The 72,089-nt window shown below is 46.1% G+C and overlaps 2 non-coding genes and 1 pseudogene across 2 annotated transcripts; all 3 read left to right on the top strand.

Annotated features, from left to right (window-relative positions):
* Window positions 1–40,415: 40,415 nt before the first annotated feature.
* LOC144764323 (U2 spliceosomal RNA) lies at window positions 40,416–40,607 on the top strand. Its single transcript, XR_013596497.1, has one exon. It is a non-coding gene; the product is annotated as a U2 spliceosomal RNA (small nuclear RNA).
* A 14,607-nt stretch (window positions 40,608–55,214) lies between these two features.
* LOC144764444 (U2 spliceosomal RNA) lies at window positions 55,215–55,400 on the top strand. The gene has a single exon (XR_013596547.1). It is a non-coding gene; the product is annotated as a U2 spliceosomal RNA (small nuclear RNA).
* A 750-nt stretch (window positions 55,401–56,150) lies between these two features.
* On the top strand, window positions 56,151–56,329 carry LOC144764307 (U2 spliceosomal RNA; annotated as a pseudogene).
* The last annotated feature ends 15,760 nt before the right edge of the window (window positions 56,330–72,089 follow it).

Here is a 72,089-nt window from a genome sequence, read left to right as displayed (position 1 = left end):
TCGAAGATGTTCTAAAAAAAGAGTGTGGCATGACTGAACGCGCCATTGAATGTGTACAAGATTTCTCGACAAGGGGCTTATATGATGTGACCTTTGCCAGTTATTAAATATGTCAGGAAGTGTTGCGTATTGTAACAGACCGCCGAGACCAGCCTGTCCTCAGAGGTCTCCGCTTCACACCCATGGTTGCGCCGAGGGAAGTGGTACTTATTGTTCATATGTATAACCCATACACTGACCCAAGTCTGATTGAGATTTTCCTTTCTAGGTACTGTGAAACTTTTCAGGGGGGGCAAAAGATTAAAAACATGTGTGGCATTTGGAACGGAAAGCGGAAATACCAGGTCACTTTTAAGGAAGACCCGAGCGGAGTGGGGGGCTTTGCTCAACCCCCCCAGTCCTTCAACCTTGGGGCAAACAAGAGTTTCCTGCTCTATTCAGGCCAGCCCTCCTTTTGTAGAATGTGTCAGCAGTTCGGTCACGTTAAAGATCAATGCTCTGGACAGGCGTGCCGTAACTGTGGTAGCCTAGACCATAAAATGCCAGAGTGTAAGGTACCCAAGAAATGCAACCTTTGTGGTAGTGACCAGCACCTCTTCAGAACGTGCCCAAAGAAGAAATGTTCCTATGCCTCTGCAACAGGTGGAGCGCCCCCCGCCCCCCCTGCCTGTGGGTCAAGCTCCAGGGTCAAAAAACACAGTGGAGGTCTCAGATGTGTCTCAGCTTGGTACTGATCCCCTTGATCCTGAAGTTCTAGGAATCATAGATGGCATAGAAATACGGCGCTGCGGGGGACAGGCGGACCAGGGGGAGGAAGAGGAGGCACAGATCACAGATGACCCCCGCCCCCCCACCCTGACCTCGATGTAGACTTGACAGAGGAGGAGGTGCCGCTCCCCAGTGCGGAGGAACTGGCTGAACAGGCAGAAGCGGCGAGCCTTAGACAGAGCTTTTTAGAGCGTAGGGCTGCACACGCAGGGAAGACACAACCCCCGCCCCCCAGTACGGAGCCTGCATCTGTGGCAAGAGATTTCCCCCCCTACCCTGGTCGGTCCAATGTCCCTGTCCTGCCTGTGGTAACACCGAGTGTGGTGGCCGAAAGTGTGTCGGAGAGTGTGGTCAGCGGTGTGAGCCAGGTGGTGAGTGACCTCAGACGAGCAGCATCAAACACGTCCGTCGCTACTCCCCGTTTGGTCCCGGATGTAGAGAGTACTAGCATGGATCATAGTGGGTGGAAAACGCAAAACACCAACAAGCGCAAGAATAGAGAGGCAAAATTCATGGGGGACCAGCCCTCTTCCATCAAGCTGCGCAGGCGTGTGTCCTCCCTAGATAGGGGCTCCAGAGGGAACCGATATGCTCCTCTCTCCTCCCTCTCGGATTCCGAGGAGGGTTTATCAGATCGACCAATAGACACTGGGTTCACAGGTAGCCAAGCCACGGATCTGGACAACACACCAGACCTAGAGGCATTATTGATGCATGCCATGCACCCACTTTCAGATGATGAGTTAGTGATACCAGATAGTGGCTCAGAGGAGCAGGTTGCACAACACCCACGGAAATAAATATGGCTAATGTATTTTTTTACTGTCTACTGATGGCAGTCACTGTGGCATCTTGCAATGTGAGGGGTATGAACACCCCCCTCACACGAACCATGGTGCTGGACTACTGCAGAAATGTGTGTGCTGATATTATTTGTTTACAGGAGTGTCATCTGCCCTTCCGACCCCGTTATGCATCTCTGCAGGCACTCTGGCCGGACGGCCCATCAGTCTGGTCCGGTGGCCCGGAAAGAAATGACGGTCTGGTAATGCTTTTCCAGCGCAGGCATTGGCAAATCACTGAGGAGCGAGTACTGGACCCTGGACAGGCGGTCCTCCTTTCGCTCCTAATGGATGGCATCCCAATTAAAGTGTGTAATGTGTATGCTTCCCCCCATAAACAAGACCGGGCGGAGCTACTCACCCTCATCAAACCTTTTCTTACAGGTGCAACGCCTTTGTTTCTAGTAGGGGATTTTAATTGCATACTGCATGTAAAAGACCGCCAGGGGCAGGCGACTGGCTACTCACTTGATGCTACTTCTCATTCACTCACCAGGTTGTTAAATGATTTAGGCATGTATGACACTCATAGGCGCCACTCACCACCAGGCACTGGCTTCACCTGGGAAGCAGAGCACGGACAGGTGCGCTCTCGAATTGACTATATCTTTGCTTCCAAGTCCTTCACGTCCACATCTTGTACATTGGTGCCGGTGCCCTTCTCAGATCACCAACTGCTATGCGCCTCTTTTACCATCCCGCAGCGCCCGCAGAGGGGTCCGGTGTCCTGGAAGCTCGGTGGTCATCTGCTTCGTGACCCTGCTGTCACGGCCAAATACCGAAAACAATACGTTAAGTGGGCCGCCGTTAAAACAAAGTTCCCCTCCCAATATTTATGGTGGCAATGGGTAAAAATAAAAACACGCTCCTTTTTCCAGGCACAAGGAAAGCTGATCCAGCAAGCGGACTGGAAAGACTTCCGCGCCCTGCAAAACCACTTGGTGTTGGTAAGACAATTGGGGGCAGCAGGGAAACCTGTTCTAGAAGAAGTACGTGCCATAAAGGAGGACATGTCAGACTGGTTGGCAAGGAGAAACAAGGCCATTATGTTCCAATCCCGTGTCAAACAGTTTACTGAAGATGAAAAATGTACCTCTTTCTTTTTTAAAAAGGCTCAGGGATCCCACACACTACTTACCACTCTGAAGGATGCCAAGGGTGTCTGTAAACAAGGAGTTACTGAGTGCCAGGCTATTGCCCATGATTTCTATCGTGACTTGTATGCTGCTCCTACTAACCCCCCTTTGATTGCAGAGCTCGACTCATACTGCGAAGCAGCAGATGTGGGTCTGAACAGGGAACAGCAGACGTACCTTGCAAGCCCTTTTACCGGGGAGGAGTTCCTTGGGGCACTGGGCACAGCCCCCCCAGGCTCTATCCCAGGCCCTGATGGGCTGACCTGGGAGTTTTACAAAACTTTCTGGGAACTTATTTGCCAGGACTTCATGGACATGGTGGTGACCTTCTTCCAAAAAATGATTTCACTAACAATTTTTTCACAGGTATCATCATCCTGCTTTACAAAAAAGGAGAGGTGACCTCTCTGCAGAACTGGAGGCCCATCTCCTTGCTCAACACGGACTACAAATTGATTTCCAAAGTGTTGGCGCGCAGATCCTTGGGCGTCTTGAGCCTAGACTTCCAAAAGGCTTTCGATAGAGTGTCGCATGCTTTTCTTTTCACAGCGCTGCAACGCCTAGGGATCCCGACTACTGTGGTGAGCATGCTGCGGACCCTATATGCTAGTGCTAACAGTGTGGTGAGCATCAATGGCTATCATACCAAACCTTTCCCCATCCTGTCCGGGGTGCGTCAAGGTTGCCCACTGTCTCCTGCTCTCTTTGTGTGTGCACTGGAGCCCTTCTTATGTCACCTACGAAGGGATAAAATTATACGTGGGGTGTTTGTACCAGGGGGCAAGGGCACACAGGCTAAGCTTGTAGCCTACATGGATGATGTCACGATATTGTGTACGGACGCCCAGTCTGTCCGTAGAACGCTCACACAGGCATCTATTTTCCAGGAGGTGTCTGGCTTACGGCTCAATGTTGACAAATGCATATGTTTGAAAATGGGCCCATGGGACGCATTGACCACCCTACAGGTACTGGTGACCACAACGCCCATAAAACTGCTGGGGGTGCTCTTCGCGGAACAGGCAACAATAGCACAAAACTGGGACGAGGTGTATGGTAAGCTGTCCAAAAAAATCTCATTGTGGTCCACGCGCACTCTGACACTGGAGGGCAAAGTACTAATTGTCAAAGCTGTGCTCATGCCCTTGATGCTGTACCTCGCCATGGTCTTTCCTCCCCCCCGCCCGTTTTGGCAAAATGTACCAAGTTGTTGTTCACTTTCCTCTGGGGCTGTAGGATGGAAAAATTGAGTCGCTTGAAAGTTTGTAAACATTGGCGGAAGGGGGGTAAGGGGATGCCACATGTGTCCACTTTTCTAATGTCAAAAGTATTTTGTCTCACTGTTGCACGTCTTGATTCTGTCATACCCTCACACGCAGCTTCTTATGTTAAGTATTATATGGGGGCAGCTTTCCGGCAAAGAGGCCTCTTCAGTCCCTCTAACGTTGCGCCTTTGGCCCAGACTGTACCTGAGTATTACACTGCTTTGATTAAGTTTATGGACACTTTGGACATTGCAGCCATACCCCCTGCAGCCCGCTGTCAAGCCAAACAACTCAAAGACCATTTGTACTCGTTAGAACAAACAACCCTGCTTGGCCCGTTTTCAGAGGACAGATCCTCATCTGTTTGGGAGCTGATAGGACACCGTGGCTTGTCACACAGCCAAAGAGACCTCGCCTGGCTCAGCGCCCACGCCTGTCTACCGGTGAAGGCCTTCCAACATCGGCGGAGACTGGCACCCGTGGACCGATGCCCCAGAGACTCCTGCCTGCATGCAGAGACTGTGTACCACTTGTTCTGGACTTGCGCCCATGCCCAGGCCTTCTGGACTTTGCTACGGCCTTTTCTCAAGAACATTGCCCACATTCAGACATTGACTTTTGAGATGGTCTTGTATGGTTGGTCCCTGCCAGACCTGTACCTCCTAACGGCATGGCGCATTTTGAACTGCGGCAAAGAGACACTGTGGGAGGCCCGCAATGCCCTGCTTTTCCATCATAAGGTGCTCCACCCGGCGGCCTGCAGGAACATCTGCCTGGACAAGATGCACACGTACGTCCACATTGACGATGCTCGCTTTGGGGTTTCCCAGGCTAGAGCTCTGTGGCGTTTCTCGGACTGGAAAGGTTGGGTCACTTAAACGACCTCCTGCGCTGCCCTGCCACCGGGTACACAATAGGATTGGCACTGTATAGGCCCAATAAAGATTTAGTCCGCCTTTTGGAAAATTTATTTATAAAGCTTGCCCTATGCCACGATCTGTAACACGTGGTTTATAAACGCAATATGCTGGCTTTATTTAGATAATGTACTTACCGACCCTGCCCTATATCATGCTCTGTATCCTATGGCGCTGACAACACCGTACTGATATTACCCCTTCCTGGATGATGTATTTTGAAAACCTTACCTGATTCCACGCTCTGTAACCTGTGGTTATGAATACAATGTACCACGCTCTCTTGGATAACATGTAAATGTACTTGTGAAATTACCCTGTATTTGTGCCTTTAAAACTAAATAAAGGTTTTCAAAACAAACACTTGCCTCCCCTAGGGGAGGGCGGTCAGTTGGGATGTCTTCATTGAACTTCGTGGGTCAATGATATTACCAGCATGGTGAAACGAGATTCGGAATCGGAACGTACCGGAACGAAATATGACAGAAATGTCATAACGCATATGACAGCGATGTCGGGCTGATGACCTTGGATGGAACGACAGGGCCAAACGGATAAGCCATGCCTAGTACCCCCTGGGCTAGTAGGCCAGGCGAGACGGCTGGGTTGAAGGGCGAGGCCGGCAGACTGAGGGTGTGACGGGTAGGATCAAAAAAATCTGTTCTTATCGGATTCACAGCGCGGTTTCTGCGCAGTTGAAATTTGATTTTGGACTGTACTACGACTTTGACTTTTGGAGGCGAATAAATTTGCTTTATGCAAATGTATGCAAATGTTCGAGACGGCCCGACGCGCTTTTAATTAAGGCAGAGGAGGGACACCAGCGTGCTGGTGCCTGTTTGTTCACTAGGAACTCAAAGTAGAACCCCCAAGGGCCTGCGGCCAGCTCCTAGAGCACAGGTAACGTTGCGCGCTTTTACTCTCTCTCTCCTGGCGTTTGGGTGGACTAATGCTGGAGGCTTAAAACACCCCCTAACATCCTTCACAGGCCTGAACAGCACCCAGATCTCTGGTAAGGGGATTTATGCTTAGGTGGACACACCTATAACCCTGCCTTAGTTCTAGGGAGTGACTGGTCAGAGTTTCTTGCACTGCAGACCTCTAAAGTTTTCTGGGAGACACCCCAGGCACCCAGGCGGACGGTCCAAAGGTGAACCAGGTAATCCGGCGTTAACCCATAATTTACCAAGTGATCCCCCCAACCAACCAAATGGAAGACATGGACACTGAACCCTCAGTGGCCACCACAGAAGGCATCCCCCAGCTGGACGCCCAGAAACCAAACCCCCTACCCCCTGGGGACAGCGGCAAGGAGGCACCCGTTGAAGTGGGCACAAGCGCAGGGAAGGCTGGCCCCCCAAGCCCCCGGCACCCCAGGCCTCAGGGCCAAAGGCACCAGGAGGGCAGACAGGTGTCCCTGGAAACCCCAAGGCAGCCAAACCAGGGAGTGGAGGGAAGGGTGAGGCAGGGACCAGGCAGGGGACAGCCCCCGAACCCTTCAATGGGTATAGCATCACCCACTGGCACACCCAGCTCATGCGGTGGGAGGTAAAGGACAAAACTGGATGTCAGGTCCCTGCGGGTGGTGGAGAATTCTACACCAAGAGTTCGTTATAAGATCAAGACAGGTTCCAATCACACGCTTTCTGTCTGTTTTTGGAGGCAACGAGTAGCGCAATCTAGAGGCAAAGAGACATTTCCTGATTGTGCCACTGACTAGTTGCTTTAACGTTCTAGACTTTCTGGGGCGGCCATTTTGTGCGCTCGAGCCTTTTGCTCTGCGCACTTCAACGGTCAAATTCCTGAGGATAAGACGCTTCTGTGTTAGCGCGTCTTTTCGAGTAAATCCAGTCCGTTCAATTTTAAGTTGAGCAAGCCCTTGTCCCTGAGTATTACCTAGCGCTAACTTCAGTTATTCTGTTAGTGCTTTTCCGTTCCAGTTCCTGATTTTCGCTCTTCAGCGGCTGCTCAGTATTCTTGCCTCACTCTCTTGGTAGGACTCTTCTTCTTTGTGTGGGTGTCAAAGTCTACTAGAGTGAGGTAAGATTTTCAGCCCTACTCAGTTCCAGTTCTGAATCCAGTATTCTCCTGTGAAGCTTCATAGCGAGTGTTCTCCTAAACACTCAGTACCTGCATTTGAATTTGAATTTCGTCTGAGTAAGAAGAACTATAGCGTATGTGTATTCGCTATCAGCCTTGGGCAGACTATAAACAGCATTTGAGGAATACTATACTTTCGAGAGCTAGAGACTCAATTGTGGAGTATGATCAAGCAGCAATTGGTCTTCATCCTTCCTGAGCCTAGATGACTTCAAGTATAGTAGTGTATATTCTGATATGCATATTAATTATACAGTATTATACCAACTGTGAATTTAGCAGCAGACGTTCATACTACAAGAACTGTCAAAACTCAACTCTAAACTGGATTTAATGCTTCTATCTGGACTTCCACTTTCCAGATTCATTTATAGAGAGGGGCTAAAGTCCGCACACATTCAGGTACTTGAAAGTAGTGTATTAATAGTGAGTAGGAGATAGTGCCATAATATATTGGGGAACTGTAGTAATGTTTTGCTTACTTTTACAGGAGATGATCTTCCTGAACGAACAGTAAGAAGATTATATGTGTGGCAGTCTCTCTGTTTGTTATCCACTTCCCCTTTCCCTTTCATTCCTGGGCTCAGAGTTCTTTGGGTACAGGGGTGTAGGGGAGTTGGGAAATTCTCACCAAGCAAGAACCTTCTGGTCATCTGCTCCCACGGATTCAAAGGAATTCAGGTACGCTCTCTGACACTGGACCCCGAATGGAGCGAGCCTCATTCGTGAACAAAATCCTCAAACCAGCAGGGGTCCAAGGGGACAAGGTACTGAGTTGCCAGGCATCCGCATCGGGCATGATCTTCCTACTCAGCTTTTTCATTCAAGCACTCTTTAAGAAGTACTGGGACTTCTTTCAGGGGAAGAAGGAGGGGACACCCTACAGCAACTTCAGCGTAACGGCAGGAATGGAGCCAGCAACCACGGAGAAGAGGATAACGGTTGAGATGACCAACCCCCACATCCCAGACAAGGACATCGCGTCGCCCCTCCAAAGGTACGGCACCATCCGGACAGGACCCACCAAGGTCAGGGACGCCAACGGAATTTGGAACACGACCTGGCAGGCACAGATTGACCTCCACAAGGACCCATCAGGGAGAGATGGCATGAAACACCCACCGGCCAGCTTCTACCTAGGATCAGACATGGAGAGGCTCAAGTACCCAGGACAACCCTTCACCTGCAGGAAGTGCGAAGGCACGGGCCACGCCGGCAAGGATTGCCCTGTGAAATTCTGCTGGATCTGCAAGCAGTCTGGACACGACGCAAGCTCATGCAAAGGGACCAGGAAGTGCAACCTCTGTGGAGAGGTGGGCCACACGTACTACTGATGCCCCAAGTCAGACTTGCCGAAGACATACGCAGCGGCCGCTGCAGCGAGCCCAGCCTGGAGCCAACCATGGAGACAGACCAGGCCGAAGCTCTCAGCGACAGCCAACGCCAGCCTGAACACCCTCCTGAAAGACGCCTGAGACCAATCGGGAAAAACAACAGCGACACCCGGGAAGGTAGACCAGAAGGGCCAGGATCCAAAAACAGCAACCCCCACGGGACCAGGCCAGAGCAACAAAGAGGGCCCCAAAGCAGGACCGGACACAGGACCACCACCACCTAATGTGACGGCACCAGCCAAGGAACCCCAGACCCCCAAAGGAAACCCTGAGGACAGAGTATCAGTGAAGGCCCTGCCAAAGGAAACCCCGAGGGAATCCACACCGGCTGAGGAAACACTAGCCAAGGAACAACCGGAACCCCCCAATGACGGCGCACCGACAAAGGAGGCCACCGGAGAGAAGGCACCAATGCCAGACACAGAGACCAAGGAGGCGGAGAAGGAGAAAAAGGACTCTGCCAAGGCAAAGGTTGCCAAGAAAACAGACAAAAAGGGAAAAAAGAAAGGAGAAAGGACGGATGACGACAAGAATCATGGGGGCAAGTCCAATCGCTGCGCCAGAAAGCATTAAAACTCACGGAAGCCAAACGCTCCAGCGCAAGGATCCAGATGGCGACAGCACAAAAACCACCGCCAACGGAACCCAAGCCGGAAACACTGGAGGACGGGGAGACGACAGACGGAAACCCCCTACGGACAGGCCCCCAGAAAAGGAAGCTACAAGGGAAGGAGGACTTCCTGAAGAGCAAGAAGGTGAACAACGGGGGCACCGATGAAGAAACAGGGAACGGAACCCCCATCCTCATCGAGAGCGAAGAGGAGGATGAGATGGAGGAAGAAGGGGGAGACGAGCAGGAAAGGGAGAAATCAACCCTCCAGGACCTCCACCGCCAACTCAACAGCTTGGCGAACATACACGTACCAGAGCATTGGGACCTGGTAGTAGAAAATGAGGAGCTCATCGAACACACAGGGGACGCCTCAGTAGAGTGGGGGCCACCGGAAGAGCAGGATAACCTACAAGCACAGTAGGGACACCCACGGCCTTCAACCCCAGTAGGTACCGAAACCAGACACTGACCGATAGCACAGAGACAATGGCTATATCATTGCTCACCCTAAACGTCAGAAGCATGAAGGATCAGGTCAGGCGGGTCGGCACGTTGCGCTTCCTGGCCACCCAGAACCAAGATATCTGCTTTCTGCAGGAATGCGGGAATCCGTACAGCCAGCTTGAACAGCAGTGGACGCACGGGCCATCCTTTTGGTCTGGAGGGAACGATTGCAAATCATCTGGAGTGGCCATTCTGATCAGGGGAAGGCATTTCACCGTGGACAAAGTCACCGAGCAGGTCAACGGCAGAGTGCTGGTCGTGGACGGCTCGTGGGCCGGTGAGCCCGTTCCGCTCATCAACGTCTATGCCCCCCCGGAGAAGAAGGAGCGACTCGAGATGTTCAGGGTGCTCAGGATGCAACTCGTGACCTCCAGAACCATTCTGATGGGTGGTGATTTCAACTGCATAGTAGAGTTGGATGGACGCAGTGGGCCAGGCTCTGCAGGAATGGATGTGACGTCCAGGCTGTTGGTGGAGATGATAAAGGAGGCGTCCCTCCAGGATGTCATCGGGAGCATGGGGCCGAACGCCAGGAATTATTCCTGGAGCAAGCCGGACGGATCCGTGCGTTCACGGATCGACCTCCTACTCACCTCCCCAACAGTAAAGCCTGGGCGAAGCTCCATGGTCGCCGTCCACTTCTCTGACCACAGAGCAGTCAGTTTCGAGGGGGAACTTACAGGGAAGTACCGTGCTGGCCCAGGTTTGTGGAAGCTGAACTGCTCTTTGCTGGAAAACGAGGAGTTAGTGGCGAAACTCAGAGACGCGTACATAGAGTGGAAGGACATGAAGGGCCTCTTTCAATCCGCCAGCGAGTGGTGGGAATGGGTGAAAGCCAGGTTCCGGAGCTTCTTCCAGGATGCAAGCAGAGCTGCTGCACGGGAAAAGAAGAGGACGTTCAGGAGGCTGCAGAGAAAACTGCAGCAACTGTACGAACTCGAGCTCAGGGGATGGGACGTGGATGACGACCTGGATGACACCCGAAAAGGGCTCGCAGAGCACTTTAGGGAGGAATCCGAGAAAATCATCTTCAGAACCGAGAACCTAGAGAAAGGCGAGAAATGCAACTCGTTCTTCTTTAAGAAAATTCCCTCAGCCCACACATCGCTGATGAACCTTCGGGACTCGGAGGGCAACCTCCAAAGTGAGAAAGAGGACGTCATGAGAGTCGTCACGGACTTTTACGGCGAACTCTACTCACCGAAGGCGTCGGAGAGAGCCCAGGCGGACAGTTTCCTGGAGGGCATCTCAAAGACACTGGGTCCGGAAGAGAGAGAAGGCCTAGACGCGCCTTTCACCCTGGAAGAACTGCACTTGGCCGCCACAACCTCCAAGAGAGGCAAGACACCCGGGAATGACGGTCTCCCAGTGGAACTATATGTCAAACTGTGGGACCTGATCGGGCCGGACTTGCTGACCCTCTACGAGGAAATGGTGGGCAAGGGCAGTATGCCGCAATCCCTGCGAGAGGGCATGATAACACTCTTGTACAAGCAGAAGGGAGAGAGAGAAGACCTCAAGAACTGGAGGCCCAACTCTCTCCTCAATGTGGACTACAAGATTCTCGCGAAGGTAATGGCCAACCGCCTAAAGGAAGTGGTAGTAAAGATAGTCCACCCAGACCAGTCCTGCGGTATACCGGGATGGCAAATCGCGGACAGCCTGGCCCTGGTCCGGGACACGATCGAGTACGTCAAGGGTCGCAAGATCCCGACGGCCTTGGTCAGCCTGGACCAGGAGAAGGCGTTCGACCGCGTTTCCCATGAGTTCATGGACCGGGCACTCAGAGCACTGGGCCCGGGGGACTTCTTCTGCGACGTGGTGAAAACAATGTATAGAGACATCTCCAGCACGGCAACAGTGAATGGCTGGAGTACCGATCCTTTCACGGTCCTGTCAGGGATGAGGTAGGGATACCCCCCTCCTGTTCATCTGCGTAATAGAACTCCTCGCGGAACGCATCCGGCAGAACAGTAACATCAGAGGAGTAAAGGCACCGGGAAGTGGAGGAAAAGGAGAAGTGAAGTGCTCTCTGTACATGGACGACGTCTCAGTATTCTGCGCAGACGGACCGTCCATAAGAGAACTGGAAAGGACTTGTATCGAGTTTGGGAAGGTATCAGGAGCGAAGATCAACAGCGCCAAGTCAGAAACCCTGCTCTTCGGACACTGGACCCCCCCCGAGACCCACTACCATTCCCCATCAAGAGGGACTTCCTGAAGATCCTGGGAGTCTGGTTCGGCAGAGAAGGTGTAGCAGAGAAGACCTGGGAGGAAAGACTGGCGAAGACGAATGCAGAAGCTGGGACTCTGGAGCCTCCGGAAGCTGACAATCGAAGGGAAGTATTTGGTCCTACGGAACGAGACCCTGCCAGTACTCCAGTACGTCGCTCATGTATGGCCAGTGCAGACCACAACGGCCAAGGCCATCACGAGAATGATCTTCTACTTCATCTGGAGCTCGAAGATGGACAGAGTGAAGAGGACGGTGATGTTCAAGACCCACGACAAGGGAGGCAAAGGAGTACCGGCCATCTCCACCATCCTGAGAGGGATCTTCGTGTGCCACTGCGTGAGGAACACCCTGAGGACCGAAGATGAGAGCCACGTCGGCTTTCTGATGGCACGCTTCTTCCTGCTGCCAACGTGGAGACGCCTCGGATGGGCAGAGTGGGTGAGCGCCGTCCCGTACAACTGGGAGACCCCGTGGTTCTACAAAGAAGTGGAGAAGTTTGTGAAGGAATTTGGCCTGGAGGCAGCTAGCCCCGCCACATGGACCTCCAAGCTTGTCCAGCGACAGATACGTGCAAGGGACGTCAGCGAGCCAATCGGCGCCCTCCCCTCAGCCACAGCAGACCACGTGTGGGGAAACGTCGCATCCAAGCACCTGACGAACCAGCACAAAGACACCGCCTGGATGGCCATCCAAGGAGGACTTCCCGTGAGAGCCTTCATGCACGCAAGAGGACTCAACCGATACAAGTCCTGCCCAAGAGGATGCACCAAGGACGAGACAACACACCATCTCTTCTGGGAGTGCACGTACGCACAGGACCTGCTGAAGGCCCTGGGCACGGAGCTTAGGGCCTGGATCCCTACAACCTGCATCACTGCTGACTCTGTGATGTATGGACTGTTCCCAGGGACACACGCACTAGGTGACCTCCAGGGCTGCTGGAGGCTCCTGTGCTGTTTCAAAGATGTTCTTCTGTTCTCCAGAAACCACCTGGTAGTAGGGAAAAAGGAGACATCAACCCTGGGATGCCGTAAGATGATCCACAGCCTCCTGCGCGACTACGCAGCACTGGACGGATCAGATGGAGATAGCGAAGACGAAACCTGAGGACCCAAGGGGTAGCCTGTCAAGCAGGGGCCCCAGAAAGACTCAGGGAACAAAAGCAACCCCAACGGAGGCCTCCTTGTCACTCAAGGGGCCCCCAGAGGGACCACTAACCTGTGTTTTCCTATTTTTCCCTTCAATTCAGGAACCAGTTTGGCGACCGGAGAGAGGAGAGAACGGACGAAGACAGGTGGAGTAAATGTAAATAATTTACTGTATGTATTTTATTTAACGTGACCTTTTCCCTTCACAGGTAAAAGGTCAATGGGATAGCTTGCGCACTTGTTGCCAAGTTTGTTATCAACGACTTACGAATAAATAGGGTGTTGTGGAAGGTGACGATTGATGTATCTGAACCAGAAACGATGCCTTGACACATAGGAAAAATTTAAAAAGAAAAAAAAAAATCTGTTCTTATCAGTTCTTACTTGGTTTGCTGCTAAGGGTTGAGGAGGGACACCCGACCCCTGAAGGGCTGGGCCTGCGACCTCTGGCTTGTCCGGAGCCAGGCTGCGCAACGAAGGGTGAAGGGTTCCTACGGCGAGCTGGACATTGCTTGCGGTGTGTGCTTTAAGGGGCTGGGCCTTCGCTCCCTGGCTTGACCGGGGCAAGGCTGCGTCTCTGAGGCGGTCACTCACGGCAGGAAGATCGACATCGACGCTCGGGGCTGATACCAGGCACCCCTGAAGTGGACGGGCTGGGCCTGCGGCACCTGGCTTGACCGGGACCAGGCTGATTCCCAGGACACCGACAGACACCTGCTGCACCCCCCCCCCCCGGCGTCCCCTCCCCCGTGGACGAAGACCTACGACCAACGCTGGTGACCACCAAGGACGGTGGACGCCTTCTGGATCGGGATCCCTGCCCAGCACGGGTAGTGTCTTGCTGACCCCCCCCCCCGGGGGATACACCGACTGCCCCCTCCGGACGTCGTGGGATGTGAACCGGCACCTGGGCTGCCCCCGCGCACGCAGCGCGACCCCCCGCCCCCTGTTTTGAGGGGCCGGGAGGGTGACGGCCCCGCCTTTCTCATCTGGCTGCACTGCCCGAGTCCCAGGACACCGTTACGACCCCCCTGAACAACTGGTGAGCCCCGCACACAGAGGTAAGACTGCACGAGCTCTCGGGCTAAGAACACTCCTTGCATCCTGCCTACAGGTGTGGGGTAACGGGGGGTGTGAGAGGCCAGGCCCCTTTTCCTGTGCTCGGCCTCCGCCGTGAAGCACTGTTGGATTGCCTCATTTACATATTCTGCGGACGGAGAGGCGGGACAGCCGCAGCTGCAGACTCTCTGCCCTTGTGGGCGGCGCACAGGAAGCGCCCGCCGATTTTCAGTTTCTGGGCTTCAATTTGCCCACGTGGTGACACTTGGAGGGTCCATCAGCCATACCCCACCTCCCCCCTTCCCTCCCTCCCTCATGCCGGCATACTCCACAGCCACAGGGTCTACCAAAATGGGTGATCATATAACCAACTCGATCCGAGTGGAAGTGTGGGGAGAGGTTAGAAAAGAGAAAAATGTATTGTATTTAGTTGAAGATGTTCTCAAAAAGGAATGTGGCATGACTGAGCGCGCAATTGAATGTGTGCAACATTTCTCGACTAGAGGCTTATATGATGTAACCTTTGCCAGTGATTCCATCTGCCAGGAAGTGTTACGCATTGTGACAGAGCGCCGAGACCAGCCTGTTCTCAGAGGTCTCCGCTTCACCCCCTTGTTTGCACCGAGGGAAGTGGTACTCATTGTCCATATGTATAACCCGTACACTGACCCGCGCTTGATTGAGATTTTTCTTTCTAGGTACTGTGATACATTTCGAGGGGGGCAAAAGATTAAAAATATGTGTGGTATTTGGAATGGAAAGCGAAAATACCTGGTCACTTTTAAGGAAGACCCGAGCGGAGTCGGGGGCTTTGCCCACCCCCCCAGTCCTTCAACCTGGGGGCAAACAAGGGTTTCCTGCTCTATTCGGGTCAACCCCCTTTTTGTAGAATGTGTCAGCAGTTCGGACACGTTAAAGAGCAATGCTCTGGACAAGCGTGCCGTAACTGCGGTAGCCTAGTGGAGTTCTGGACTTTTTGGTTCCGTCCAGAGGTGTCAGGGAAAACACCCGAAGACCCCGGAGTTCAACCTGTCTCGGTGCACAAACAAACAGAAACACGGGCTTCTCGATGGTGGCGTCAAAGACCAAGGTTTATTACTGCAGGGACACAGAAGTCACAGAAACTGCACACGGGCAGTGTCTAGGAGCCTGTTCAATTTGTACAAAGAGGGTTGTTCCTTATATACTAAATATTCTGCTCGGGGCAAATTCTTTACATGTTACCACAGTTCTAAACATTCGTGTCTTAAACAATAAATATTTGGCGTTGCACAGGAATCGTCAACAGTATCTGATGTCAAAACATTACGAATGAGGGGTTCCCACTATTCCATCATAATCCCATGTCAATTTCTCATTCAAGACCCGGACCGCCTCATTGTAAATTTCGTTACCTCCCCCTAATAAAGGCCCAGAAGGAAAGGAGCAGAGCCAGGTGTAGAAGATAGAAAGACAGGATAAGAGATGTTTGTGGGTCGTAAATGGGCACGGTTACCAGCTTCGGCCGCCTAATCATGATCAGGCCAACGAACACAAGAACCAGTATAGCAGGACTGGCCTCAGGCTGGGGAGTCAGCTCTTGCCGAGTCATGCTGCCACAGCGTTGCTGGCCTAAGGTGCACGTGTCCCTCGCAAGGTGAATCGCCGGTTAAAGCCTACGTGTCCTTTAATGAAAAGAGGTTGTTGCGTGTCCATTGACTATGTGAGGGCAAGGAATACAAAATGGCTTCCGTGTTCTAAGATGGATGCCACGGGTAGAACAGAAATGTGTTTGTAACAGGAGTGCTCTTGCTCGTAGCATAGCGAAAACACCAGGATATACTAAATGGATCATTTGCGGTTCACTGATACCAAAATTATGTATTTATGACAATGTTACAAACACGAGTAAAATCGTCACGGAACCTCAGACCCTCCTTTTGCCCTTACATAGGCAATTACTCAGTCTATGTCAGAGTCAGAGTCTAATTCTATGCTCATTAGGTCAGTGACATGTTGTTGCACCATCATCCTGTCTCGTGTCTTTTCTCCTAATGCAGGTGGTTTTCTGAAACAGGTTGCAGCACAAAGACTACACAAAGCGGGACCACATTGGATAATAAGGCAGCACGAGAACAGAAATACTAGGATGACACCAATGACCATCAGAACCTTCCATCCCCACGCTGATACCAGAGTCCAAAACCACTCCATGAAGGACCAGTTTCCCTTATCTACGTGTATAGAGTCGGAAATCTTGTGTAGCTTAGAGATCGCTTCATAGACTGTTGGAGCATTATTTGGAATAAAGACACAGCAGCTCGATTGGATCATTCTGCATACCCCACCTCGATCTGCAAGTATTACGTCTAGAACCATTCGGTTCTGTAACGTCATGAGACGATCCGCCTGAAGCTCAGCTGTTAAGTTACTAAGGGCACCAGCAGTTTCTGTAATAGTAGATTCAACTACCCGTGTTAGTTGACGTAGATTTCTACTATTGGCCATAGGCCCCCAAAACGGAAGGAAACCTTTGAAGAAGTCTCCAGCTTCCTGACCAGCGGTATCTTCCTTGCTGAAGACACCTCTTGCTACTCTGGTCTTGTGATAATCTGAAGAAGCAGTGTATGTCGGAGGTAACAATCGAGCAATATAACATGAACCTGAAAAGTCAGCAGGCAGCCATGTATATGCTCTGTCCTGACAGATGAAGTAAGTACCCCTAGCAGTAAGGAAGGCAGGGGAGGAGTTAGACGGAAATACGTAAGTCTCAACGCACTCACTCCTCCCTAGCTGAGCTCTCAGATTTCTCCCATTTCCTTGCAAACAGACCTGACTTCGGTGAGGCACGACCCAAACTGAAGTGGAGCTTTTACGCTTGCTTTCTCCCAAACTAAGGCGATACTCGGTAGAGTTCCAACTCAAATACACCCGTAATTCATCTCTAGGGTAAGATGGAGTATTATTGACGTCTTTAATCGTGTCAATAATTCCCTGGACTAAAGCTTTGTTGGCTGAGTTGTATTTAATGGACCGTGGTGGACGCGGAGGATAGGTCTCAAGGGCATATGAAAAAATGGTCTGAAAGGCCTGAAATGATCCATTGTAGCTAAAAGGCAAGACTAGATAGGGAATGCCTTTATCCATAGTGTGAGGTATCAAGCCACACACCCAGCAGTCTGTAGTATTAACTACCAGTTGGTGTTGATGCAAGAGCTGTACAAATGTATTGTTAATAAATTCTGAGCGTCGAGCTTGTTCGTGTTCAGGAAATGAGTGAAAAGAATGCATAGAAGAAACCGTAGAAGTAGTAGGATCAAGGGGAGGTACTGTAGTTACTGGCATAAAAATCAAATGTACACCAAAGACGATTCCACCCACCAACGTTATCAAAACAATTAAAAATGTAACTGCACATTGCATTAGAAAGCATTTGCTGTGAAGTATTCTGTACAGTCTATTTCTGCGAACATAAATTACATTTTCTCGTTGCAGCTCAGGAAGCTCCATCTTCTACGACCGTTCGCGACCACTGATGATGTGTACGTAGATGAAAATGCCTCTATCAGCCCTGGGAGTTCCCAGAACTAACAGAAAGATCGACCTTGTGTCTGACCCCCGCAGATTCAACTAGGCACACAGCCACGACCCTACGGCTACCCAGACGGCAAGGCAAAATTTTGAAACAACAAAAATAATAGTAAACTTCCTGGCTGGAGGCAATGTATCAGAAAATTCAAATGTGAAAATAGGCAGTTTCCTGCTTTATTTGTCCATATTGCGAGGTCGCAAGTTGTATCTCAGTTTTGCAGGAGCTGTCTGATCTGGAAACAATGTATTTTCAGCTGACGTTGCAATGTTCACGTTTTCAGATGACAAATGTTCTTTTGGTGCAGATGACAAATGTTCGTTGGGTGTGGATGACAAATGTTCAGGGTTCAAAAGAGCAGTTTCAGGAGGAGAGTCAGAATTTGGTGAATCCGTGATCAGTTCTGCATCGCTGAAAGGTATGAACCTGGGGACTTGTTCCGTTTCAGAGGCACCGATTCCTTTCTTTACCCAGTTGTCGTAAGGAAGTGGCAGAGGCACACGTTTGACATGTGTCGTATGGATCCAGTTCTTCCTTCCGGCCACACGAATAGCAGTTCTCGTTGCTAGTAGGACTTGAAAAGGGCCAATGAATCTGGGTTGAAGATTTTTCGTTCTTGCAAAATTTCTAATGACCACCTGGTCACCTGGTTTCAGCTGATGGCCTGGACTCTCCGGTGGCTTTGGCAATGCATCGAAAACCTGTTGGTGAATAAGACTCAATTTAGCAGTCAAGTCGAAAAGGTAATCAATTAACATTGGGTATTCCAGCTGCTTGAATTCTTTTGGTCTAGGTACCCCCCAAACATTTGCAGGACGACCAAAAACTATTTCATATGGACTAAGCCCTACTCTAGAATGTACAGTTGCTCTTGTTGATAGCAAAGCCAAAGGCAATGCGTCTGGCCAGGACAAACCCGTGGACGCTTGTATCTTAGCAAGTTTCAGTTTAAGGGTGCCATTGTAACCCTCGACTAAACCCGCGGACTGGGGATGATTCGCACTATGAAACTTCTGTCTAATCCCTAGACCGGCACACACACTCTGCATAACTTTCCCTACGAACTCACTTCCGTTATCTGACCATACAATCCGTGGCATTCCGTATCTGGGGAAGTATTCTTTAAGAAGAATTTTGGCAGTGGATAAGGCAGTATTGTCCTTTAGCGGGTATGCTTCGATCCATCTGGAGAAAGCACAAACTACCACTAGGACGTATTTCAGGTTATTACAACGATCCATGTGAATGAAGTCTAGCTGGATCACTTCGAAGGGGCAGGAAGGAGGAGCGAAGTGACCTGCAGGTGTGGGGATTCCCTTGCCAGGATTATGCATCAAGCATACCATACAATTTCTCACCACTCTCTCTGCACACTTACTAATCCCATCATTCTTCCAGACCGGAGCCAACATCTTACAAATCCCTTTTGAACTGATGTGTGCTGTTCCATGTGCCATCGTTACTACTGCAAGCACATACGCATCAGGCAACATCCAACGCTGTTGTTCCGACAAGTCAATCCAACACCCACTCGAGTCCAATTTACCCGTGCTCTCTCTCCATGCAAGTTTTTCCTCCTCAGTCGCCTCTTTCTGAATTTCCTTCACGCTTTCCACTGTGTCCTCACACATTCCAGACTCAGAAATCCATCTTGCAGACGTTGCAACATACATTCTACTCATCATATTTCTAGCTGTCTGTTTTGCAGTCTCATCGGCAAAAGCATTCCCACGACCAACATCTTCCGTGATTGCTTTATGAGCACTGCATTTCACAATCGCAACTTCAGTCGGCAAGGTTAGAGATTCCAACAAGTCATTAACTAGCTGGCCATGTTGAATCTTAGTCCCATGGGACGTAATGAAACCTCTCTCTTTCCACAAACGGCCAAAACTATGGGCCACGCCGAACGCGTATTGACTATCTGTGAACACATTCACTCTCTTTCCCTTAGCTAAAACGCACGCTCTTGTTAGCGCGATCAATTCTGCAGCCTGGGCAGAATTCTGACTCACTCTTGCAGTCTCCACAATCGTACTCAAGGTCGTTACTGCATAAGCAGCAGTCACATCACCATTCTCCAATTTGAAGCAAGACCCATCAACATACAGCGTGCCATCTGGATCTGATAACGGAGTGTCTTTTAGATCAATTCGTCCTTTGGTTTCTTCCTCAGTTTTGAAACAACAGTCGTGTGGTTCGGAATCACTCGACTCTTGGCTAGTCGGCAACAATGTTGCTGGATTCAATACATTGCATCTCTTGATCTGAATATGACTAGCTAACAGTGTCAGTTCATAACCTGATAATCTAGCACTGGTAAGGTGCTGCGTCTTGGTTCGGTTCATGAGTGTATCCACAGCATGAGGAACCATAACTACTAGCATGTTGTTCATTACTAAACCAGCAGATTGTCGAATGGAAGCTGCAGCTGCGGCTGTAGCTCTCAAGCAACTAGGCAATGCTCTGGCTACCGGATCTAACGTTGATGAAAAATACGCACAAGGGCGTTGTTTATCACCAAATTTCTGCGTCAAAACACTCAATGCACAACCTTCTCTCTCGTGGACATAGAGTGTGAATGGCTTACTGTAGTCGGGTGTACCCAATACAGGTGCTGAACACAGTGCATTTCGCAATTCAGAAAAACTCTGCTGACATTCTGCAGACCATGGTACCGGACTCGGAACATTTTTCCCAGTCAAGGCTACCAAGGGTTTTGCTAAAAGAGAAAAATTTGGGATCCATTGCCTACAATATGAGGTAATACCTAAAAAGGCACGTACTTCTCTCTGCGTGCTAGGAACATTCATCTGTGTAATTGCTTTTATTCTCTCTGGGGTCAACTTCCTTCCCTCCTTTGACAAGAGATGACCTAGGTAGGTCACTTCTTGGCAGCAGTATTGCATTTTTGAAGGTGACACCTTGTGATTCAAATCTGACAAGTGATGCAATAAAGAAATCGTAGCTGTTTTGCAAGTTTCCTTGTCATCAGCAGCCACTAGAAGATCATCGACATATTGTACTAAAGCAGAACCAAGAGGAAGTACGAAGGAATCTAACTGGCTTTTTAATGCTTGACTGTAAATGGATGGGCTTTCACAATAGCCTTGTGGAGCGCGTTTAAACCTGAAGCTTCGTCCTCCTAGAGAGAAACCGAAGATATCTCTGCTTTCTTCGGCTATCGGAATGCTGAAAAAGGCATTTTTCAAGTCGACAACCGAAAACCATGCTGCTGTAGCAGGAATCAACGTTAACAACGCAGTAATATCTGGAACCACAGGAAACTGTGGAATCACAATTTTATTAACCTCTCTAAGATCAATTACAAACCTATATACTGGAGGTTTTGTTGGGTCAGTTCGTTTCAAAATAGGCAGTACAGGACTATTACAGACATTACCTCTAGTTTCTTCTATAACGTCTTTCTCAATCAGATCTTGCACTATCAGTAGGAGCGCACGCTCACCTTCACTAGAGATTCTGTATTGTGGAATTCGTGGAAGTTTGACATTCGCTTTCAAAGTTACTACATAGGGTGGAATTTCCAATAGACCTACATCATTAGGACCAGTCGCCCAAAGAGTATCAGGGAGTGAACGCAGCTCTGGTGGGAGCGCATCCATCGACAAGTACATCGGAGAGATTATTCTTTTACCCAACGTAAGCTGTACTCCTGCTGGAGAACAGTACAAGGTCGCGTACAGGCGTTTTAACAAGTCTAAACCAAGCAGATTTTCATTACAACCTGTCGTCAAAATCAGGGGTGCTTTCAATTGACGGGGTCCAACAGAAATAGACAAAGGACCAGAAACCGGATTGTGAACAGGGGCGCCAGAAAAACCTACTGAAACGTTTGTTAAGCCAGACAAAGGTGCGCCAGGGAGTTTCGCATAAATGATAGAACTTTTTGCTGCACCAGTATCCAACAGAAACGGTTCGACTATACCTGATGTTGCTACTGCGACATAAGGCCCACTCTGATCTACTGGAACTGATACTACTCCCTCTCTTTGTCCATGGCTGTCCTAGTACTCACTTTGCTGAACTTCCTCACTAGCTTCATAATAGTCTTCAACATGATACTGTGGAGACCTATTCTGTTGGGCAGATTGTCCATTTCGCTGGTCGAAATAATTAGAAGGGCGATCACTCGTCTGCGGAGGCATAGCACCTCTTCCTCGACCTCTAGAATTTTGCATAGAACTACCACGACCTCTCTGAGCTGCCGCAGCATTATTTTGTGCCCGAACTGGACACTCATTTTTGTAATGACCTTCCACTTTGCAATAAGCACATTGATTCCATTGGTATTGTGGCCTTTGAAAATTATAATCCGTTCTTTGATATGACCCTTGCTGCATACTAGTCTGATTCGTGCGAGGCGGATAAGCTTGCTGTAAAAGTACTTTAGTTTTTAAATCTTTCGTCTTTTTATCTGATTTTTCCTTCTCTTCTTTATCCCTATTTTCATAGTACTGGGCAGTCGCAAGTATTTGCGCAGTCGTAGAGACAGCCCACGCACTTTCAGAATTCTTTAATTTACCACTAAGTTCTGGCAACAGATTGTGCACAAATTTATCAACAAATAATCTCTGGCCTCCTTCTGTGCTCATATCCTGACCACTATGATCCACGAAAGTCTCCTCGAATCTTGTGAAAAAGTCGGAGACGCTTTCGTCTTTCTTCTGTTTGCACGCGGACAATTTGTCCCAGTTAACGCGTAATGCTGGCATTAAGGTTTTCATTAAATCGATTATTCTACCGGGCAAATTAGCAATTAAGGGTTCAGGTTTAGAACCACCTATTTGTTGACCATCCGCTGCAATTATAGCTGCCCAATCACCACCTAGGGCAACTGGATGATTCTCTTTACGAATTTTAGCCCAAATTGGTTGTGGTACTACATTGCCAAATAGCAGATCTATGTCAGCCAGATTTAATACACAAGCGTCAACTGTCTGAGCCAACTCTTTGTAGTACCCTGCAGGATTTTTACGCGGATCTGGCAAGGCCTGTTTTACTGCTAATACTTCAGCTCGCTTCCATGGAATATGTATCCATACTCTCTGGAATTGGGCCGGAGCGGCTGCAATACCAAGGTTTGCATTAGCTTGCACAGCTTCACGCCAAATTGGTGGAACCTCTCTCATTGGGTATTGACGATTTTGTTTCGTACTACGTTTCCCTAACTCTCTTGGTGAACGAAGGGATGAGTCGGTCCTATAACTTAGAACCAGTTCCATCGCTTCTTTTATATTTTGTCCAACTATCATACCTGCAGCAAACTCTTTCTGAACATTAATTAATTCTTCTAGATTTGATTCAGGGTCATCCTCTTCCAATTCCTCACGTAGAAGGAAACACATTTCATCGAACACATATCGTTGTGTCGGTTCATTCCATTGCATAAATGTATCTAATACATTTTGTACATTATATCTTCCAACTTTTGAAACCCATCTAAGAGCAGTGGAATCTAATATTCCTCTTTCTTCAGTACTGGGAAGCTGACTACGTCTCTGCACAGAGTCAGAGGTAGGAGTCTTAATCAGAGTTTTATAGAAGGGAGATAGAATATTGGAGACAGAATCAGTGATTCTCCGACGAACAGAAAGTGGAGTCATAATATTAGCAGAGGCAGTAAATAGAGTAGCAGATGGAACAGATAGATTAGGAACAGTAGGAGTAGCAGGCAAAATAGCTTGTGAACTAGCAGGTGTGAGCGACACAGGCATAGGTAAAGAAGCCGGCAACCCTGGAAGAGGGGTTGTCGAAGGAACATTAATATTGACCACAGGAGGTACAGGAACTTGATTCAGGGGAGCGGGAACAGGGACACCAGGTTGTCCAGCAACCGGTAATTGAACATTCGGTATAGGTGGAGCCGTAGCACCCTGTGCATACGGTGGGGGTGATCGTAACAAGTAAGACAACAGGGGATCCTTTTCAGGGTCCTCTACTATCTTAGCCGTACTCAATGGCAAAGCAGGATAGCACTTGTCTATCGCTAAATTACGCTCTCTATTGGCCACCTCCATCGCTTTTTCAGACTCGTTGAGTTGCAGCTGCTTAGCAGACTGTTCTAAAGTCAACTCTTGCTCTTTCTGTTCTTTCTTCAACTTTTTAATTTCTCTCTGTTTAGATTCTTTTCGCCAATAACGGAAAGAATCAAACATTGCCGGCCGGGCTTTCTTCTTGAACAACCTTCTTTCTAGATTATCGAGAACTTCAGGTTCAAAACTACCATGTAGTGGCCAACTAAGGACACCATCTTTCTCTGTGAAGCGGATCCATACCTCGTTATAAGAGATAGGGCCCACATCAAATTTGCAATATAGATCATAAAGGGGAGTTCCAATCGGAGGAACCAAACACGAGTCCTCCAACTGGGAATCACTGTTGCAACTGAAACAAGACAACATACAATTTTTCCGACTTACCATTTTATAATCCGGAACACAAAACAAACGAGACACAAACAGAAAAAATGCGCACTCGAACCAAAAACTTAGGCCTACCAGAACTGATAAATGTATCGATACCTGAACTGAACAGAATGATTATCGTAACCAGAATAACCAGTGATAATCTTACAGAACTGAACTGAACTGAGAACTAAAAGGATTATCCAAACAGGAGCAACCCTCACAAAATACTTAACTGAGGCACTGAAGACGTCACCAAGGAGAAACCCGTCACGTCTCGCTGTACTAAGGACTGCACCTCGGGTCCAATACAGGGCGACGGTCAAGGCAACGGACCACTGCAGCCGTCTGAACGGGAACCCTCGTGGAAGAGAACGTCGGGCCACTTTTGCGATATGCCGGGATCGATGAAGTGGGGCGCCTCCCTCTGAAATCTTCACACGAAGCTCCTCGAACTCTTCAGGCTTTTGGACCGGTACCGAATGACGTCGCCCCACGTTGGGCGCCAATTGGAGTTCTGGACTTTTTGGTTCCGTCCAGAGGTGTCAGGGAAAACACCCGAAGACCCCGGAGTTCAACCTGTCTCGGTGCACAAACAAACAGAAACACGGGCTTCTCGATGGTGGCGTCAAAGACCAAGGTTTATTACTGCAGGGACACAGAAGTCACAGAAACTGCACACGGGCAGTGTCTAGGAGCCTGTTCAATTTGTACAAAGAGGGTTGTTCCTTATATACTAAATATTCTGCTCGGGGCAAATTCTTTACATGTTACCACAGTTCTAAACATTCGTGTCTTAAACAATAAATATTTGGCGTTGCACAGGAATCGTCAACAGTATCTGATGTCAAAACATTACGAATGAGGGGTTCCCACTATTCCATCATAATCCCATGTCAATTTCTCATTCAAGACCCGGACCGCCTCATTGTAAATTTCGTTACCTCCCCCTAATAAAGGCCCAGAAGGAAAGGAGCAGATCCAGGTGTAGAAGATAGAAAGACAGGATAAGAGATGTTTGTGGGTCGTAAATGGGCACGGTTACCAGCTTCGGCCGCCTAATCATGATCAGGCCAACGAACACAAGAACCAGTATAGCAGGACTGGCCTCAGGCTGGGAAGTCAGCTCTTGCCGAGTCATGCTGCCACAGCGTTGCTGGCCTAAGGTGCACGTGTCCCTCGCAAGGTGAATCGCCGGTTAAAGCCTACGTGTCCTTTAATGAAAAGAGGTCGTTGCGTGTCCATTGACTATGTGAGGGCAAGGAATACAAAATGGCTTCCGTGTTCTAAGATGGATGCCACGGGTAGAACAGAAATGTGTTTGTAACAGGAGTGCTCTTGCTCGTAGCATAGCGAAAACACCAGGATATACTAAATGGATCATTTGCGGTTCACTGATACCAAAATTATGTATTTATGACAATGTTACAAACACGAGTAAAATCGTCACGGAACCTCACTAGACCATATAATGCCAGAGTGTAAGGTACCCAAGAAGTGCAACCTTTGCGGTAGTGAACAACACCTTTTCAGAACGTGCCCAAAGAAGAAATTTTCCTATGCCTCTGCAGCCGGTGGGGCCGGGCACCACCCCTGTCTGTGGTTCAAGCTCCAGGGTCAAGAGGCACAGTAGAGGTCTCGGACACGTCTCAGCCCGGTACGGACCCCCCTCGACCCTGAAGTGCTGGGAATCATAGATGGTATTGAAATACGGCGCTGCGGGGGACAGGCAGACCCGGGGGAGGAGGGGACACAGATGGCAGACGACCCCCCCCCCCCCCCGCCCCGACCTCGAAGTAGACATGGGAGAGGAGGAGGTACAACTCCCCAGTGCGGAGGAACTGGCAGAACAGGCAGAAGCGGCGCGCCTTAGACAGAGCATAATAGAGCGTAGGGCTGCACGCGTAGGAAAGACACAATCCCCACCCCCCAGTACGGAACCCGCATCTGTGGCGAAAGATTTCCCCCCCTACCCTGGTCGGTCCACTGTCCCTGCCCTGAATGTAGAAACATCGAGTGTGGTGGCCGAAAGTGTGCCGGAGAGTGTGGCCAGCTGTGTGAGCCAGGTGGTGGGTGACCTCCGACGAGCAGCGTCAAGCACGTCCGTAGCTGTTCCTCGTTTGGTCCCGAATGTAGAGGGTACTAGCATGGATCACAGTGGGTGGAAAACGCACAGCACCAACAAGCGCAAAAGTAGAGATGCAAAAACCACCGGGGACCAGCCCTCTTCCATCAAGCTACACAAGCGCGTGTCCTCCCTAGACAGGGGCCCCAGGGGGAACAGATATGCGCTTCTCACCTCCCTCTCGGACTCCGAGGAGGCGATCGGCCAATAGATACTGGGTTCACAGGTAGCCAGACCACGGATCTGGAAAACACGCCGGACTAGAGGCATTATTGATGCACGCCATGCACCCATCTACAGGATAGTGGTTCGGATGAACAGGTTGCGCTACACCCACGAAAATGAATATGGCTAATGTATTATTTTACATCACACTGATGGTGGTCACCGTTGCATCTTGCAATGTGAGGGGTATGAACTCCCCCCTCACACGAACAATGGTACTGGATTACTGCAGAAATGTATGTGCTGATGTTATTTGTTTACAGGAGTGCCATTTACCCTTCCGACCCCGCTATGCATCTCTGCAGGCCCTCTGGCCGGACGGCCCATCAGTCTGGTCCAGTGGCCCGGGTAAAAATGACTGCCTAGCAGTACTTTTCCAGCGAAGGCATTGGCAACTCACCGAGGAGCGAGTACTGGACCCTGGCCGGGCGGTCCTCCTTTCACTCCTAATGGATGGTATTCCAATTAAAGTGTGTAATGTGTACGCTTTCCCCCATAAGCAGGACCGGGCGGAGCTACTCGCCCTTATCAAACCCTTTCTTACTGGTGCAACGCCGTTATTCTTAGTAGGGGATTTTAACTGCATACTGCATGTCAAGGATCGCCAGGGGCTGGCAACTGGCTATTCACTTGATGCCACCTCTCATTCTCTCACTAGAATGTTAACTGATTTAGGCATGTATGACACTTATAGGCACCACTCACCACCAGGTACTGGCTTCACCTGGGAGGCAGAGCATGTACAAGTTCGCTCACGAATAGACTATATCTTTGCATCCAAAGCTTTCACGTCCACATCCTGTACTTTGGAACCAGTGCCTTTCTCTGATCACCAACTGCTGTGCGCCTCTTTCACTATCCCGCAGCGCCCGCAGAGGGGCCCAGGGTCCTGGAAGCTCAGTGGTCACCTGCTACGTGACCCTGCTATCACAGCTAAATACCGCAAACAATACGCTAAGTGGGCCGCTATTAAAACGAAGTTCCCCTCCCAGTACTTATGGTGGAAATGGGTAAAAACAAAAACTCGCTCCTTTTTTCAGGTACAAGGAAAGCTGATCCGGCAAGCGGAATGGAAGGATTTCCGCGCCTTACAAAATCACCTAGTGTTGGTAAAACAATTGGGGGCAGCAGGGAAACCTGTTCTAGAAGATGTACGTGCCATAAAGAAAGACATGACAGAATGGTTAGCAAAGAGGAACAAGGCCATTATGTTTCAATCCCGTGTCAAAGAGTTTAATGAAGATGAAAAATGTACCTCCTTCTTTTTTAAAAAGGCTCAGGGGTCTCACACATTGCTTACCACTCTGAAGGATGCCAATGGTGTATATAAACAAGGGGTTACTGAGTGCCAAGCTATTGCCCATGACTTTTATCGTGACTTGTATGCTGCTCCTACTAACCCCCCTTTGGTTGCAGAGCTCGACTCATACTGCGAGGCGGCAGATGTGGGCTTGAACAGGGAGCAGCAGACATTCCTTGCAGGCCCCTTTACCGGGGAGGAGTTCCTTGCGGCACTGGGCACGGCCCCCCCAGGCTCTAGCCCGGGCCCTGATGGGCTGCCCTGGGAGTTCTACAAAACCTTCTGGGAGCTTATTTGTCGAGACTTCATGGACATGGTGGTGACGTCCTTTCAACATAATGCCTTCACTAACGATTTTTTCACAGGTATCATCATCCTGCTTTACAAAAAAAGGGGAGGTGACCTCGCTGCAAAACTGGAGGCCCATCTCATTGCTTAACACAGACTACAAATTGGTTTCTAAAGTGTTGGCGCGTAGGTTTCGCGCGGTTTTAGGTGATGTGCTCCACCCAGACCAAACTTGCGCTGTAAAAGGGAGGTCTATTGTGGATAGCCTGACCACACTCAGGGATGTAATTCACTATCATGCTGACAGGCACACATCCTTGGGTGTCCTGAGCCTAGACTTCCAGAAAGCTTTCGATAGAGTGTTGCATGCTTTTCTCTTCACAGCGCTGCAACGCCTGGGAATTCCAAATACTGTGGTGAGCATGCTGCGGACTCTATATGCTAATGCCAACAGTGTGGTAAGCATCAATGGTTATCATACAAAGCCATTCCCCATCCTGTCCGGGGTGCGTCAAGGTTGCCCACTGTCTCCTGCTCTCTTTGTGTGTGCGCTAGAGCCCTTCTTATGCCATCTACGAAGAGATAAAATTATACGTGGGGTATTTGTACCAGAGGGCAAGGGCACACAGGCTAAACTAGTGGCCTAAATGGATGACGTCACGATATTATGCAAGGACGCCCAGTCTGTCCGCAGAACACTCACACAAGCATCTATTTTTCAAGAGGTGTCTGGCTTACGGCTCAATGTTGATAAGTGTATATGTTTGAAGATGGGCCCATGGGATATGTTGACCGCCCTACAAGTACCGGTGACCACAACGCCCATAAAGCTTCTGGGGGTACTCTTCGCAGAACAGACACCGATAGCACAAAACTGGGACGAGGTGTATGGTAAACTGACAAAGAAAATCTCACTGTGGTCCACACGCACTCTGACTCTAGAGGGTAAAGTACTAATTGTCAAAGCTGTGCTTATGCCCTTGATGCTATACCTAGCCATGATATTCCCTCCGCCCCCACCCATTTTGGCAAAATGTACTAAGTTGTTGTTCACTTTCCTCTGGGGCTCCAGGATGGAAAAATTAAGTCGCTCGAAAGTCTGTAAACATTGGCAGAAGGGGGGTAAGGGGATGCCTCATGTGTCCACTTTTTTGATGTCAAAAGTTTTTTGCCACACAGTTGCCCGGCTTGAATCTGTCATACCCGCAGCTTCATATGTTAAGTATTATATGGGGGCAACTTTCAGGCAGTGGGGCCTTTTCAGTCCCTCTAATCTTGCGCCTTTGGCCCAGACTGTACCTGAGTACTATACTGCTTTGGTTAAATTTATGGACACTCTGGACATTGCGGCCATACCCCCCGCAGCCCGCCGCCAAGCCAAACAGCTCAAGAACCATTTGAACTCATTGGAACAACCAACACTGCTTGGCCCATTTTCAGAAGGACAATCCTCATCTGTTTGGGAACTGATAGGCCACCGTGGCATGTCACACAGCCAAAGGGACCTCACCTGGCTCAGCGTCCACGCCTGTCTGCCAGTGAAGGCTTTCCAACATCTGCGGGGGCTGGCACCCGTGGACCGGTGCCCCAGAGACTCCTGCCTGCATGCAGAGACTGTATACCACTTGTTATGGACCTGCGCCCATGCCCAAGCCTTCTGGGCCCTGCTGCGACCTTTCTCCAGAACATTGCCCACATTCGGACATTGACTTTCGAAATGGTATTGTATGGTTGGTCCCTGCCAGATCTATATCTCCTAACGGCATGGCGCATCCTGAACTGTGGCAAAGAGACACTGTGGGAGGCCCGCAATGCACTACTTTTCCATCATAAAGTGCTCCATCCAGCGGCCTGCAGGAATATCTGCCTGGACAAAATGCACACTTATGTCCACATTGATGATGCTCGCTTTGGGGTTCCCCAGGCTAGAGCTCTGTGGCGCTTCTCGGACTGGAAAGGATGGGTCACTTGAGAGACTTACTACACTACCCTGCCACCGGGTATACAATAGGATTGGCATTTGTATAGGCCCAATAAAGATTTAGTCCACCTTTTGGATAATGTGCTTGTAAAGATTGCCCTATACCATGCTCTGTAACCCGTGGTTATAAACGCAATATACTAGTCTTCTTGGATACTGTACTTATCGAATTTGCCCTATACCACGCTCTGTAACCTGTGGTTCCTGAAAGCGATATACCGATATTCTCCCTTTTAGATGATGTACTTCTAAAACGTGCCCTATACCACGCTCTGTAACCTGTGGTTATGAACGCAATGTACCGATCTCTTCTTGGATAAATGTACTTGTAAAGTTTACCCTGTATTTGTGCCTTTAACAATAAATAAAGGTTTTCAAAACAAAAAAAATCTGCTCGGCCTTTTGGCTAAGATCAAGTGTAGTATCACTTGCCTCCCCTAGGGGAGGGCGGTCAGTTGGGATGTCTTCATTGAACTTCGTGGGTCAATGATATTCCCAGCACGGTGAAACGAGATGACTGAATCGGAACGGAATGTGACGGTACCGGAACGAAATATGACAGAAATGTCATAACGCATATGACAGTGATGTCATAACGTTTTTAGTAGCCTGGCATGCTGGACTGTTGGGCAGGCACCCCCGAAGGGGGCTGACTGGCAGGCCGGCTGAATGGCGATTTTTTTCGTAGGTCAGCAGGCAGGACTGGGCTGCTGTGCTGACCGGCTTGGGCCGACAACCGGGCTGATGACCTTGGATGGAACGACAGAGCCGAACGGCATGGCTGGAAGGCTAAGTCGCCCCCCTGTCCAGGCGAACCCTCCTAGGTCCGACCGGCACAAAGCCAACCAGCTAATGGCTGTCTGCGGATTGGTTCCCCGCTTTCAGCTGGGCTGGTTGGCTGCTGGATGGAGGTAGTAGCAGGACAGACCGGGGTTGGCTGAAAAGATAAGCCATGCCTAGTACCCCCTGGGCTAGTAGGCCAGGCGAGATGGCTGGGTTGAAGGGCGAGGCCGGCAGGTGTGGCAGACCGGCCCGACCGGCTGACTGAGGGTGTGACGGGTAGGATCAAAAAAAAAAAAATCTGTTCTTATCATCGCTTCTCGGCCTTTTGGCTAAGATCAAGTGTAGAAATACACTTGTGAATAGCTAGAGGGCGCTTGACCCCTAGAAACCTTTTGGTTGCTGGGCCTTCGCTCCATGGCTTGTCCGTGGCAAGGCTGCGTGACTGAGGGCGAATAGGTTAAAGCATAGGTGACCACCTTCGAGGGACACCTGGGGGACACTGGGCCTTCGCTCCACGGCTTGTCCGTGGCAAGGCTGCGTGAACCCTGGGCACGTTCCGAAAGGGCAGAAACCTACATCAGGAGAGATACCTGGAGCCACCTGAGTGGAGGGACGGGCTGCGGCACCCTGGCTTGTCCGGGGCCCAGCTGATGCCCAGAAACTCGGGGGGCGAAGGGGAAGCCTCTCCAAACCGGACGTGTAAATCACAATTGGAGCCAAGAGGGAAAACAGGCAGGGTCGCCCTCCACTCAAAAGTCATAGAAAAAATCAACAAGACCCTGTCCAGGGGCGTCAAAAGTGAGTCAGTAAGGGAGGAGAACAGTCCTAAAGTACTGGTAACCACTCCAGCATCCCACAATTAGTGTGGAAGTGCTATAACTGCTATGCGCCAAAATGAAATAAAAGACCACTTTTCCTTGACAGGCCAACAACGAGCACCCAGTTGTGTGACCCTACTAGGTCTACCACACACCTCCACCTTCAGCATATGGAGTCACATTCTCCTCGAGAAAAAATGTGTGAAAACCAAGTGACACCTCACGGAAACACCACCAACGGGGTAACTGGTATGATATTTCCAGACAGGCCCCTGTCTCATCATCGGTCGTCACTTGGTCCTCAAAGAAAAAGAGGGAAAGAGTGTCCAAACACAAACAACACAAATATGTGGAAAAATTGTGAGAAGCAGAGACAGTCTGCTAGTGACAAACATATAACATACAAAAGTGCATAAAACACACAGCACCCAATTCCCTTAATCAACTTTATTCATAGGGACAGTGTTTTGGTGCTGTGTCAAATAAAAAGGCTGGTAGCTACTCTTGCATACCATTACCTTGTGCCAGTGCCGACATGTTTCACTGCCTTATTCTGTTGGGCAGTTTCATCAGGGCTGCACACTATGCTGCCACTTAACTTTGGACACTTGCTCTTAGTTTGCCTCAGGCAACCTAGTTAGCCATACCGGTAGCCTAAGGGATGGACAAGATGTGTGGAACTCCGGACGTGAGATCCTACAATCACTCCAGCCTTTAACTGTATGCGTGACCGCTCAGACGGAGCGTGTTATCTCGTCCAACACACATAGCTGCGTGGCCAGGAGGCATTTTTTTGAGTGACCTCGGGCGCACTGGGATAGTGCACGGCTCGGGGCCACTCACTCACGATCGAGAACCCACCCCAAATCGGAACCCCTGATCACGGTCAGGAACCAGGTGAGCTAGGGAAGGCCACTACAGGGGTGGTGGGAAAGCGCACGAAAAGATCTAAAAAAGCGGGGAAACCCTGGGCGCACCAGCGGTGCTCGGCCCGGGGATACCCCGCGAGAACCGGGAGAAAGAATCCCTTAGCCTCGCTAAGATTTTTTCGGGTAAATTCTCATTGGAGAGACCCCGGGGGCGTCCCCCTGGTGCTCAGCCCGGGGAGACTCCAAAGCAAACACAGGAAATACTCGCATTCCAAAGATTTCTGAAGAAATACCGCGAGCCCCCAGGCGCACCGGCTGGTGCTCGGCAAGTGGGCACGCAGGCTGACTAAATCCACAGCTGGTCACCGCAGATCACAGGCCCACTCACAGGCTCCCCCCAGGGTCGAGAATCGGAAAAACAGTTAAGCGAGCCCCCAGGCGCCCTTAGAGGCTCGGCCAGGGGGCACGCCGAGTAAAGAATAGGAGACAAACACGCGAGCCCCCAGGCGCACTGCAAAGTGCTCGGCCAGGGGGCATGCCAGTGGAGGACAACACCCCTTGAGGGAAAAAACCAAAATTCCTACGTTCTCTGGCCGACTTTTAATTTGGAAAGACCCCGGGCGCACCACCTTGGTGCTCGGCCCGGGGAGACTCCAAAGACAGAAAATACCCACATTCCAAAGATTTCTGAAAGTACGATGCGAGCCCCCAGGCGCACCGGCTGGTGCTTGGCCAGGGGGCACGCAAACCGTCAGAAAACACAGCTGGTACAAGACGAACTCAGGAGGGCTCACAGGCTCCCCCTAGGGGCAGAAATCGTCGGGAATCAGTAAAGCGAGCCCCCAGGCGCCCTTAGAGGCTTGGCCAGGGGGCACGCCAGTGCGCACAGCACAGCAGAAGTCACCCGAAGGAAATCGAATTTTCAAAAACAATAGCGAGCCCCTAGGCGCACCGGCTGGTGCACGGCCAAGGGGCACGCAAGGAGGGCCAGACATAAAAGAAAGCGAGACCCCCAGGCGCACCGGCTGGTGCACGGCCAGGGGGCACGCAAGCGCCAAAGAAAGGGCGCTGAACACCCAGAAGATGGCAGCATCCAAATCCTACGCGGCAGCAGCTGGGAATGGACATGGCAGCAAAGACAACACCTCAGAGGACAGCAACAGAGGTATTATACCCACATCGATTATTAGGTTCACAGTGAGGATAGAAATAGAAGAAGATGCAAGAGACAAGCGCAGCATTAAACACCTCATGGAGGTAGTAATGAGGCAGGTTTTTAAAAGAGAGCCAGCGCAAACAAAGTGTATCCAAGACTTTTGGAAAAAGGGTATTTTTGACATCACACTGTCCTCAGAGACAGACTACCAGAGCTTCCTATACAATTATAACACCAATAGGAACCACCCTGAACTAGTCGGCTACAAGGTCATCCCTATCGCAATCCCCAGGGAAATACCTATGAATGTACACATGTACAACCCATTCGCACCTACCTATGAAATTGAAATTTTTTTGTCTCGGTACTGTGAAAAGGTTAGAGGAGGGACTGAATTAAAAAATGAATGGGGGGCATGGAACGGGAAGAGGAGGTTTATGGTAGTCCTGTCCCCAGACAAAGACGGCATAGGAGGGACTAAACACCTTCCCTTAAATTTCTCCATTGGCCCAAACCGAGGCTTCCTATACTACCCAGGCCAGCCAATCTTTTGTTGGCAGTGTTTGCAGTTTGGGCACTCAAAAGAGATGTGCACAGGAGATGTGTGCAGAAATTGCGGAGTAAAAGGTCACAAGGCACAAAACTGCACAATTGCCAAAACGTGCAACCTATGTGGGACAAACGATCATCTATATAAAGAATGCCACTTAAAAGACAGCAACTCACTGTGGTACAGCAAGAAAACCAAAAAAAACACAGTCAACCCAAGGGAGAACAGAGAGGAAGGAAAAGGAGGACCAAAGGAAACCACCCCCACCCCAGAATCACAAGACATGTTCCCCAAACCAGAAGGAAATCAAAAACCCAGCAAACCCCAAGAAGAGCCAGAACCCAACAATAGCCAAACAAACCCTAGTGAGGACACACAGCACATAGTCACAGAAACCCCTGAAAGTCAGAGACCAATCGAAGACCAACTAAAACAAGAGCAGGATACTAGCAGTGCAGATATTAACCCCAGTGAAGCCAGCACACACATCACCGGTATAGTAACAGGAGACAAGGACACAGAAGACACAGAAGGGGAATGGGAGATAGCGCAAACAAAAAGACAAAAAAAATCAAAACTATGGAAAGATACACAAGAAATAGAACTAGAAATGGAAGTAGGAACAAATGTAGGGGAAGGAAACCAAGAGCAGGACACAGATTCAGAGGAGGAGGAAACAAATGACAGCATAGCAGCAGGGAAAGAATACAAAAAGATAAAACAAAAAGCAGAGAAGATCCATACTAGAACAATTAAAAGGAAGCAAAATCATAACCTTAAATTCTCACAAAATGCCATCCATACCCGGCAAAAAAGAAGATCAACAATCAAATCAACTGAACTATCAATAGAGGGGTTCGACCGCCTATTCCCAGATTTAAATGCTGAACACACCAGAACAATATTTTCCAAACTTCCCACCATCTCAGGGAAACAGGACATAAGCATGACAGGGCACACAGCAGCCCTAAAGGGAAATCTTACAGGCCCACAACCTGAGCAAGATAAAGAAGATCTTGATCCATTCGACCTTTTTCTAGGGAGTGAGGAAGAAATTCCCACCACTGACCAACAAAACGTAGAGACAGACACAGCTGAGCCCATCGATGTAGACGCATTATAAAACATAAATGATGTTACAAATCTACTTTCTCATGGCTATCACAATAGCCAGCTTTAATGTCAGAGGACTAAAACAAACACCCAAGAGAATGGCTATATATGAATATTGCAAACTCCTAAAAGCAGACATTATATGCCTACAAGAATGTCACCTACCTTTTAATTATGACCACTCATCCCTACAAGAGGAATGGGATTTAGGCCCATCCATATGGTCAGGGGGCGGGAACAAAAACGCCGGCCTATGCTTCCTTTTTAAAAACCGGGGGGCATATTACCAACAACTAGCGATAATTTTTGTCTCTAACTTGTTTAGAGACAAAAATTATCGCCGCAAATCGGCGAATTTTATCGCAGATAAACCTTGCTATTAGCAAGGTTTATCGCAAATGCGATAAAAAACGGCCGCAATGCATGAATATCGCTGAAAAGTCAGCGATATTCATGCATTATCGAGCAAATGCTCTTAGCCATGTTATCCACCTCCCATTGGATAACATGGCTAAGAACTGCTCAGGGCAGGTGTTAGCTTTTGGAGATATTCGCGCTTAGCGCGAATATCTCCAAAAGTTGGTAATAGGAGATAGCGATGTTAGCGACTGTTTCCAGTCGCTAACATCTTGGCACGCCCACTTTGCATGTCATTAGTGATAAATATCACTGACATGCAAAGCGGGGCCCAAGATGGTCGCTATCTCCTATTAGCTGTCACTAACTGGTGTTAGCGACAGCTTGGTAATAGGGAGATCATTTTATCTCCGCTTTCTTGGCTTTTAAAGCCAAAAAAGCGGAGATAAACCCCCTTGATAATATGCCCCCACAACTTTACCATTTTAAAGCAAGAAAACATCGAACACGGAAGGGCTGTAATGCTACATGTTAACTTACAGGGTTTCAATTTACGTGTTTGCAACATATATGCACACACAACCAAAAATGAGAGACACACACTATTTGAAAATCTGCAGCACTTCCTAGTAGGATGCACACCCACTATAGTACTAGGAGACTTTAACTGTATTATACGTACAACAGATAGAATAGGCCTCTGCAAAACATTCACCTTGGATAAGTCCTCCAAAAAACTAAGGGGCATATTACCAACAACTAGCGATAATTTTTGTCTCTAACTTGTTTAGAGACAAAAATTATCGCCGCAAATCGGCGATTTTTATCGCAGATAAACCTTGCTATTAGCAAGGTTTATCGCAAATGCGATAAAAAACGGCCGCAATCCATGAATATCGCTGAAAAGTCAGCGATATTCATGCATTATCGAGCAAATGCTCTTAGCCATGTTATCCACCTCCCATTGGATAACATGGCTAAGAACTGCTCCTGGGCAGGTGTTAGCTTTTGGAGATATTCGCGCTTAGCGCGAATATCTCCAAAAGTTGGTAATAGGAGATAGCGATGTTAGCGACTGTTTCCAGTCGCTAACATCTTGGCACGCCCACTTTGCATGTCATTAGTGATAAATATCACTGACATGCAAAGCGGGGCCCAAGATGGTCGCTATCTCCTATTAGCTGTCGCTAACTGGTGTTAGCGACAGCTTGGTAATAGGGAGATAATTTTATCTCCGCTTTCTTGGCTTTTAAAGCCAAAAAAGCGGAGATAAACCCCCTTGATAATATGCCCCTAAGTGAATTAATCTCCAACTTTAGTCTACAAGACTCCTTTACAACCTGCAACCCAAACACTACAGGCTACACTTGGATCTCCAATGATGGAAATACAATCTCAAGAATTGACCTAATACTAGTCTCAGGGAGCATCCCATGCATCTCCTCAAAATTACAAGATAGCTGCCTCTCAGACCACCAAACCCTAATCACTGAAATCAAAGGGGTATATTATCAAGGGGCTTTATCTCCGCTCTTTTGGCTTTAAAAGCCAAGAAAGCGGAGATAAAATTATCTCCCTATTACCAAGCTGTCGCTAACACCCGTTAGCGACAGCTAATAGGAGATAGCGACCATCTTGGGCCCCGCTTTGCATGTCAGTGATATTTATCACTAATGACATGCAAAGTGGGCGTGCCAAGATGTTAGCGACTGGAAACAGTCGCTAACATCGCTATCTCCTATTACCAACTTTTGGAGATATTCGCGCTAAGCGCGAATATCTCCAAAAGCTAACACCTGCCCTGAGCAGTTCTTAGCCATGTTAACCAATGGGAGGTGGATAACATGGCTAAGAGCATTTGCTCGATAATGCATGAATATCGCTGACTTTTCAGCGAAATTCATGCATTGCGGCCGTTTTTTATCGCATTTGCGATAAACCTTGCTAATTGCAAGGTTTATCTGCGATAAAAATCGCCGATGTGCGGCGATAAATTTTGTCTCTAAACAAGTTAGAGACAAAAATTATCTCTATTGGTTGGTAATATGCCCCAAAATCCCCACCATGCAGAAAATAGGGAGCGCCTACTGGAAACTTAACACCACACTCCTACAGCAACAAGACATCCAAGAAGAATTCCTAGAAAACTACAGAGTATGGAAAACCAAAAAAGGGAGCTTCAAATCAATACAAGATTGGTGGGAATATGTCAAAAGACAGACTAAGTACTTTTTCTCAAAAATAGGTAAAGAAAAAGCCACAGAGAAAAGGAAAATATTCAATGACCTACAAGATTCCCTCGCAAACCTAACCGAACTACAAGACGCATGGATTCAAGTAGCACAAGAAATAAATAAGATCAAGACAGATATTAGGAACTGGTTCACTAGAAAAGGGAAAGAAACTATGTTCAACTCAAGGGTCCTGAAGTACGAAGAAGATGAAAAGTGCAACACGTTCTTCTTCAAAAAAGCCAAAACGTACCACACACAAATAGACGGCCTTCTAGACCACCAAAACGTCCTACAAAAAGACATAGAAAACATAGTAAAATAATTTTTCACAAGGCTATTTTCAACTAAAGAATCTGAGGTAAAAACATGCAACGACCTCCTGGAAGGAAGGGCTCTCCACAGAGGAAAAAGAATTCCTACAGAACCCCCTCCAAGGACAGGAGTTTCTAGATATAATAAACAAAGCCCCCAAAAACTCCGCTCCAGGGCAGGACGGCCTGCCATGGGAATTCTACACAACATTCTGGAGAGAAATAGCAAAAGACTTTATGGAAATGATAACACAATGCATAGAAAAACAATCCTTTGGAAACACCTTCACACAAGGAGCTGTTAAACTGATCCACACAAAAGGGGAAGTAAACAATTAAAAAAATTGGAGACCAATAACACTGTTGAATGTAGACAGCAAAATCTTCAGCAAATGCATCACAAATAGGATGAGGAAGGTTCTGAAAACACTCATAGAACCTGACCAGACTTGCGCAGTACCAGGAAGGAAAATCTGGGACAGCCTAATCACCATTCGTGACTCAATTAGCAGAGCCCTAGAAGAAGGGAACCCACTAGATGTGCTGTCATTAAACTTACAAGAAGCCTTTGACAGTGTATCACATGACTACTTGTTCAAAGTTCTATCCAGAATGGGCTTCCCAGCATCATTCACCCAGATGATTAAAATGCTCTATGCCAACGCAACCAGCAGAATTATAGTAAATTGTGCACTCACAAAGGAGGTGCACATCAAATCAGGGGTACGCCAAGGGTGCCCCCTTTCACCAGCACTCTTCGTATGTGCAGTAGAACCATTTCTTTGTACACTGAGGAAAGACAAGATAATTAAAGGTATCTTCGTACCAGGAGCAAGTGGGAAAAAGGCCAAATACATTGCATATATGGACGACGTCACAGTGCTGTGCCCAGACCCTGTAGCGGTCAGAAGAACTTTGCTGCACACCAAACTCTTCACCCAAGCATCAGGATTGACCCTCAACACAGAAAAGAGTACATGCCTCACCATCGGGAACTGGAACCACCTAGCCAAAGTGGAAGTCAAAGTAACAAAACAACCCACCAAAATCCTGGGAATATTTGTTTCACAGGATGCAGAAGGGAAAGAAAACTGGCCACCTGTCCAACAAAAAATAAACCAAATGTTAGGACTGTGGAAAACGAGATCCTTGACAATGACAGGGAAAATCATGGTAATAAAAGCAATAATCCTACCCCTAATCCTCTTCACTGCAGTGATATACCCCCCAGACAAAACAACGCTCAGACTCCTGCAAAAAAGCTTATTCACCTTTTTTTGGAACTCCAAAATGGAAAAACTCAAAAGAACCATAGTTTTCAAACACCAAAAAAATGGAGGGAAAAACATGCCAAACCTGTATATGTACATCTTCACAACATATTTCTGCCTCTACCTCAGAGCGATACGTGAAGGCAGAAACGTGGCAGCGAACTTTGTGCGCTATGGAGTTGGAGACATCTTCCACAGATTCCAAATTCTACAAAGGAACAATGCAATCCCCGTAGCCTTTTTCCCCCACAAACTTTACAGCTGCCTAGAACCCTTCATCACAATGCTGCAGCAACTGGAGGTCGAGAAAGACTGCTTCAAAGCAAGAACCTTGCTTAAAAAAGAACTAGAACATTTGGAAAAAATGGAGATGTGAACAACCTAACAGAAAAACTCTCCAACGCAGTGTGGCAAAAAACCACCCACACAGACATCACAAACGAACAAAAAGACATTGCATGGCTGGCGGTCACCAACGCATTGCCAGTGAAAGCATTCCAACACCGAAGAGGACTGGCGAACTCAGCAAAATGCCCAAGACCTGACTGCCCGGTGGAAGAAACAACCACGCATTTTCTATCGAACTGCTGTTTTGCTAAAAAGTTTTGGGAGAAATTAAAAATGTTGATTAAAGAAATAACCTCACTACAAACTCTGAATTATGAAATTGTACTATATGGTATAGGGAGTCCACTGTCAAAAAATAAAGACAGGACTCTATGGAGGATACTCAGTAGTGCAAAAGAAAGCCTATGGGTCGCCAGAAACCTGCTTTTATTTAAAAATAAAGAGCTAGAAGTGCAGGACGTCATCCATGTATGCCTAGACAAAATCATGGTGTTCTACTATGTTGATATTAAACAGCAAGGGAAAGAAAAAGCGGAAAAAATATGGAAACAAGGGAAATGGGCAGACTGGGTTTCTTAAACATAGCCTCACGTGAATACTGTATGCATAAAATCTTGATGGAAAACCGGTAGGTTGGTGCCTGCACGCACCCCCTACTCAGGTTCAAATGTACACCACCCTATGGGATTGGTTAACATGTATCTCTGCAAATTTTTATAAATAAGGTATATTTAAAAAAAAGAAAAATCTGTTCTTATCAGTTTAATATCTGATACGTCCTCTATCTGGGGACCATATATTAAATTGATTTTTGGAACAGGGAGATGGAATAGGAGCTTGCTCTGTCCACTCCACGCATCAACCTGGTATTGCAGTACCTCCAGGAATGGTGCACTTCCCCACCCGGGGAAAACAATGCTGTTGAAAAATAGACGAGAAAACGAGAGTAGCGCTCCACTACCAAACCTTGTAAAGTGGCGCTATTGTGTTTGCGTGTGAATAAAAGCAAACTGGTACCCGTGTCTTGCCCTATTTATGTACTTATTTGACTTATTTGTCACTTTGCGGCACCCGGGCCGTGCGTTATTTATTTATTTATTTTTCGCGTTTAAAAAAGATAAATAAAAATGATTTCTTATTTTTTTTTCCCCCTTCTCCATCCAGATGCTGCACTTTGAAAAGAGACAAACATCGGAAAAATACTGTTTTTCCAGCAGCAGACTTCCATTGGTTTTGGATCCATTTCACTGGGGAACAAATGGAAGAAGGTTCCCAGCAAGTCAGTAGGATAGTAGGATAGTAGGATAGTAGGATAGTAGGATAGTAGGATAGTAGGATAGTAGGATAGTAGGATAGTAGGATAGTAGGATAGTAGGATGGAGGGATGGAGGGAGGGAGGGAGGGAGGGAGGAGCAGGCTGGCTGGCATGCAGGCTGGCAGAGAGGTGGACACTGCCCTTGGCTTCTCTGAGCAAGAAGAAAAATACAGAGTCCTTTTCCTTCTCTGCCCGCCCCGCCCGTCCCCGAACGGCCAAGCCTTATCTATAGGCCTTAGGCTGCAGGGGAGCAGTGTCCCCGGCAAGCGAGGGTGAGGGGCCGGCCATATCCGGTCAGGGAGCTGTCCAGGGCATCCTGGGCTGATTCCCAGCATCCCCTGGCAGCCAGGCTTTCTGGCCAGCCGGCTGGAAGCAGTGCGCAGGAAGGGGCGGGGCATGCAAATACTAGAAAGAGGACAACGTGGGTATGCTAAGTGACGCCTAATGAGGCGACAGCCGAGGAGGACTCTGGGAGCCGGGAGAAGGCCTGAGGCCGGGGCCTCCTTTCCACCGGAACATGCTGAGCTCTTGCTGGGAGTCAGAAAAAGAGGCGAAAGGGCGGCCAGCGACGGTGCAAGGGAAGACCCCGGTCCGGGTCAGCCAGGTGGATTTCTTCGGGAGGTGTTCATTCTGGCACCTTTCTGGTTATTGCTTCTCGGCCTTTTGGCTAAGATCAGGTTTATTCTGGTCTGCTAGAGGTGGGAGACAACACTCGACTCCCTGAGGGCTGGGCCTGTGTTTCTCTGGCTTGTCTGGAGCCAGGCTGTGTCCAGAGAGGTGTAGGGTCATTGCTTGGATTTGATTTGCCTAAACCTGCGGGGCTGGGCTTTCGCTCCCGCAAGGCTGCGTCACCAGGTGGGGTGGTCCAGCGGTCTGTATTTACAAGAAAACCCGTATTTACAAGGACAAATATTTACAAAGAGACTGCCATTACTAACTAGGAGGCTGGCCTGTGGCACCTGGGCTGGGCTGTCCAGGTCCCATCGAGCATAGCTGGCTGTCTCAGTCGCGCATTTGGAATTACGCACATTGAAGGTTCTGACTTGTGACATCATTGCGTGTTCCTATGCACGATGCACGTTTACGGCCGGCCATTTTAACTTGTTATTGTGGTTGCTTGGCAACAAGAACAAACGGAGGAAATCAGAGACATTACTGCATGAGCTGTTTCTTCACGAAGGAAATACGAATTAAAGCGCTAGCAATTTAATAGAATAAATATTGTGAATGAGTTAACATCGTTATAACAAGGAAGTTTAGGATTATCCAACTGGATATATTTCTATAAGGAATTTAAGTATTTCTTTTTTTTATGTTCAAAGATTTTTATTAGGAGATGCAAATAGATATAACAGTACAAGAAATAGCGATTGCAATACGAATAGTTACAGAACAGTGATAGAAAAATCATACGAATAGGAATATAAAAATTTGGTACCAGTAAAACAAAACGAGTCCAGTAAACAATAAAACCAGTGCGGTAAGCAAGGATCCACATAAAATGTCCTGCGGCAGCTAGAGGAGAGTTGTGTCCAAGGTTACTCGATGGCTTGTATAACCTGACCTGGAAAGAAATTGGCACCACCACACAAGAGCAGAACCATCATAAGTTATACAATTGCGTAGACCAAACCTATAATTCATGGGGAGGATGGAGTCATCAAACTGTGGCGAAGAGTGTTTAAAACCTAGTCTGGCCAACGTACAGAATGAACCCTATGTGATGAAACGCTCCGAGTGCCCAGTAGTCAAGATTCAAGGAGGTTTGTGTGAGTCAAAATGATCATCTAGTGAGGACCAGAGTTTCCTTAGTGGCGGTCTCCATGGAGTGGAGGTTAAGGATATATTGTCAGCACCTCTCAAGTAAGATACCCAGTTCAACCAGTGGGGAAAGGAGGCTTTGTTCGTGCTTTTCCAGTTATTAAGTATGATTTTAACCCCAGCCGTCAGCAGTAGGTCCAGTAGGGCTTTGTCGTCATCATTGAGTGTGACGGCTTTGGCAAAACCTAGAACAAGCGTCGAGAATTCTCTTGGTAGTGCAATACGGAGGACATCCTTAATAAAACCAAAGATTCTGTCCCAATACGAGGTAACACAGGGGCATTTGAAGATTAGGTGTTCCAGATCTCCTCCCTCCCCTGAACAATTCCAACACGTGTCATCTGACTTGATGTTATGCAGAAACAACCTCCTAGGTGTCCAGAAGGCCTTATGTAGAAGCCAGAATATGGTCTGTGACAGTGTGGGGCATATTTTGTGGTGAGTGGTGGACTCCCAAGTACTGGCCCAGATTGCGTCTGAGTTAGGTGTGGAGGAGAATGAGTCCCAGTAGCGTTGGAGAGGTGTATTTAGGGAGGACGATTGAGGTCGCATTAATTTATACAGTCTAGAGACTTGGTGTCCCAGTTTGTTAAGGGAGGTGAATAAGCCTAGGAGGGAGGGAGTGACAGCCTTCAGGTTAGCCTTCGCTAGAGCTACTTTAATGTGTAGGAAGTTATAGAATTCAATATTATTGAGTCGGAACTTATCCTGAATTTCTTTAAAGGTTAGTGGGAGCGCGTTTTCGACGAGTTGGTGAGGGAATATGACACCACAGTCTATCAAGGAGGGGTAGTTTAGAGGTTTCCTTTTGTATGTAATGGCGGTGTTGTGCCATAGTGACTCCCAATGCGATTGTCGGAATTGCTGCGGTAGGTATTTACTGACTTTTAAAAGAGCCATTTTAGTGTTTTTGAAGATAGGGCCCGGGCCTAGGTTAGGACGGGGTTTGACGGTGAGTAGGGCGCAGGGGCTGAGACCTTTCAGTAAAGATTTTTCCACAGAGAGCCACACTGGGCTATAGTTAGGCTGGGAGGATATCCAGTGCGATCCCTGTTTTGCTAAAAAGGCTATTTGGTAGGTTTTAAAAAACCGCCAGGTTGACTCCTCCTAGTTTTTTGTCCAAACGAAGCTTTTTTAAACTGATTCTTGCTTTTTTGCCCTGCCAAAGAAATGCCGAGATGATTTTATCCAATTTAGTATGGAATTCTTTGGAGAGGACGAGTGGGAGCATCGTGACGAGGTAGTTAACCAGGGGGGATATCATCATTTTTATGGTTTCAATACGGCCCCACCAGGTGATGAAACGGGGTGACCAACCGTCCAACAGACTTTTGATTTTGGCCAGGGTTTTGTTTTCGTTATGTTTAAGGGTACTCAATAACTCATCCGTGAACTCAATCCCCAAATATTTAATCACTCCTGTTTGCCAGAGTAGGCCGGAATCGCCCAGCACTTCCCTCGACGTGTGGACATTAAGAGGTTTTACTTCGGATTTATCCCTATTTAATTTGTAGCCGGAAAAGGGAGGAGTATTTGTCTATCGAGGACATTAGAGCAGCAATGGAGTTAGCAGGGTTTTCCGTCGCGATCAAGATATCGTCTGCATATGCTGCTAACTTGACTCGCGTGTCCCCAAAGGAAATACCTGCAATGTCTCCGTTGTTTTTGATATCTGTAATGAGGGGTTCAAGGGCTAGTAGAAAGAGAGCTGGTGAGAGAGGGCAGCCCTGTCTGGTACCCTGGTATAGGCGGAACGGCTCCGAGAGGGTGCCGTTTATAGCTATCCTGGCCGAAGGTGCAGAGTAGAGGGCCATCACCATCCTGGTAAAGGGTTCGCCAAGGTTGAAAGAGTACATACACTGGCGTAGAAAGGGCCATGAGACCTTGTCAGAATTTAAGTATTTCTTTATTTCTAAAAATGTGCTCATTACTTTACTTGTTTTTTAACTAAAATACGTAAACAATTTAGCTTTGTGACATGTTAATCAACAGTTTTACAAAGAGTTTAGTAATTTGGTATTAATCTTTATTCATTATTGTTAAAACTTTATTGAAAAATGTCTACCAGTACAAGCAATAATGTAATGCAGTCTCCTCCATTCCTCGAGTTGCCAGGAAAGCCTATTAAACCTTGGCACAAATGGTTTAGAATATTTGAAAATTATCTAGAGGCTATTGATGCTGGCAAATACTCAGCTGCTAGGAAAAAGGCTTTACTATTTAATCATCTTGGTAATGCGGGGCAAGATGTTTTTGATAATCTTCCTATTGTTCCAGCTCCGAGGAGAGATGAAACATGGGATGTTTTTAAAGAGGCTATTACACGTACAAGTAGACAATATGTTGATTAGCCTTCGGTGATGGCTGAACGGCATGAATGTTTTAAAAGGAAGCAGTCATCTGATGAATCCATTGAGGATTATTTAGCTAGTCTACGTGTTTTAGCGTCTAAATGTGTTTTTGCAGATTATCTGGATATAGCTTTAAGGGATCAATTCGTTTTTAATTGTTTTAATAAAAAAATACAAGAAAGAATTCTTACTTGTAAAAATCCCTCTCTCAAAGAGGTTATGGAAATTGCTAGAAGTATAGAACGTTCAGTAGTTTCTTCTAAGATTTTAGCTGTTAATACTAACAATACTTCTTCAGATATATCTAGAGTTGCCACAGTTAATGTTGATTCACTTAACAATGAAACCAGTGTATGTATGGTTTCTCATAAAAATGTGTATAAAAAGAACACAGAACGAAAAGGTAGTGGGAGTTGCTAGAGATGTGGCTCAAAATTTCATATGGGTAACAACCCTAATTGTCCTGCGCAGGGAAAACAATGTAACAATTGCAAAAAGGTTGGACATTTTTTCAATGTTTGCCATGCACCGAAGTCTAAAGTTAGGGTCAGTCAATTAGATGTGGAGAATGATATTTTATCTGAAGCTATCAACAATATTTCTATTTCCGTTGTGGAAATTAATGCAGTTGGGGGATGGTGTGAAACGTTATAAAGGTCCTATTTGTGAGACGAAAATTGGTAATATAGATATGAATGTTACTGCAGACTCTGGGTCACCAATCACGATTTTGGCTAAAAAATTTTTAAATAAATTTTGGTCCCAGAAGCAATTGAAACCTACTGCTATCAACCCTAAAGCTTTTGGGGAATTTGATATTAACATGAAAGGGTACTTTGATGATAGTATTTTATTCAAAGGTAGGAATATTTATACCAAGATTTATGTTGCTGTCAATGGAAGAGACATATTAGGTTGGCAGGACCAAGCTAATTTGGGGATTATTTTAAGACCTGGGCATGATGAACCTGTAATCCTAGGTGAAATTCTAGTTTGATCTATTCAAGAGACTCCCAAGTTGGACGAGTTTTCTAAGAAATTGCCTGATAAATTTCCCACTGTCTTTTCTAATAAGATTGGTATGATTAAGGATTTTGAGCACACCATCAAACTTAAGAGTAATCCTATCCCTGTTAAACAAAAAGTAAGACCTGTATCCTTGTCTGCACAGGAAGATCTAAAAAAATTACTCAAGAATATGTGTGCACAAGGTATTATTGAACAGGTGGAATACTCTGAGTGGGTTTCTGCGGCTGTCGTCGCACGGAATAGTTCAGGCGATATACGCTTATGTGCTGATTTGAGGGTCCTGAATAGAAATATCCTTGTTGATTGCCATCCTCTTCCTAGGATATATGAAATGTTAGCTAGAGTGGGGGGTAGTAAATATATTTCAACAATTGATTTGCGTTCTGCGTATCATCAGATACCTCTTCATAGAGTATCTCAACACTTAACGCATGCCATTTGGTCTGGCGTCAGCCGCAAGCGTTTTTCAACGTATTGTGGACAAAGTCTTTGGTGATCGCGTTGGAATACAAGCATTTCAGGACGATATCTTGATCCATACTGTAAAATTGGATCAACATATTGCTTTGTTGGATGAAGTGTTGGAAAAGCTTGGATCTAATGGCATGAATGTTAATATTGGTAAAACGTATTGTGACTGCTCCAGCAATCAAGCCATTTACACGCGGTGTAAATTGTATTATTACAGTCGATGCCAGTGCTAGAGGGTTAGGAGCTGTTCTTAGTCAGTTTGTTAATGGCAAGGAATGTACTATTGCATTTGCCTCTCGCACGTTGAATTCTAGTGAGAAGAACTATAGCACAATAGAACGAGAAGCGTTGGCATGTGCTTGGCTTCTGAGAAATTCAGAATGTATATATGGGGGACTAGGTATGAATTACATACAGATCATAAACCTTTAATATTCATGTTAGGGGACTCAGATTGATTCGTATTTTGTCAAAATTACAGGAATTTAATTTTGAAATTAAGTATATTCCTGGAGGGAGAAACGTAAGAGCTGATTGTCTGTCCAGGTTGCCATCTGATTCTGATGATTTGAGTGAGTGCTCTGGTAAAGATTTTAATGATGTGGAGTATGTTTTTACTGTTAATGACATTAATGAACAGTTCAAGATTTCTGAGTCAGAATGGTTGAATAGTTCCATAAAAGATGATTGTTTAACTCAGGTGAAGAAATTTCTGGTTAAGGGTTGGCCACAAGATAGAAATATGTCCATGGAATTGAGAAATTTTGCTCAAGTTGCATCTGAATTATCAGTAGTGAAGATATTGTAATGAGACAGGATTTATTTGTTCCTCCTGCGAGTTTAAGATCTAATATTGTTGCCTTAGCCCATGAGGGCCATTTAGGGATTTCTGCCACTGTTAAGAAGATAAGACAGATGTACTGGTGGCCAGGTATTGATGGTCAGGTAAAGAGACATGTGGACACTTGTTCAGAATGTTTATGCTCAGACAAGCATTGGAAAACTTCGAATAGTCCACTAATACCAGTCAATTGGCCTGGTAATGCTTGGGAAAAGATTGGGTTAGTTTTCACTGGTCCCTTAAATATATTTGGGAGTGATAAGAGATTTTTGATTGTAGCCAAAGATTACTATTCGAAATGGCTTTACTTTTCATTTGTTAGTAATGCTGATTCAGCTTCAGCTGTCGCTTTCTTAAAGTTTTTGTTTCTAATGGAAGGCAGGGTCAAAGAAGTGGTCACGGATAACAGATCTCATTTTGTTTCTGAAATGTTTGAGGATTTTCTTATTAAACAAGATGTTAAACATATAATAGTACCTTTGTATAGTCCAGCCTCTAATGGTTTAGTGGAGAGAGCGAATAGGTTGATAAAAGAGGGAATTCAGACGGCAGTGGCAAATAATTTGAATGTATTTGAATTTTTGCAATTCAAGATCTGGTATTACAATATAACGCCCCAGAGTACTACTGATGTTGCTCCTTTTATTCTTTTAAGGGGTAGGAAACCTATTTCATCTACCACTCCATCTTGGTTGTTGGGAAAAGTTGGACAATGTCATAATATTGATTTGAGGAAGGTTAGGGAACATGTTGAGGAAAAACAAAACAGTTATAAGACAAATTATGACAAGAAAATGCATGTTAAAGAGGGTGTTCTCAAGGTTGGGGATTGGGTGTTGGTTAAAAAACCCAATAAAGTGTGTAAAGGACAGTCTAAATTTTCTGAACCAGTAAAAGTTTTGAAGAGTAACAAAACTGCTGTTTTGTTACAAAATACAGGGTGGTGGAACAGTAATGCATTAGTCAAGGTTTCTTCTGAACAAGCTAATATTATTTTACAGAAAGTTAACTCAACTACACCTTGTCATAGACAGGATTGGTTTTGTTCTTGATAAATTGACTGAATCAAATCAAACTGGGCATCTGGAAAGTCCGGCTTTGAGAGATGTTGGACGTGTTTTTGATAGAGGGTATTCACATTCTAGGAGTGGGTCAGTAGGTTCCGAATTTTTACCTGCTCGCTCCAGTGATATTGCTGGTGGAAGTGGCAAAAGTGTTACAAGATGTAGTACACGTTTAAGATCTGCTCCTATTTATTCCAGAGAGTATGTGTATTATTAATTTTTGTTTTATTTTAGTTTTTATTTATTCATTTTTGTTTATATATATTTTTTTGTTGTTTTCTCTCTCTTTGTGAATCAATCTAAAAAAAAATTAAAAAAAGAGGGAGGTGTGTAATATGTAGGTAAGATGTTCTTTTGCTTTAAGGAATGCTATGAATGTAGAATTCCTTACTTGTTATTGAGTGTTCTTATTCTGTTAAGCTATGTGTATCATTCAAGAAGTAGACTTCATCAAGGTTGTACTGGTCGTGGGTCCTAACAAGAATAAATCTTGAATTCAACTTGGATGTCTCATATTTGGATTTCTTTGGTATAACCTGCATACTACACACTCGTGATATTTTAACCCCTTAGGAACTTTCTGCTTTTTCAGTGACTTTGGTGATAGATTGCATTGTGAGCAGTGGCAGCTCCCAGCTTGTCTATAAGTTTCTTTGTGGTTGCAATTGTGTTTTTTTCTTGCCATTACGTTTCTACACTTGCTCCTTTCCCTCAACACGGAGCTTGGCACTTTTTTTTTTCTCCTTGTTGGGGGCTCCTCCCCCAGGCTGTGCAGGCATCAGCATGGCTTATTCCCACATGGGTAATGCACGGGGTTTTGATTTCATACCGAACACTGTACGTGTAGAGGTTAGTGAGGCTTACAAAAAGGGAAAAAAAATGCTTTTTTTGGTTGACTCTATTATCAATAAAGAATGTAAAATTGTTGAACGTGCTATAGAATGTATACAGGATTTCTCAAACTGGGGCATTTTTGATGTGACCTTTTCAAGTGAAACTATCTGTAAAGATTTTTTGCAATGTGTGGCGCATCGTCAGGAAACCAAGCCCTTTCGGGGTCTCACTGTCACCTCTATGTCTGCCCCTAAGGAGGTGACCCTGGTGGTACATATGTACAATCCTTATGCAGACCACAGGGTCATTGAGGTGTATTTAAATCGTTACTGTGCTACTATTAGGGGTGGCCAAAAAGTTTGGGATATGGAATGGGAAACGTAAATATGTTGTCACCTTCAAAGAGGATCCTGTGGGTATTGGGGGTCTGGCGCATCCGCTGCAGACCTTCACATTAGGGGCAAATAAGGGGTTTCTGGCCTATTCCGGACAGCCCCAGTTTTGCAGGCTCTGTCAGCAATTTGGCCACGCAAAAGAGCAATGTTCTGGTATGGCGTGTAGGAATTGTGGAGGCCTTGATCACAGGGCCCAGAACTGTGTGGTACTCAAAAAATGTAACCTCTGTGGTGGTGTAGATCATTTGTTCAAAACCTGTCCTAAAAGTAAATTTTCTTATGCTTCTGCTGCTAGCGCGCAGGGTCCTCCACCTCCTGCCCCAGCCCCGCCTGATGCAGCGTCCGTTTCTGTTCCAGTTCCAGAGATTACTGATTCCGCCATCTTAGGGGTAATAGATGGTATAGAAATTAAGAGATCTGGTTCCACTCAGGAGGTTGAGGGGGAAGAGGAGGAGGAGGAGGAGACTGATGCCGCCTATGGTATTGATCCTTCCGCAACAGAGCTGGACATCCAGTCTCTGCAGGACGAGGATGCGGAGAAAGAACGTGCTGAAACCTTGTGCCTTAAGCAAAACGCCTTGGATAGAAAGGCACTGCGTGCAGGTTTGTCCCAGTCAGAGCCTGTGGTGGTTGTTGTTCAAAGTGATGTTGCTCAGGCACCTTCCACGTCTACAGCTTCCCTTACGGAGGTGCCTGAAACTATTCCTTCTCTTGTTCCTCCCACAGTACCCCCACCTCCTAAACCGCAGCGTATGGTGAAATTGGTGAAAAAGACTGTTGCATCCCTTGGATTGAATGTGACCCCACCGGTTGTGGCCAAGGAACAGACGTCACCCATGGAACATAGTGGATGGAGCACAAATAGGCGGAAATCCCGTGCTTCACAGCAAGTGAAAGACTCCATTCCTTCCATACGCTCCAAGCAAAAGCGTGTTTCCTCTCTGGATCATTTTTCAGGGGGGAGGCGGTATGACCCCTTACTTTGCCTCTCTGACTCAGAGGAGGCTTTTCAGGAGGTTGCCCAGGTGCTGGACATCACTGATAGTCCGGCACTGGACCTAGAAGGTACACCAGATTTGGAGGCTTTGTTCTCGGCATCCACTCTCCAGGGTACTGAGGACCAGCCTTTGTGTGAAGGGGATGTTTCAGGGGTGGCATCTTGAACTGTATGTCATTATGGCACTTGTCTTACTTTTATGTATCATGGCTCTTTCCCTTGCCTCCTGCAATGTGCGGGGTATGGGGACCGACTTAAGTAGACGTATGGTTTTGGATTATTTTGGTCAATCCACTTATGATGTCATTTGTTTTGCAAGAATGTTATATCCCTCATCAGCTAAAATATTTTTCTTTTCAGCGCTACTGGCCTTACGGACCCTCGGCTTGGTCCGGAGGGCAAACAAAAACGATGGCATTGTAGTCCTTTTTAGGAATAAGCATTGGCAAATCACGGACGAAAAGGTCCTCTGGCCTGGGCGTGCTATGCTGTTATCAGTTCTAATGGATGGCCTTCCTTTCAGGTTATGTGTTGTTTACGCTCCAGCTACTAAGCCTGAGAGGGAGCAATTGTTCCATGTATTAAAACCCTTTCTTCCAGGTGCTACACAGACGCTCCTTGTGGGCGATTTCAACTGCATTTTACATATGAAGGATAGGCAGGGTGCACAGGCCGCCTATACTTTAGATATCACCTCAAACCCTTCTTCACGATTTAGATTTTTATGACACCTACCGGAAGTATCATCCGCCCGGGGTAGGTTTCACTTGGGAGGTGGCTCTTGGGAACGCCTGCTCCCGCCTGGATTTTGTGTTTGCCTCCAAGTCCTTGCACGCAACTAGCTGTGGTCTTACTGGGGTGCCTTTCTCAGATCATAAAGTGTTGGCTATAGGTATCACCATTCCGGGTACACCTCAACAAGGTTCTGGTTGTTGGAAACTGAACAATGACCTCTTATTAGATGATAACATTTGTAAATCATATGCTCAATGTTACGGTGCATGGGCCGTTCAAAAAAATAGGTTTCCAAATATTTACCAATGGTGGTGTTGGGTTAAACATAAAAGTAGGCTTTTCTTTCAGGAACAAGGACGGCTCAAGCGTAGGGCTGCCTGGGCTGCTTTCCAAAAATGTAATCGCCGCCTTATTCTTCTACATCAGTTGGGGGAAGCAGGCAAGGATGTCAAAAATGAGGTCAGGTTGCTCACACTTGCGATGAATAATTGGTTGATACGTGGAAACAGAGACACGATCTTTCATTCTCGGGTCAAATATTACCAAGAAAATGAGAAATGTACATCTTGCAGTCCTTGCACGCAACTAGCTGTGGTCTTACTGGGGTGCCTTTCTCAGATCATAAAGTGTTGGCTATAGGTATCACCATTCCGGGTACACCTCAACGAGGTTCTGGTTGTTGGAAACTGAACAATGACCTTTTATTGGATTATAAAATTTGTAAATCATATGCTCAATGTTATGGTGCATGGGCCGTTCAAAAAAAGTAGGTTTCCAGATATTTACAAATGGTGGTGTTGGGTTAAACATAAAAGTAGGCTTTTCTTTCAGGAACAAGGACGGCTCAAGCGTAGGGCTGCTTTCCAAAAATTGCATTGCCGCCTTATTCTTCTATATCAGTTGGGGGAAGCAGGCAAGGATGTCAAAAATAAGGTCCGGTTGCTCACACTTGCGATGAATAATTGGTTGATATGTAGAGACACGATCTTTCATTCTCGGGTCAAATATTACCAAGAAAATGAGAAATGTACATCTTTTTTTAAAAAAAAGGCTAAATCTACTCAAAAACTCCTGATGCATTTGCGTGAGGAAAATGGGACTGTTGTACAAGGTGTAGACCTATGCCAGGGAATCGCATTTGATTTTTATTCCAATTTCTATGCTTTGCCACAACACTTGTCTACCGATGCAGACCTTGAAGAATATTGTTCAGGCCTGGAGGGTGGTCTCGATGAGGCCCAAGTCGCTCATTTGGACCAACCATTTGATGGTGAGGATTTTCTAGTTGCACTTCAGTCCGCCCCTAGGAGGTCTGGCCCAGAGCTCGTTGGGCTCACTTGGGAGTTCTATAGAATGTTTTGGGGTCTGATATGTATTGATTATATGGCTATGATAAATGCTGGGTTTGCCAATTACCTTTTTTCCACAGATTTCTCTGTTGGGGTAATTTCTCTGATAATCAAGAAAGGGGATGAAACATCGCTGGGCAATTGGAGACCCACTACCCTCCTAAATGTAGATGATAAATTGATGGCAAAAGGGTTGGCACGTCGCTTGAGAACTGTCATGCATACATGTGTACGCCCGGATCAAGCTTGTGCTATTCGCGGGCGTACAATTGTGGATAGTCTAGTTACCTTGCGGGATACCCTCTGGTATCATCAAGAACGCACTCTCCCTTTGGGTGTTCTCAGCCTCGATTTCCACAAGGCCTTTGATACAGTGTCCCATGATTTTCTTTTTTTAGTTTTGAAACGCATGAAAGTTCCACCTGCGTTTCTTCAAAAGATACAGGCTCTTTACAATGGTGCTTCCAGCAAAGTTAACATTAACATGTTTTTTCCTGCTCCTTTTCCTATTCTTTCCGGGGTCCGTCAGGGGAGTCCTATGTCACCCATCCTTTTCGTTTGTGCATTAGAGCCTTTTCTGTGTAAACTGCGGCAAGACAAAGTCATTAAAGGGGTTTTTGTTCCTGGGGGTTCGGGGATTCAGCACAAAATTGTGGCATACATGGATGACGTCACGATGTTGTGTACCAATGCTGCCTCTGTCCGCAGGACACTGTTACAGGCCTCTCTTTTTCAGTCACATTCTGGTTTGAGTCTTAACATGGGTAAAAGTGTTTGTTTTACTACAGGGCCCTGGGATCGACTGGCGAATTTTCCAGTCCTCGTTACTTCGGAACTTGTTAAAATCCTGGGAGTCTACTTTGGGGTTCGCGGGTTTGAGGAGAGAAATTGGGCTAAACTTCAGGCGAAATTATTAAAAAAGCTTTCCCTATGGTCCTTGCGCAAGCTGACGCTTGAAGGCAAAGTTTTGGTTATTAAAGCTGTTTTATTTACGTTATTGTTGTACCTTGCTATGGTTTTTCCTCCCAAATACCGCACTTTCCAGAAAATTCAGAATTTTTTTTTTACCTTTTTATGGAACTCTCGCATGGAGAAACTTAGCAGAGATAAAGTTTGTCGACAGTGGAGTAATGGGGGTAAAAGTTTACCTGACCTTAAAACCTTTTTGTTGTCCAAATTATTATGTTATGTTGTATCACGCACTGCTGATGATCTGAAATCTGTTCCTGCCTTATTTACCAAGTATTTTCTAGGAGCACGGATACAGCGTTTTGGACTTTTTTCCCCTTCCAATTGTTTTCCCTTGGCCCACGATGCACCACCATTTTATAAAGACCTTTGTTCCTTTTTGCAGACCTTGGACACAGAAACTTTTGATAGGGACATCTGTATTCACCCCACCAGGCTAAAGAACGAACTTCGGAAAACTGAGCAACCGATCCTGTTGGTTGTTGTAACTGAGGCTCAGTTGGTGTGAGTCTGGAAAATGGTGGGTCACAGGGACATTACCCACAGTCAGCGTGACCTGGCTTGGATGGCCGCACATGGATGACTTTCTGTAAATGTTTTTGAACATCGGAGAGGTTTGGCCCCCACAGCATGTTGTCCGCGCCCCAGATGCAGCCACGACGAAACCATTTTCCATCTCCTGTGGGGTTGTCTTTAAGCGAAGAAATTTTGGGTTTTGTTGCGGCCTTTTCTTTCAAACATTGCTGGCATTGCTGCCTCGATTTTCAACGCCTTTTTGTATGGAGAGGACATTTCTGCACCGCGCCCTCCCACTGCCTGGAGACTGTTGAACTGTGCCAAAGAGGCTTTATGGGATGCAGGAACCTGTTTATTTTTCTCCATAAGGACATGTACTCCAAAATATGCAGAAATCTTTTTTGGGATAAAGGTATGACCTATGTTTCTGTTGATCGTGCCACCTTAGGGATTGACGCCGCCAACACCTTGTGGCAAATTAAGAACTGGGAGGGTTGGGTCACCTAGAAAACTAGACAGTTATGATTAAATAACTTGTTTATACGCTTGTTTTTGTTTGTCTGCTTTGCCACCGGGCTGTAACAGGATTGGCATTTATAAACTCACCAAATTTATCTGCCTGTAGTGTACAAAGTTTTCATCATCATATCTGTATGTATTTCCTATAGACCACTTAATGTAACCTTGGTCTTTTAAAAGTTATATATTTCTGTATCTGTGCCTTCATCCAGATTTACTCATCATATCTGTATATATCTCCTATGGACCACTTGATGTAACTTTGGTCTTTTAAATTGTATATTTCTGTATCTGTGCCTTTATCTATTCAATAAAGGTTTTTGAAAAAAAATAAACTGTTCTTATCAGTTTAATATCTGATACGTCCTCTATCTGGGGACCATATATTAAATTGATTTATGGAACAGGGAGATGGAATAGGAGCTTGCTCTGTCCACTCCACGCATCAACCTGGTATTGCAGTACCTCCGGGGCGTGCGTTATTTTTATTTTTTTATTTTTTTTCGCGTTTAAAAAATAAATAAAAATTCTTCCTTTTTTCTCCTCTTCTCCATCCAGACGCTGCACTTTGAAAAGAGACAAACGTCGGAAAAATACTGTTTTTCCAGCAGCTGAGTTTCATTGATTTTGGATCCATTTCTCTGGGGAACGAATGGAAGAAGGTTCCCAGCAAGTCAGTAGGATGGATGGATGGAGGGATGGAGGGAGGGAGGGAGGGAGGGAGGGAGAGAAGTGGACACTGCCCTTGTCTTCTCTGAGCAAGAAGAAAAATACAGAGTCCTTTTCCTTCTCTGCCCGCCCCGCCCGTCCCTGAACGGCCACGAACGGCCAAGCCTTATCTATAGGACTAAGGCTGCAGGGGAGCAGTGTCCCCGGCAAGCGAGGGCGAAGGGCCGGCCATTTCCAGTCAGGGAGCTGTCCAGGGCATCCTGGGCTGATTCCCAGCATCCCCTGGATGCCAGGCTTTCCGGCCAGCCGGCTGGAAGCAGTGCGCAGGAAGGGGCGGGGCATGCAAATACTAGAAAGAGGACAACGTGAGTATGCTAAGTGACCCCTAATGAATCAACAGCCCAGGAAGACTCTGGGAGCAGGCCTTTCCACCGGCACATGATGAGCTCTTGCAGGGAGTCAGAAAAAGAGGCAAAAGGGCGTCCAGCAACGGTGCAAGGGAAGACCCCGGTCCGGGTCAGCCAGGTGGATTTCTTTGGGAGGCGTTAATTCTGGCACCATTCTGGTTATCGGTTCTCGGCCTTTTGGCTAAGATCAAGTGTAGTATTTGTTCTTATCAGTTTAATATCTGATACGTCCTCTATCTGGGGATCATATTTTGGAACAGGGAGATGGAATAGGAGCTTGCTCTGTCCACTCCACGCATCAACCTGGTATTGCAGTACCTCCAGGAATGGTGCACTTCCCCACCCGGGGAAAACAATGCTGTTGAAAAATAGACGAGAAAACGAGAGTAGCGCTTCACTACCATACCCTGTAAAGTGGCGCTATTGTGTTTGCGTGTGAATAAAAGCAAACTGGTCACCGTGTCTTGCCTTATTTATGTATTTATTTGACTTATTTGCCGCAACCGGGCCGTGCGTTATTTATTTATTTATTTATTAATTTTTCGCGTTTACGAAAAAAAATACAAATAAAAAATTCTTTCTTTTTTTATATAACTATAAAGGGAATAACTTCCGCCTTTGTAACATATATGGCCACACAACCAAAAATGAGCGATACGACCTCTTTGAAAGCCTACCACACTTCATAATAGGAGCAAACCCTACCATCATGATGGGAGATTTTAACTGCATCTTAAAAAGCAATGACCGGTTGGGAGCTAATACAACTCACAGATTAGACAAATCATCCAAAATGCTCAAAGAACTTATGGGAAACATGGACTTGAAAGATGCCTATAGAACCAACAACCCAAACTCTCCAGGTTTCACATGGAGATCAGATGACAACTCCACAGCCTCCAGAATAGACCTCATCCTGCTTTCTGAAAACATCACCTGTCATTCTGCATCCCTAGAAGATAGTTGCCTTAGTGACCACCACCCCTTATTTGCAAAAATAATCCTCCCAATAATCCTCCAGACCATCCTACAGGATCTTGAAACACAGAATGAATATATAAAGCTCTACAAGAACCTACAAACAAAGAAATCAAACTACACAACCTTTCAGGAATGGTGGGTGAATGTTAAAACACAGACTAAATCTTTTTTCTCTGCAAAAGGCAGGGAAATAGCTAAAAGGAAAAAAGAGGAGTTCTCTGAACTACAAGAACAACTAAAACACCTTATAGAACTAAAAGATGCAGGAGTCCAGGTGACACAAGACATTAGAGAAACCAGAACAAAGATACAAAATTGGCTACTGAGAAAAGGGAAAGAAACCATCTTCAACTCGCGAGTCCTACAATACGAACAAGATGAGAAATGCAACTCCTTTTTCTTCACCAAAGCAAAAAGGAACCACACAACAATGGAGGGCCTCATAGACAACCAAAACACCCTCCAAACAGCCCAGGAAGAAATAGTAAATATTACACACCAATTCTATGACAACCTATTCTCTGCAAAGAAATCAGACTCCAATGCTAGAGACGCTCTACTATCACACTATGACCTGGGCCTCTCCCAAGAGGAAAAAACCTACCTATACAAGCCACTACAAGGACAAGAATACCTAGAAGTTATAGAAAAAGAACCCAAAAACTCCTCCCCAGGGCAAGACGGTCTCCCATGGGAATTCTATAAGACTTTTTGGAGGGAAATAGCAATGGACTACATCACCATGATTGAAGAAGGGATCAAAAACAACAGCTTTCTACCCTCTTTCAACCAAGGGGCAGTAACTTTAATACACAAAAAAGGTGTGGCTAATGACATAAAAAACTGGAGACCCATCACCCTCCTAAATGTCGACAACAAAATTTTAAGTAAATGCATTACAAACATAATGAAGAAAACCCTAAAGTCTGTCATCCACCCAGACCAAACATGCGCGGTTCCTGGGAGAAAGATCTGGGACAGCCTTATCACCATCAGAGATGCCATATCTAGAGCACTAGAGGAAAAAAACACCCTAGGAGTTCTCTCCTTAGACCTACAGAAAGCTTTTGACAGTGTATCACACAACTACATGTTCCTAGTCTTAAACACAATGGGTTTCCCCCCCTCCTTCTGTAAAATTATCAAAATGCTGTACTCCAATGCAACAAGTAGGATTCTTGTGAACGGCAACTTCTCACCCAAAGTAAACATCAAATCAGGAGTCCGCCAGGGCTGCCCTTTGTCCCCAGCACTCTTCATCTGCGCCCTAGAACCCCTGCTTTCCACACTAAGAAAAGACAAAGTCATCAAAGGAATTTTTGTCCCTGGAGCCAGGGGAGAGGTAGCAAAATGTGTGGCATACATGGATGATGTCACAGTCCTGTGCCCAGACCCCTCCTCAGCCAAGAGAGTACTGCTTCACTCAAACATTTTCGCACAAGCATCAGGGCTGGCCCTCAACTTAGAAAAAAGTACATGTCTCACCATAGGGAACTGGAACCAACTGGCTAAACTGGACGTCAAAATGCAAGTAAAAAACAATGGAAAAAGGAGGAAAAGATCTACTGTAACTTATCTAAATAGGAGACAATTAATTCACCTATTTCTATGCCATTTAGTACATTTAAGAAAAAAATCCAATTTCTACCACCCCATCACTCATACACAGGGACTCGATTACACATTTTTTATTTTTTTGTAATCACTAAACTCATATCTCTTTGTTCTTTTTTCTTTGTAACAAACATCAACAAATAATTCTATACACAAGCTTTTTATACAACATATACCATCATATACAACACTACATACACACCTATATACTACACATTCACAATAAATTGACCAAAGAACAAAATCATAATACAAAAACACAAAGACTTGTACGATTTACACCCTACAAAATATTTCAGCAAAGGCTGAGTGCCTTCCCATTCACTCTAGGAGGTGCACTTGGAGGTAGTATAGCACAGATGGTTCGAAAACCCCAATTGCCGAACCTCAATCAAAAACTGTGTCACAAAGGCTACAAGTTCCCAAATTAATTGTAAACATAAACACTCCTCCAGTATGAAAGTGTCGACGCGGTCGCGTTTCGGCCTTCCAAGAAATCTGGCCTCTTCAGGACAGGGTGATAATCCACCTAAGAATACATATAATCCAACATCAAAAACCATTTTAGGAATCCATTTACATACTCTGTGCCCTCCACACCAATCAACAAAATCCGTGCCCGGTAGTCATCGTGCCCAGAGGAGAAACTAAAGAAGAAACTAAATGGGAGGGTTTTCGTTTGTACTTAGGCCCATCATCCTGCCACCGGCAGGCGTGGAACGTGGGTCGAGATCCTAGGACCATATCCATGCACTTCAGGTGATTTATGCGTAACAACGGCTGGAGTGACCCAATCACCAATGTCACATGATGTTAAAAGAATCGCTATCAAGTGTGACTCACCGCTAATAATGGCAACAAAACCTCACAGCAATCCATGCGCCCCGCATGCATCTCCAAGTCACTACATACTCACTACTTACAAAAAAAAAAAAAATTCAATCCAGGGGCAGCTGGAAATCGTTCACAAGGACCAAAACCAACAGCAAATTCTGCAAGTTAAGATGACAGAATCCATAAATAGTGAACAGCGCTTCTAGTGGTGATACATTCAGTAAACCTATATCAGGGTGAACCATTCTCCTACCTTAACGTGAAGTCTTGCTGGGCATGAACCAATCATCTCAGTAAATCGTCTCACGTGTGTGCCAAAGTGTCCACACTCCACCGGCCAACTGGGGGGACCAAGGAAAAACTGTCAGAAACTACCAGCCTAAACTCCTCTATAACCCTACCCTCACTTTCTACATCTGCACGCAGTCCACCACTTCTCTTACCTACTACTAGCCCGGGGACTCCAGAACGTCTCTCTCCTTCAAAAACTGCTGACAAACAGGTCGGGTTTGCTCCGTACGACGCCCGCCTGTACCTCCACCAGGAAGTAACAGACGTCATGCCCCATGTGACCGGGGTTATCCGTCATAAAAATCAATGACGGACTATGCAATTTGCTCGGCTAACGTTCACTCACCCTGCCCAACTAGATGTCAAAAAAAGGGGGAGTCGTATGTGTGAGCCAGGGCACCGTACACACACTCTGGCCAATGTGGAAAAAATTAACTAAGTGTTTCAAGGAGGCCACGATAAAAATAAGGAAAAACGCGGTTCCTCCCTATCAAAATTACATCAAATGGAGCTTCTTTTCACTAGGGGAAAACGAACGAGCCCACAACTGAATACAATATGTGTGACTCCTACAATAGTGACACAGAAATCGTCACATGTGGTGTGGCACGTGCAACAGACACGGGAAACGGATCGGAGACCAACTATGAACGAGGGCACAGAGGATGAACATCATTCCATCATTAAAAAACACCGTGTGTACACTGAACCCTAATTCAAAACACTCATGTGGGTCTGTACCTATACAAACATGAAGTACAATACATAATATACAAAATATACAGTCTTAAGTATTCACACAAGGACCATATCATATATATACATCAATATTTCTGTACAACATATTACAATTCAGCAAAACAAAATATAGATAATAATCAAACACAACAGAATAGGCGCACAGTTGTTATCTCAAATACATTACACTGTAATTAATGCCCATATCTCATCCCGGTCATTCAGACCACTTTTCGCAGTTTCATATTTCTCAATCATTCTGGCTTCCAGTCTGTTGAGGGTTGCCTGCATCATTTGGGTTCTCTGTGTTCTCACTACTAGTAGAACAGACCAATTTATATCATTTTCATTATGGCCCTTTTCAATGTAATGCTGGACCAATGGCGCTCCCAAATGCTGACATCTAATTCTTGATTTATGTTGTATTACTCTCATTTTCACATTCTGGGTGGTCTGCCCTATGTAGGATTTCCCACACGGACAGGAAATGCAGTACACCACATTTTTGGTTTTGCAATTGGAGAAGCTTTTTTGTATATGCTTACGGTTGTTAGTCATTACATGTTTGGTATTGTTAGTCAGTTGACACACGACGCAACCGTTGCATTTATAGTGTCCAACTACAGGGGGGAGGTGCAACATACTTCTCAAGTCACCCTTTTCTGATGTCTGCCTAGTTGCCTTCACCAGATGTTGACGAATGTTCTTAGCTTTGCGAAAGGCAAATAAAGGCTTAGGGATGTCGAACTGCTGTATTAGTCGCCAATTCCTCAAAATGATTCGTTTGATCATATTTGCTCTAGGGCTATATGTTAAAACACAAGTCATTTTTTCAGTATTCTGTTTTTCTTTTGGTGTGAGCAGAGTCTCCCGTGGTGTAAACCAGGCCCGTTTGAGTGCTGCTTTCAACAATTTTCTAGGGTACCCTCTATTTATCAATTTCATTTGAAGTTTTTCTGCATTCGCAAAGTAATCACATCTATTAGTGCAATTGCGCCTAATCCTTAAAAATTGCCCATAGGGCAGGTTCTCTTTCAATGTTCTGGGGTGTCCACTATCACAATGAAGTAAGGTGTTCCGGTATGTAGGTTTGGAATACAGACTAACCTCTAGCCTTCCGTCTTTATGAGTTACATTCAAGTCCAGGAAATTAATTCCCTCCTGACTGTAGGCCATAGTGAATTTCAAGTCCCTGGGTCTACCGTTAAGCCAATTATGAAAATCACTTAGTTCTTCAAAGGTTCCTGACCAAATTACAAAAATATCGTCGATAAATCGACTCCATTTCGCAATATTGGGACGGAATGGTGTATTGTCATTGAAAATGTAATTACTTTCGAACATGTCCATAACCAAATTAGCAATTTCCGGGGCAAAACAACAGCCCATGGCTACTCCTTTGATTTGTAAAAATAAATCCTCCTTCAAACGCAAAAAAACTATTTTTCAAACAAAGTTTAGCCAGAGATGCGATGAAACTGGTAGGTACTGCATGGGGTCTCATCCTTCTATCTAATACTATCTCTAGTATCAGCAGGGCCTCATCCTGAGGGATGTTAGTATACAGGCTTTCAATGTCGAAAGTGACCAACAACTGGTGGTCACTTTCAAACACTGAGCCCTCTATCTTGGAAATGAAATCCATTGAATCTCTAATATATGCCTCGGTTTCTGGTACAAATGGTTTTAAGAAGACATCGATATATTTAGCGAGTGGCTCCAACAAGGAACCACAAGCAGCAATGATAGGACGACCTGGAGGATGCTGTAAGTCCTTATGCATTTTGGGTAGGACATATATGTTTGGTATTTTGGGTGAACTAGCATTCAGAAAAGCATGTTCCTTTTTACAGATATATCCTATGTCTAAGGCTAGTGTGGTAATCTCCATAATCTGTGCTTTGAGACTCTCCGTGGGGTCTTCCTTAATGGGACGATAGTGATCTATATTCTGCAATTGCCTCAAAATCTCATTATCATATTCATTGGCGTCCAACAGTACAATCCCACCCCCTTTGTCTGCAGGTTTAATAACAGTAAGGGGGTTACTAGATAAATCTTTCAGGGCTGCCATTTCCTGTTTGGAGAAGTTAGGCTTGAAGTATACTTTTTTACGGCTAACTTCATCCACTTCATTCAAAATTTGTTCTTCGAATATCTGAATCTCATCTGGACGTCAAAACAACTAAAAATCCAACCAAAATACTCGGCATCCTTTTTTCAGAGGACACAGAAGGACAAACGAATTGGCCCCCAATACAAAACAAAATCAACCAAAAATTTGGTTTGTGGAAGAAGAGATCCCTATCCATGACGGGGAAGGTCATGGTAATCAAAGCAGTCATACTACCACTGATACTGTACCTTGCTATGATTTTTCCCCCAGACAAATCAACACTGAGACACTTGCAAAAATGTTTGTTTACCTTCCTATGGAACTCCAAAATGGAAAAAGTTAAAAGAACAATCGCTTTTAAACACACACCAAACGGTGGTAAAAATGTGCTTAACTTGTACCTGTACATTTTTACAACGTACTTCTGCCTATGCCTGAATGCGGTGAAGGAAAAAAGAAATTGGGCCTCCCACTTCATCAGGTATGGAGCAGGAGACATCCTGCACAAATATAAACTTTTACCAAGAGACAACACAGTACCTGTGGCCTTTTTCCCGCACAAACTCTATGCATGTCTACAGCCATTTCTGCAGATGCTGAGAACACTTGAAATAGACACTGACTGCATGGGAAACAGAACACTCCTAAAGAAAGAAATTGAAAATCTGGAGAAAATGGAAATGGTCAACAACTTATCAGGAAACCTTTCCAAAAAAGTCTGGGAAAAAGTAAACCACCAGGACATCACCAACTCCCAGAAGGACATCTCTTGGCTGGCGGTCAACAACGCCCTTCCAGTAAAAACTTTCCAACACAAAAGAGGGCAGGCCAAGACCGCGAAATGCCCAAGATCAGTCTGCCCAGGAGAAGAAACTGTCATGCATTTTTTGTGGTTGTGTGTATTTGCAAATGCTTTTTGGGGTAAAATGAAGAAACTTATTAAGGGGATCACAAACCTTGACACTGTCACATATGAACAAATTCTTTATGGCCTGGGAACCCCCCTGTCAAAAAATAAAGACAGGAAACTGTGGAGGATACTATGCGCTGGGAAAGAAAGCCTTTGGATAACAAGGAACCTAGTAATGTTTAAACACAAAAACCTGATTGTTAAAGATGCCATTCATATATGCCTAGACAAACTGATGACTTACTACTACTCAGACATTAAACTTATGGGTAAAGAGAAAGCTGAAAAAGACTGGAAACAAAAGCAATGGGCAGAATGGGTAACTTGAATATATTAAGGAAACACTTTAGCATAAAAGTGTTCTCCAAATTGAAAAATATCTTGATGGAAAACCGTTAGGTAAATGCCTGCGTGCATTACCTAGACAGGTTAAAATGTTTACCACCCTATGGGATTGGTTGAAATGTAAATTGCACACTCCAATTTTTTAAATAAAGTATATTTTTACAAACAAAAAAAAATCTGTTCTGATTCACAGCGCGGTTTCTGCGCAGTTGAAAGTTGATTTTGGACTATACTACGACTTTGACTTTTGGAGGCGAAGAAATTTGCTTTATGCAAATTTTCGAGACGGCCCGACGCGCTTTTAATTAAGGCGGAGGAGGGACACCAGCGTGCCGGTGCCTGTTTGTTCACTAGGAACTCAAAGTAGAACCCCCAAGGGCCTGCGGCCAGCTCCTGGAGCACAGGTAATGTTGCAAGCTTTTACTCTCTCTCCTGGCGTTTGGGTGGACTAATGCTGGAGGCTTAAAACACCTCCTAACATCCTTCACAGGCCTGAACAGCACCCAGATCTCTGGTAAGGGGGTTTATGCTTAGGTGGACGCACCTATAACCCTGCCTTAGTTCTAGGGAGTGACTGGTCAGAGTTTCTTGCACTGCAGACCTCTAAGGTTTGCTGGGAGACACCCCAGGCACCCAGGCGGACGGTCCTAAGGTGAACCAGGTAATCCGGCGGTAACCCATAATTTACCAGGTGATCCCCCCAACCAACCAAATGGAAGACATGGACACTGAACCCTCAGTGGCCACCACAGAAGGCATCCCCCAGCTGGACACCCAGAAACCAAACCCCCTACCCCCTGGGGACAGCGGCAAGGCGGCGAGTAAGGAGGCACCCGTTGAAGTGGGCACCAGCGCAGGGAAGGCTGGCGCCCCCAAGACCCCGGTAGCCCAGGCCCCAGGGCCAAAGGCTCCAGGAGGGCAGACAGGTGTCCCTGGAAACCCCAAGGCAGCCAAACCAGGGAGTGGAGGGAAGGGTGAGGCAGGGACCAGGCAGGGGACAGCCCCAGAACCCTTCAATGGGTACAGCATCACCCACCGGCACACCCAGCTCATGCGGTGGGAGATAAAAGACAAAACCGGACCCCGAATGGAGCGAGCCTCATTCGTGAACAAAATCCTCAAACCAGCAGGGGTCCAAGGGGACGAGGTACTGAGTTGCCAGGCATCCGCATCGGGCATGATCTTCCTACTCAGCTTTTTCACTCAAGCACTCTTCAAGAAGTACTGGGACTTCTTTCAGGGGAAGAAGGAGGAGACGCCCTACAGCAACTTCAGCGTAACGGCAGGAATGGAGCCAGCAACCACGGAGAAGAGGATAACGGTTGAGATGACCAACCCCCACATCCCAGACAAGGACATCGCGTCACTCCTCCAAAGGTACGGCACCATCCTGACAGGACCCACCAAGGTCAGGGACTCCAACGGAATATGGAACACGACCTGGCAGGCACAGATTGACCTCCACAAGGACCCATCAGGGAGAGATGGCATGAAACACCCACCGGCCAGCTTCTACCTAGGATCAGACATGGGGAGGATCAAGTACCCAGGACAACCCTTCACCTGCAGGAAGTGCAAAGGCACGGGCCACGCCGGCAAGGATTGCCCTATGAAATTCTGCTGGATCTGCAAGCAGTCCGGACACGATGCAAGCTCATGCAAAGGGACCAGGAAGTGCAACCTCTGTGGAGAGGTGGGCCACACGTACTACCGATGCCCCAAGTCAGACTTGCCGTAGACATACGCAGCGGCCACTGCAGCGAGCCCAGCCTGGAGCCAACCATGGAGACAGACCAGGCCGAAGCTCTCGGCAACAGCCAACGCCAGCCTGAACACCCTCCTGAAAGACGCCAGAGACCAATCAGGAAAAACAACAGCGACACCCGGGAAGGTAGACCAGAAGGGCCAGGATCCAAAAAAAGCAACCCCCACAGGACCAGGCCAGAGCAACGAGGGCCCCAAAGCAGGACCGGACACAGGACCACCACCACCTACTGTGACGGCACCAGCCAAGAAACCCCAGACCCCCAAAGGAAACCCGAAGGACGGAGGGTCAGTGAAGGCCCCGCCAAAGGAAACCCCGAGGGAATCTACACCGGCTGAGGGAACACCAGCCAAGGAACAACCGGAGCCCCCCAATGACGGAGCACCGCAAGGAACAGCACCGCCAGAGGAGGCCACCGGAGAGACGGCACCAGCACCAGAAACAGAGACCAAGGAGGCGAGAAAGGAGAAAAAGGACTCTGCCAAGGCAAAGGTGGCCAAGAAAACAGACAAAAAGGGAAAGAAGAAAGACAGCGAGGACGACTGGGTGCCCATAGAGGAGTCATGGGCGCAAGTACAATCCCAATCGCTGCGCCAGAAAGCATTAAAACTCGCTGAAACCAAAGAGCAAACACGCTCCAGCGCAAGGATCCAGATGGCGACAGCACAAAAACCACCACCAACGGGATCCAAGCCGGAGACACTGGAAGATGGGGAGGGGCCAGACGGAAACACCCAACGGACAGGCCGCCAGAAAAGGAAGCTACAAGGGAAGGAGGACTTCCTGAAGAGCAAGAAGGTGAACAACGCGGGCACCGATGATGAAACGGAAAACGGCACCCCCATCCTCATAGTGAGCGACGAGGAGGAGGTGATGGAGGAGGAAGAGGGAGACAAGCAAGAAGAGGAGGATTCAACCCTCCAGGACCTCCACCGCCAACTCAACAGCTTGGCGGCCATAGCCGTACCAGAGCATTGGGACCTGGTAGTAGAAAATGAGGAGCTCGTCGAATACGGAGGAGACGCGTCAGTGGAGTGGGGGCCAACAGAGGAACAGGATAACCTACAAGCACAGTAGGGACACCCAGGGCCTTCAACCCCAGTAGGTACCGAAACCAGACACTGACCGGTAGCACAGAGACAATGGCTATATCATTGCTCACCCTAAACGTCAGAAGCATGAAGGATCAGGTCAGGCGGGTCGGCACGCTGCGCTTCCTGGCCACCCAGAACCGAGATATCTGCTTTCTGCAGGAATGCGGAATTCCGTTCACCCAGTCGTACAGCCAGCTTGAACGGCAGTGGACGCACGGGCCGTCCTTTTGGTCTGGAGGGAACGATTGCAAATCATCTGGAGTGGCCATTCTGATCAGGAGAAGGCATTTCACCGTGGACAAAGCCACCGAGCAGGTCAACGGCAGAGTGCTGGTCGTGGACGGCTCGTGGGCCGGTGAGCCCGTTCGGCTCATCAACGTCTATGCCCCCCCGGAGAAGAATGAGCGACTCGAGATGGTCAGGGTGCTCAGGATGCAACTCGTGACCTCCAGAACCATTCTGATGGGTGGTGATTTCAACTGCATAGTAGAGTTGGATGGACGCAGTGAGCCAGGCTCTGCAGGAATGGATGTGACGTCCAGGCTGTTGGTGGAGATGATAAAGGAGGCGTCCATCCGGGATGTCATCGGGAGCATGGGGCAGAACGCCAGGAATTATTCCTGGAGCAAGCCGGATGGATCCGTGCGTTAACGGATCGACCTCCTACTCACCTCCCCAACAGTAAAGCCTGGGCGAAGCTCCATGGTCGCCGTCCACTTCTCTGACCACAGAGCAGTCAGTTTCGAGGGGGAACTTACAGGGAAGTTCCCCGCTGGCCCAGGTTCGTGGAAGCTGAACTGCTCTTTGCTGGACAACGAGGAGTTAGTGGCGAACCTCAGAGACACGTACATAGAGTGGCAGGACATGAAGGGCCTCTTTCAATCCGCCAGCGAGTGGTGGGAATGGGTGAAAGTCAGGTTCCGGAGCTTCTTCCAGGATGCAAGCAGAGCTGCTGCACAGGAAAAGAAGAGGACGTTCAGGGGGCTGCAAAGCAAACTGCAGCAACTGTACGAACTCGAGCTCAGGGGATGGGACGTGGATGACGACCTGGAGGATACCCGAAAAGGGCTCGCAGAGCACTTTAGGGAAGAATCCGAGAAAATCATCTTCAGGACCAGAACCGAGAACCTCGAGAAGGGCGAGAAATGCAACTCGTTCTTCTGTAAGAAAATTCACTCAGCTCACACACCGCTGATGGAACTTCGGGACTCGGAGGGAAACCTCCAAAGTGAGAAAGAGGACGTCATGAGAGTCGTTACGGACTTTTACGGCGAACTCTACTCACCGAAGGCGTCGGAGAGAGCCCAGGCGTTCATTTTCCTGGAGGGCATCTCAAAGGGTGTACAGTCATAATATCGAGTCTTTTATTTCGACTGGACAGAATATCGAGTAAAAAATATAGAATGGACATAATATCGACTAGACATAATATAGACAACAAAAATATCGACTAGAGAAAATTAATATCGAATAGAATGGACATAATATCGAATCAAAAATATAGAATGGACATAATATCGACTAGACATAATATAGACAACAAAAATATCGAATTTAAGGTAAGTTAATAATAATTTTTATTTTTTGTGTAATATAAGTCTGTAGCGGGTTGTGGGTTTATAGGGGAATAGGGTGGGAAGTAATTTAATTCTAATTAATTAAATATGTTAATTTATTTATTAATATCTATTTAGAATTAATTGTTAATTAATTATTAATTGGTAATTAATTAAAATATAATTGGTAATTAATTATAATTGATTAATTGATAAATATTTTAATTTTAGTAATTTATTTTCTGTAGCGGGTTGTGGGTTTATAGGGGAATAGGGTGGGAAGTAATTTTATTATAATTAATTAAATATGTTAATTTATGTATTGATATTTATTTAGAATTAATTGTTAATTAATTATTAATTGGTAATTAATTAAAATATAATTGGTAATTAATTATAATTGATTAATTGATATATATTTTAATTTTAGTAATTTATTTTCTGTAGCGGGTTGTGGGTTTATAGGGGAATAGGGTGGGAAGTAATTTAATTATAATTAATTAAATATGTTAATTTATTTATTGATATTTACTTAGAATTAATTGTTAATTAATTATTAATTGGTAATTAATTAAAATATAATTGGTAATTAATTATAATTGATTAATTGATAAATATTTTAATTTTAGTAATTTATTTTCTGTAGCGGGTTGTGTGTTTATAGGGGAATAGGGTGGGAAGTAATTTAATTATAATTTATTAAATATGTTAATTTATTTATTGATATTTATTTTGAATTTATTGTTAATTAATTATTAATTGGTAATTAATTAAAATATAATTGGTAATTGAAAATAATTTATTAATTTTTAAATTGTAAATTAATTTATTGTTAATAGGTAATTAATTAGTATGAGTAGGCAATTTTTATAATTAAATATTTTTTTTTGTATTTATAAAAAAATATTTAATATTTTTATACACTTTTTTAATATTTTAATTATTTGTAATTGGTATTACTATTTATGTTATTTATATATATTTGTGAAGTATTTACTTTCCCTACTATTGCACTCTCTGAAGTTGGAATAGTAATTTTAACCCCTACGCTATCCAACACTTTCCCTACTGTTGCACCCACTGGAGTGGGTATGCAACGTTTACAACGCTACTTTTACTATGCACTACCATTACAACAAAACTTTTAAATTGCACAAACTTTTACAACGCATACATTTACAAAGCATGTTTTTAAAACGCAGATACCGTTACAACGCATACTATTACAATGTAAGTATTAGTAAGTATATAATTATTTTAAAAAGGTTATATGTTTGGGATTTTGGGTAAAGGGGTATTTTTAGGGTTCAGGGTCAGTTTTCAGTTTTTGGGTAAAGGGGTATTTTTAGGGTTCAGGGTCAGTTTTCAGTTTTTGGGTAAAGGGGTATTTTTAGGGTTCAGGGTCACTTTTTAGTTTTTGGGTAAAGGGGTATTTTTAGGGTTCAGGGTCAGTTTTCAGTTTATGGGTAAAGGGGTATTTTTAGGGTTCAGGGTCAGTTTTCAGTTTTTGGGTAAAGGGGTATTTTTAGGGTTCAGGGTCAGTTTTCAGTTTTTGGGTAAAGGGGTATTTTTAGAGTTCAGGGTCAGTTTTCAGTTTTTGGGTAAAGGGGTATTTTTAGGGTTCAGGGTCAGTTTTCAGTTTTTGGGTAAAGGGGTATTTTTAGAGTTCAGGGTCAGTTTTCAGTTTTTGGGTAAAGGGGTATTTTTAGGGTTCAGGGTCAGTTTTCAGTTTTTGGGGTAAAGGGGTATTTTAAGGGTTCAGGGTCAGTTTTCAGTTTTTGGGTAATGGGGTATTTTTAGGGTTCAGGGTCAGTTTTCAGTTTATGGGTAAAGGGGTATTTTTTGGGTTCAGGTTCAGTTTTCAGTTTTTGGGTAAAGGGGTATTTTTAGGGTTCAGGGTCAGTTTTCAGTTTTTGGGTAAAGGGGTATTTTTAGAGTTCAGGGTCAGTTTTCAGTTTTTGGGTAAAGGGGTATTTTTAGGGTTCAGGGTCAGTTTTCAGTTTTTGGGGTAAAGGGGTATTTTAAGGGTTCAGGGTCAGTTTTCAGTTTTTGGGTAATGGGGTATTTTTAGGGTTCAGGGTCAGTTTTCAGTTTTTGGGGTAAAGGGGTATTTTTAGGGTTCAGGGTCAGTTTTCAGTTTTTGGGGTAAAGGGGTATTTTTAGGGTTCAGGGTCAGTTTTCAGTTTTTGGGTAAAGGGGTATTTTTAGTGTTCAGGGTCAGTTTTCAGTTTTTGGGGTAAAGGGGTATTTTTAGGGTTCAGGGTCAGTTTTCGGGTAAAGGGGTATTTTTAGTGTTCAGGGTCAGTTTTCAGTTTATGGGTAAAGGGGTATTTTTAGGGTTCAGGGTCAGTTTTGGGTTTTTGGGGTACAGGGGTACTTTGTAAAAATAAAGTAAAATTACATTTAAATTAAATTTATTTAATAAAATTAAATTATATTAAATTATATTATAATATTTTTTATTAATTTATATTCAAAAAATTATTATATACTTACCAATACTTACGTTGTAATGGTATGCGTTGTAAAGGTATATGCGTTGTAAAATCTTGCGTTGTAAATGTATGCGTTGTTAAAGTTTTTGCGTTGTAAAAGTTTTGTTGTAATGGTAGGCATTGTAAAAGTATGCGTTGTAACGTCATACATCCCTGGAGTGGGAATAGTAATTTTAACCTCTACGCTATCCAGCGCTTTCCCTACTGTTGCACCCACTGGAGTGGGAGTAGTAAATTTGACCTCTACGCTATCCAACACTTTTGCTAATGTTGAACTCACTATAGTTGTAACAATAAATTTTAAACATTTTCTAAAATGTTATATATGTTTATTTAATAATATGTTTATATATATATATATATATATATATATATATATATATATATATATATATATATATATATATATATATATATATATATATATATATATATATATATATATATGTGTGTGTGTAATTTTTGGTGATATAATTTTTTTAATTATATAAATTATTTATTAAAATTACATTTTTTTATTAATTATTTCTAAGTTTATATTAAATATATTTATTACTATATTAGTTTTAACTTAATTTTAAGACTTTTAAAAAAATCGATATTTTGACAGTCTATATTTTTGTAAGTCGATATTTTGGAGTCGATATTTTGGTACTTACCTGTTTGAAGATAGGGAGTCGATATTTTGTCAATCGATATTTTTGACTCGATATTTGTGTATCTCGATATTTGTGTCGTCGATATTATGTCAGTGATCCATCTCAAAGACACTGGCTCCGGAAGAGAGAGAAGGCCTAGACGCGCCTTTCACCCTGGAAGAGCTACACTTGGTTGCCACAACCTCCAAGAGAGGCAAGACACCCGGGAATGACGGTCTCCCAGTGGAACTATATGTCAAACTGTGGGACCTGATCGGGCCGGACTTGCTGACCCTCTACGAGGAAATGGTGGGCAAGGGCAGTATGCCGCAATCCCTGCGAGAGGGCATGATAACACTCTTGTACAAGTAGAAGGGAGAGAGAGAAGACCTCAAGAACTGGAGGCCCATCTCTCTCCTCAATGTGGACTACAAGATTCTCGCGAAGGTAATGGCCAACCGCCTAAAGAAAGTGGTAGCAAAGATAGTCCACCCAGACCAGTCCTGCGGTATACCGGGACGGCAAATCCCGGACAGCCTGGCCCTGGTCCGGGACACGATCGAGTACATCAAGGGTCGCAAGATCCCGACAGCCTTGGTCAGCCTGGACCAGGAGAAGGCGTTCGACCGCGTTTCCCATGAGTTCATGGACCGGGCACTCAGAGCGCTGGGCCTGGGGGACTTCTTCTGCGACGTGGTGAAAACAATGTATAGCGACATCTCC

Source organism: Lissotriton helveticus, chromosome 6 (genome assembly GCF_964261635.1).
Source record: "Lissotriton helveticus chromosome 6, aLisHel1.1, whole genome shotgun sequence".
NCBI classification, from domain to species: domain Eukaryota; kingdom Metazoa; phylum Chordata; class Amphibia; order Caudata; family Salamandridae; genus Lissotriton; species Lissotriton helveticus.
Note: the sequence above shows the minus strand (reverse complement) of the source record. Positions and strands in the feature narration are given on the sequence as shown.